General features: G+C 42.3%; 3 protein-coding genes across 8 annotated transcripts; 2 read left to right on the top strand and 1 right to left on the bottom strand.

Annotated features, from left to right (window-relative positions):
- Positions 1–7,627: 7,627 nt before the first annotated feature.
- On the top strand, positions 7,628–22,026 carry slc39a13 (solute carrier family 39 member 13). Of its 5 annotated transcripts, none has more exons than XM_027017676.2 (10): positions 7,628–8,043; positions 9,327–9,695; positions 12,178–12,285; positions 12,809–12,942; positions 16,212–16,340; positions 16,660–16,749; positions 18,865–18,915; positions 19,191–19,323; positions 20,196–20,295; positions 20,447–22,026. In XM_027017676.2, exons 2-10 carry the CDS (start codon positions 9,335–9,337, stop codon positions 20,520–20,522), a joined length of 1,182 nt encoding a protein of 393 aa, XP_026873477.2. In that variant the 5' UTR covers positions 7,628–8,043; positions 9,327–9,334; the 3' UTR covers positions 20,523–22,026. The 5 variants fall into 5 exon arrangements, with proteins under 5 accessions (XP_026873477.2, XP_026873476.2, XP_035376703.1 ...); XM_027017675.2 differs by having other exon boundaries at positions 9,308–9,695; XM_035520810.1 differs by having other exon boundaries at positions 7,628–8,137.
- Positions 22,027–23,359: 1,333 nt separating this feature from the next.
- si:ch211-150g13.3 (transmembrane protein 178B) lies at positions 23,360–29,410 on the top strand. 2 transcript variants are annotated; one of them, XM_035520726.1, is made up of 5 exons: positions 23,374–23,444; positions 24,486–25,209; positions 28,205–28,318; positions 28,645–28,782; positions 29,160–29,410. In XM_035520726.1, exons 2-5 carry the CDS (start codon positions 24,816–24,818, stop codon positions 29,408–29,410), a joined length of 897 nt encoding a protein of 298 aa, XP_035376619.1. In that variant the 5' UTR covers positions 23,374–23,444; positions 24,486–24,815. The 2 variants fall into 2 exon arrangements, with proteins under 2 accessions (XP_035376618.1, XP_035376619.1); XM_035520725.1 differs by having other exon boundaries at positions 23,360–25,209.
- Positions 29,411–32,773: 3,363 nt separating this feature from the next.
- gas2b (growth arrest-specific 2b) lies at positions 32,774–51,578 on the bottom strand. The gene is made up of 8 exons (XM_035521065.1): positions 51,512–51,578; positions 46,725–46,875; positions 44,503–44,612; positions 42,537–42,678; positions 38,642–38,705; positions 38,016–38,466; positions 37,748–37,855; positions 32,774–33,105 (listed from the first exon to the last, which is right to left on the bottom strand). The coding sequence occupies exons 2-8, from the start codon at positions 46,867–46,869 to the stop codon at positions 32,887–32,889; spliced, it is 1,239 nt and encodes a 412-aa protein (XP_035376958.1). The 5' UTR covers positions 46,870–46,875; positions 51,512–51,578; the 3' UTR covers positions 32,774–32,886.
- Between the last annotated feature and the right edge of the window lie 16,475 nt (positions 51,579–68,053).

The following is a 68,053-nucleotide window of genomic DNA, read 5'->3' as shown; positions in this document are numbered from 1 at the left end:
AAATGGCCAGACTGGTTCGAGCTGATAGAAAGGAAACAGTAAATCAAATAAGCACTTCTTACAGTGAAGGTATGCAGAAGAGCATCTCTGAATGTACAACATGTTGAATCTTGAAACAGATGTGCTACAGCACCAGAAGTCTGCACCGGGTACCACTAGTGTCAGTTAAGAAGAGGCAACTGACCCTACAATTTGCACCGGCTCATCAAATTGGGACAGTAGAAGATTGGAAAAAAGTTTTCTGGTCTTGATTTCTGCTGCAACATTTGGATGGTAGGGTCAGAATTTGGCATAAAAACAACATGAAAGCATGGATCCATCCTGCCTTGTATCAACAGCTGAGGCTGCTGGTGGTGTAATGGTGTGTGGGATATTTTCTTGGCATGCCTTAACACCATCTGAGCATAATTTTAACGCCACAGCCTACATTGTATTGTTGTTGACCATGTCCATCACTTTATGACCACAGTGTACCCATCTTTTGATGGCTACTTGCAGCAGAATAAAGTGCTATGTCACAAAGCTAAAATGATCTCAAACTGGTTTCTTGAACATGACAATGAGTTTTTGGTACTCAAACCTGCAGTGGAATAGGATCATGTTTGTGCAGCTGACATATCTTCAGCAACTGCATGATGCTATCATGTCAGTATGGACCAAAGTCTCTGAAGAATGTTTCTAGCACCTTGTTGAATCTATGCCATTAAGAATTAAGGCAGTTCTAAAGGCAAAATGGGTCTAACCCCATAGAACTAGAGGATTTTTTATTTAGCTCTAGTGTTCCTAAGTCAGTGCATCTTAAAATGCCTATTTGAAACACCTCTTATCTATCACTGCAAAAAATACCACTGCAACATTAAAGACATTACAAAATGGACAAAAGTCTATTTGATTCAGACAGGAAGGGCCTACACCATAAGTACAGTGCACCCTAACAAAGCAAGAATGAGGTCTGAATAGCACGGCCTACGATGGCGACACTGTCCTGCTTGTTTCTTCATGTGCATGCGTATCCTGTGGTCGAGATTCTGCTGAAGGGTGTCAGTGTGCTTTTCACACGTCTGCTTGAGCCTGACAGCACATATAGTAGGCTGGGTGTATTTGCAGATGAACCGAAGCAGTACTTGAGTGAATATGTTTGCACCTTGGGGTTTTAGTGCTGCTGATACCACAAGCTCACCCAGCTAGCCCTTGTACTCTTCAGCCTTGTCCGCTACCCCAGAAGTATCTCTGTGATAACACTTTGTGTATGCAGTGTGATCATCTTTGTATGCAGTGTGATAGCTTAAGCTTACATTATGCTTAGAACTTATATATATATATATATATATATATATATATATATATATATATATATATATATAAACTGAAAAGGGGGAATTAGTATAAATATTATTATTATTATTATTAGTAGTAGTAGTAGTAGTAGTAGTAGTAGTAGTAGTATCTATACTAATTATGGGTAGCTGAATATTTATTTACACTACCATGGAATTTCCTATGGTAAGTGTAGCTGAATCATGCTTTATAAGTGTAGAAAGAATTTTTTCTCCCAGTATTATTTTTAAATGTTCTGTTCTTGATTGTAATGATGGCTCTTCATAATGCTATTCATAAGGCTCTTCATAACTCATGCTCTGCATCTTGCATTGTTGGAAAGGGACTTGCTATCAGGTAATCATAGAAAGACTCTTTAGAAACACACATAGACAGTACAGTCCACCCTGCTTGCATGACCACACATTTTAAGAAGAAAACAGGAAACAGTGGTGCATTGCAAAAGGAAATTATTGCACTTGTCCTCTTCAAAGATGAGGTATTTGGACCCAGAGTTGCACCAGACTAGTGTCCACACGCTTGTGTTGACATCAGCGACTGTCATAACTCCCCAAAAAACAAACTCAAACATATCCAGTGCCACTGAACAGAAACTGTTTATGCATTTGGTTCACTAGTGAATCACAGATTTTATGATGACTTCAATATTTTTAACTAACATATCAATCCCTTTTTAATGTTAAGAGTCAGCAGTGTGAAACTGTAATAGCTGTGATTTTGAAATTATATAAGTATTTTCTTTCTTTCAGTAACAGGAATGCTCATCATATTTTGCATAAAGGCTTATTGTAAAAAACAAACATCATACTTTATGTTATGCATTTAATGTAATTGTTGGGCTTGGGACTATGCTTTCTTTAGAGTGATTTGTGTCCTTTGAACACAATAAATAGCTTGTGTTGGAAAAAATGAGAGAAACATCTCACATGTTAAACCACATAAACCACGCTACTTAAAGAGAACACACAGCAAGGGAATTTTCCTGGCCTTAAACATATAATAAAACAATACCAAACCTTCTTCCCTCAGGTGTAATGTCCAAACTCAGACCCAAGAATATAAGACCCACACTGTTTGGTCATAGTTTCCTGTTATTTCTGGATTATCTTTTAAGTTGTTTCCCCAAAGGTGGTCTAGACATGTCTTTTTTACTGTAAAGGGCTAGTAATTAAGATTTTCAAATCTTTTGATTCAGAAGAAGGGAATTTTCCTTCTTCCTGTCATTTAGTGAGGAACATTTATTTTTATTTTAGACTGTGTTGAACTTTTCCTGCCTTTTGGTTTCCCAGTGACCTTTAACTAATTAAATAATTTGTATTGTAACTATGAGGATAATTTGGATTAAGATAATCAGGTCTGCACTGAACTATGCACTAAACTATGCAGGTATGAAAAAGATTTAAATGTAAAAAACAACAACAACAGATGAATAAATACCCAAATACAGTGTGAAGAGGTTATTAAATGGTACTGTGATCTGCAAAAATTCAGTTTTATGTGGCTACATGTTAGACATAGCAGACTTTTTTAGGGTGTGAGAGCACATTTCTCAGATCCCAAAATGTGGTCAAAAAAACAAAAAAACCAAAAACAAAACAAAACCGCACCTGTAGGGAATGTATTGGCTTTTGCTTGGAGGGAGAGAGTGGACAGGCCATAGTGTGCTTAGCTTCCTGTCTGCAAGTATGCAGAGGTTTTGGTGGCCTCCCCCTTTTTCATTATGACACAGAGCAGGGCATCAGAGAGAGTGTACGGGTGGACATCGAGCCTTTCTCACTTCTTATTCCCAATTCCGCATTCTCCCCCACCATGACTATGCTGCAACATATCCCTAACATCTTAGGGTTCTGGAGCTATTTTAGGGGAGGTTAGGCCTGTTGTCTGTGAGGATACGGATGCAGACAAACACACATACACTCCCACCAAACCTACCCACGCTCAGAAGAGGACATGCAGACAAATATGGCTGAGTATGTGCAAATTTGGTTTTAACATACACATCTTATTTAACATGCACACAATACATCATCCTTAACTGCCAATACATTTTGTAGGCAGACAGATTTTGTTCACTGTTAGTTTGCTATAAAAAAAAAAAGATCACCAAGTTTAATAAGCCTCAATCACAGTGAAAACTTCAAATATAAAATATACTGAGTTTTGAGGCTTTAGCAGACATGCTGTATTTGAAAGGTTTTCACAGTTCCCCAGCAAAAGTAAACAAAATATTCAGAGGTGGATTGTTTCAAATGAATCAGCCTATTGGAAAGAGGAACATGTTTACTGATTAATCTGATTCCATGCTATGCTACTGTTATAACATGGAGTGTGTTGCATTAAAAGATGAGGGATTACCCATAACTCATCATGGGAATCTCCAAAATATTCTTATAAATAGACTATAGACTATTGAGGAAATGTTATTGGGTATAGCATGGAAGTAAAATTCTATTAATAAACCTGCATTCATCTATTCTATACAATGAATGGAAAATATCTGCTAGCAGCAGATAATCAAATACCACTTAATTGTTTCAGTTACAGTTACAGTTACAGTGGGTAATGGAGGAAGATCACCATCTGAAGCTGCCTGTAGCCTGGGCGTAACTTTGGACAACCAGTTGTCATTCTCAGCTCATGTTTCTAATCTAACCCGGTCTTGCAGATTCTTCCTTTACAACATACGAAGGATTCGACCCTTTCCCTTGCAGGAAATTACCCAGGTGCTTGTGCAGTCTCTTGTGATTTCAAAGCTAGACTACTGCAACTCGCTACTTGCTGGTCTTCCTCTAAGAGCCATCAAACCTCTACAACTTGTCCAGAATGCAGCAGCATGACTGGTCATTAATCTTCCGAAGTTCACACGTTACTCCACTGCTGCACTCCCTTCATTGGCTCCCTGTAGTTGCACGCATCAGATTTAAAACCTCGATGCTTGCCTACAAAGCCTAAAATGGACCAGCCCCTTCATATATGAAGTCAGTAGTCAAAGCCTGGTCCGTACCTCGAGTACTTCGAACCTCAATTATGGCTCGGCTTGAAATACCTTGCTTCATGTCTCATGGACGACAAGCAATGAGACTATTTTCTGTCCTGGCTCCAAGATGGTGGAATGAACTCTCACTTGCTGTCCGGACAGCAGAGTCCCTTGCAGTCTTCAAACGCAGACTGAAGACCCATCTATTGGCAGAATATTTAAAGGACAACTAACATTGCTCCCATATTGACTGACTAAATTAATACTTATTGTAGGGTATTGTTTATGTTGTTTAACAAACTCTAGCACTTATTGTTTATAGCACTTATCATTGTTTAAGATAGACCTTATGTATTTTGTACTTCTAGGTATCAGCATTCATCCCTGTATTCTACAGTATTCTAGTTCATTGGTATGTCTGATTCTAACCTATTGTACTGTACTAGGGGATATTCTATTAGTAAACGACAAAGCACTTTTATAAGTTGCTCTGGATAGGAGCATCTGCTAAATGCCTTAAATGTATATGTAAATGTAAATCTTACCTCTCGATGGATGACAGTTTCTGTTAAACATGAGATGTTGGAGGGATGTCACTTATGCAGCCCTGAAAATCCCCCATAGTGTCCCAAGAAGTGGAAATGCCTGGATGGGAACATAAAGTGTTCATTTTCAACAGATGCACTTAGCAATAGCTGCACAGTTGAAGTGTGTATTTCTTTTGTGGCATTGTTTCAGGGTCTTATTTCTGTGGCTTGTGTATACAGAATCAGCCACATCAACATGCATATGTGTGTTTATTTGTGGTGAAAATATAATTACTTGTTGTGGAGTAAGTGGTTGACCTAAGTCTACATACATGTTTTTTTATCTTAACAAAGCACACTTCCTGTTTGACCCATTACTTCCTGTCAAAGTCCAGCCCAAGTCATCACATCTGCTCTGACAGGCATCTAGGTCAGCTTGTCCATAATTGTGTAAAAAGACACTAATGAAGGAGAGTTTGGGCATATTAAAGCTACCTCCCACTCTCATCCCACCATAATAAACTAATAAAGTCATACTTTCAAGTCTGAACTGAAGTTCTGAATGATGAAGTAAGAATCAGGTGAGAATCACAGTGGAAATGACAAGCAGTATTTTCACGCAATAATGTTCAGTGCATGTTCTGTGTAAGAATGCTGTGTAGATCTTTGACTTTGTCTCTCTGTCTCCATCCATCTATCCATCCAGGCATTTCTATTTGGGGGTTTCACTTTATTTTGTGTTAGATCCTATCCTGGTAAGAGTTGACTACATGCTTATTGTGTATGCAGAGTGAAAAGGACTTCATAGCATCTGTTTGATCATAAAAGATAGGCGTCAGTGTGGTTTTAACACCAGCTGAGATGCAATGTATGTAATAAACACTTCTCAGGGTGACCAATACTTGCATGCTTTTCACGGAGTACATTTTTTATGATGTAGAGGGCTAGCACGACTGCCAGCCACAGTGCATGTGTGTGCATGAACACACACACACACACACGCACACACAAACACTCCCACAGTGACATGTACATACATCCCAAACTCTCAGCCTCTGTGGCCCCACAGCTCCACAGTTGTTCCTCTTTCTATATACATTGCTTAATTCAGGTCAGGATGACTCACACATACTGTGTTTTGTTCAGTGGGATCATGGATCATCTTAACTCCCTGCTGGCAAGTACCAGTCACAGTACTGTCACCAGTCGAAAATAAGGACAAGGGTACTGAGTCACTAAACCAGAGTGAATGAGTATGGTGTCAGTGTAACAGCATACCCATATATACATTGCGGTGTACTGTAATTCAATGAGATAGCGGTAATACAAATTTTTTGTGAAGAATACAAGGTTTCTCTTTCTCTCTCTCTCTCTCTCTCTCTCTCTCTCTCTCTCTCTCTCTCTTTACACACACAATAAGCTTATTTGGCTTATTGTGGCTTATTGTGGTTATATAATGCGGACTGTCACCCCCTGCCAGTCTCCATCACCTAATGTGTGAATTAATGCATGTTCTGTTTGTATGTATGTTCTGGGTTAGTAGCTGGGTGAGGCTGCTAACCTCTGACTTTGCACCATGGTATCATAAGCACTTTTAGAACAGTACTTTTAATCAGATGAATATTTTAAAAAAAACATAGCTATTGAGAGCAATTATACAGAACCTGTTAACAACAGTAAGGTGGGTCAAACTAACTGAACTTTTTTGGCACAATATTTTTTGGCATATATATAAAAAATATAAAAGTCAAAAGTTTATTTATATATATATATATATATATATATATATATATATATATATATATATATATATATATATATATATATATATAAAAAACATTAAACTCTATATGCTGTTATTAGAATTTTGGCTGGAAGACATGATCATGGTTTGCATATGATATTAAAGTTGATGCACATACCCATTATGTGAACATGATACTCTGAAGGCAACAGAAAAATTCAGGAACAATTTCAGAATACTCACAGGTTTTAACTCCCTGTTTATCACCCGATTGACCTATCAGACTAAGTACAAGAACAAAAATAATGTGAGTTAGGCTCACTCTGAGTTGCAGTGAGTTTGTACACTTAGCTGTTCTACAGTACCAAAAACAAACTTGGTATTTATAATACTTCCTGGCTGGGTTATCATAATAGAAAACAAGATGCTATCCATCTCTCATTTCTCAGTTGTTAAGATACTGAAAATAAGTGTTGAGCAAGTGACCACATTTCATAGGATGTGTATAAATTGTACAGATCTATACGCTTACATGAGTCGTTTAAGATATCACTAGCACGTCTGTCAACGTTACTTGGAACTCAACTCGACTCATAACCTAAAACATGCAAACTGCTAATTTTTGAATACATAGCGCCCATGTGACGTTAATCTCGCCATCCATTTCAACACGTTTCTCAGGCGAGTGAGCCATCTTGTGGTCTAGCGAAATAGCACACCAACTGATATGCGTAGGGTTTGTTGTGTGCTACACATCATAGGTCTACAAAAGCATTTTCGAACTCCTTATATGGTCTGAAAGCGTATTGTAGGCTATGAGATGATGCATTTGAAAGTTTAGATTTTAAAGATTTACAGCTTTACAGTTCCTTTAATACACAGATTTATAAACGTATAAAACAATAATCCCACAATTATGCGTGGCAAATCTCCCCACTCTTAATAGCGAATGATCACATGGCGTGTAACTGCACAGATTCTCCGCTAGGGGGGGCGCTCTCCAATGCTATCTTGAGTGCGTGTCGGAGCGCTGCGCCTCCTCCGGCGACTCCGTTTAGCGCTTTCTGGCCGATGAGACGTGGCTGCCGCTGGAAAAGTCTTTCCGCTTCCAACACACAGAACCTTCCGGGCGTTTGCGCCTGCAGGCTGGGTCCACCTCAGCAGCCCCTGCCGCTCACAGGACAGCTGGATGGCAGGGACAATCCGGAGCAAACGTTTCAAGGACCTCGACAGGGCGAGAGAAAACCCCTGCGGCTGCTTATCTGTGGAACTGTTGGGGAGCAGCAGCTAGTTGCCAAGGCTTTAAAACTTTGCGCATGTTGGCTGAGGAGTAGTTTGCTTTGCGACCTAACGTTGTTTAGTTCTTAAACGAGAGTTTTGTTGAGCAACGGTGTGTTGGCAGCTGGTAAACAAGCTAGCTGGCCTAGCTAGCAGATCTTCGGCGCACAGACATCCAGGTTGTATCCGGTCTTCTTGTTAACCTTATTTTTCTTACGCAACGTTGTGGATGAAATCGCATGCGAACTATTTGAAGCCTCTCGAAGTCACTAGGTTAGTGGAGTAGTTTTTTCTGTTTTGTTTTTTGTTTTTTTTTTGCTTCCGTCTGTAGTTAGATTGTTTAAGCAGTCTTGCGAGGGGCCTGGTCAGAGTTCAAAATAGCTATGAGACATCGGTATTGATTTAAGTCGCCACGTTGTTGTCTGGAAATTTAGCTTGGAGGTCTAGCTAGTTTAGTGCAGCATGGCACCGCCGCCTTTTGCTGGTCAGTATAATTCGGCAACAGTGCCTGCGTTCAGCAGCGCCATTGGAATAATGCATTTATCATTTAGAAAGCTCGGTAGCTGAATTACCTAGTAAACCTTATATTTAATGTACTGAATTGTTTGGCGTTGCGTACGACGCGACAGCATCAGAGGATATCGATGCAGTTGAAGTTAATAGATAAGCCACATTTACGGGGGCTGACGGAATGGTAGGTTTTTAAAGTTTTCTGTCAGGATGAAAGTTCGTGTGGACCACCTGTATGGAGCTTGTACAAACGGCAAGCTCTCCTCCATAGCCTGCGAAACTTAAATTAAGTATTTAGTTATTTGGCATTTTCACTGCATTCCATTTCACAGGGTCCCTATAAGCAGTACTTGTACTCCCTACATACAGATCACATGTGTGACAGGGTAGCTGCGGCTGGTTAAGTCCCTTCATTTGGAATGCCCTCCACGCAAAAGACTTTCTGAACCTCTTGACAGCTATTAGACAACGGAACTGGCCGTTTTCACTCCCATCTTTTCTTTGTGTAGACCAGATCACAGGAAGTTTGGTATGTGCCTTTGGCCTAGCATTGACTGCCATCAAAATACTTAAGGGCCATCAGCTTGAATGTTGAGAAAAAAGCTTATGTAGGTTTTACCCAACATAAGGAAGACCTGTTTTATGAGGAAGGGGAGAAATTCTAGACAGTCATTTGCTGTACGTTGGCATGTTATTTGTTGGACACACTTTGTCTATGTACGTTATGTGCCCTGAAGTCCACGTTACCTTAATTAGACACTCATTTGGATTTTATGGCTCTGGAATGAACTGAGTTTTTCTTTAGCCTCTTTGGCCTCTCATTAGCAAGAAACTTGTTTTGAGCTTCCTACATTTTAAAGTCAATCTAACTTGCCTTTTTTTTTTTTTTTTTTTTTTTTTTTTTCCTTCTGCTACCTGAAACTTTGTGTGAAGACTCCTTCCTCCCTTGCAGTACCTTGCATGTGGCTCACGAGCACTCCACAGAGGTCTGGCCTTATGAGGACCGGACCCGGGAGGCCCGTTTGGGCATTGGGTGCACTCCTGCTTGTCGCAGCCCTGCTGGCTGTCAGCTCCACTGCCTCCTCCAGCGGAAAGAAGATGGCCCAGACGGTGTTGGCTCACGCTACGGCTGCAGCAACTGGCCCGGGGACCTGGTGTGCCGAGGAGGTCTTCGGCTTCCACAGCCTGACTACGCTGTTGTCCGGAGAGGGTGTAGATGTTTGGCTTTGCTCCCTTGTAGGCTCCATTGCTGTAGGCCTCAGTGGGATATTCCCCCTTCTGGTGATCCCCATCGAGGCTGGTGCAGCTCTGAAAACCGAGGGTAAGATGTGACTTCATCTTTGCATCAGTAGTTCACACTAACCGATTGGTCTTCATAGCAGAGATGTTTCATTTGCTCTGATGCACATCAGTTACATCGGAGGCGTTGTGTTGTCATTTATAAGATACAAAAATGATGCAGTGGAGGTGCCCTTCAAGATTAATTCTTGACTGTAGGACTAGAGGATGTCTTTTTTCAAGTTATGAAACTGAATATCATTCACAAAATGAAGATCTCGTCCGGTTACAATTCTCAGTAGGCTATTATTATAATATTCACTGAAGTTATTGGATAGCACTAGTAGTGAAAAACAGGAGTAAAATGACATTCTCAGGTGTTTTTTTTTTTTGTTTGTTTTTTTTTTTTCTCTTTTCAAACTGTGTAATACGTAGATGTAAAAGAATGCAGGTCCGTCTGTTATGATAACATTGACAGTAGGCCTGCATTATTTTGACTGAAATTTATCGTTGGAGCGTGTGATTGATTCACGTCTTGATTTATTATAAGGCCCACAGGACGCTTGTCTGAAATGTTGGTAATTGGTCAGGATGCTTCACAGCACACAATAAATAGTCTTGTGTTATTGGCATGTTTTGGCCTTCAGCACAACCAGTATTGCAATGGCCAGTATTGTATTGCCAAAACAGTTACTAAATGAGATATTGTGTTGCCCTGGTTGCTCTGTGGCATCTATTGTGAAGCACTGATATTGGCCCTTGCTTCTTAGTTTTCACCAATGGGATTACTGAGCTGGGTAGGTAATGAATTCGAAGTCAGACAATAGAAACCAGAGCCCTTTCCCTGTGTCCTATAGCATATGAAAGAGTAGATGCGAGTTGTTGGGGGGGGTTTTTGTTGTTGGTTTTTTTTTTCTCGAGCTACTGAACTACTAGAGACTTGCGCAAGTAAACTAAAGTTTGGTCAGTTAAGAGCATCTTTAACTCATGCTTACTAATTAACCTTATATATGAATGTTTGTTAATGAATTATAATGAAACTTGTGTTGTTTCCATCTTAAATCTGTTTTGATATGATGTCCAGTATCAAGTGTGGTAGCTTACATAATCAACTCGCAATTTATTGTATAACTTCTCTACAATTTTATATATTCAGAAATTAATTGACTGACGCTAACTTGTCTTGTTCTCTTTTATTAATGGCCTTTAAAAAAAAGCAAGATATGCCTGAATGCTGGTGTTCAAACAATGCAACTGCATTTTGAAATGTTTATTATTGTTTATTATTATTTAATTATTTTATTATTAAAATTGTATTATTTTATTATGCATTGTTTGAACATGCATAATAAAAGGAACACGACATCATCCATTACCACGATGCACATTGTCATATTTCTGCAGCCCAATGAATCGTGTCACGATGCATTGATGCACCCCTAACAAGCACTTTTAAAGTATACATTTAGCCGACAACTACCCTTAGGTCACTCATGCCAGTAAAGGTCCTTGGTACAGTCTGCCAGCTGATTTTAAAGTACAGCAATAGTGACAAGAGTAGTGTATTCGAATTTGCAATTAAATCTTAAATGTGTGGCAGCTTTTTACAGATGTAGAGTATTAATAATAAAGTGCTCATCAGTGCATAGACACACATCTGAAGCCATTTTTTTTTTGAGCCACTGTTTCCACACCTGTCAGCTTACACAGATCTTTGCATTGTGGTACAAATGAGTAAGGACATGGAAGAATTTATTGAGCAAATGATCTAGCAGTGGCTGCCTCATTGCTTTCTTGGGTCTGTTTTATGGAGCCTGACTGAGCGACTAGTGCTTTCAAGTAGGAATGGTTTTGGGTAGTAGCACAAGTCGTATTTCATGTGAGGAGGTACAGAAATAACTCAACATTCTATGCCACGTACTTTTTAAATGGTTCCATTACTCCTCCTGCAGTAGGAAATTGAATGTGGTAGAGCTAGCTGGAACTTACTGGTGACCTGGAGAGAGCTCTGAATATGAGCACATGACCTTGACCAAGTTGTCTGATTTAATGCTTCTGCCATGTGGCAGCTCTCTCCTGCATCCTCCACCCCCCCCCCCCCGCAGTACCCCAACGCATCCTGTGAAGAAGCAGAAAAGTGCTTAGGGGACCCAGTTGTTCCAGAAATATTTTTAAAAAATCGAATGATGCCAGATTCTTCAGACACATGATATCTTTGAAGTTAAGCAACTAAAATCAAACTCTAAATATGAAACCGTAAAACAAGAATATTCGCATGCCTTTGTAAAGTCCCAGAGTGTTTTAGTTTGAAGTGCTGAAAGGCCTGTTTGTACCGATGCTCCCTGTCTGTGTGGATCTGCCCCCGGCTCAATATTATAGCTGCTGCCGTTGGTTGTTATGACTGCTTTAACCAGCTCTAGATTCCCACAGTGCTGCACGGTAGTGGAGCGTTCGGCCGTTAAGCCGAAGTCTAGTGCTGACGGCCAAAGGCCTGACTTTTAACTGTGACTCATTTCTTTCTTCAGCCGGATGTCAAAAGTTGAAGAAACTACTGAGCTTTGCGATTGGTGGTCTCCTTGGAGATGTCTTCCTCCACCTTCTCCCTGAAGCCTGGTCTCATATGTGCAACAGTGGTGAGAAATGCACTCCTGCTTTCTCTCACACTTTGTCCTCCTCTTTAACTATTTATTACTTCCACCCATGTCTCTTTAGTTTAGGTCTTCTTCCTTTTGTGTATCTCTTTGCTTCGATCTGGTTTTCCATTTCCACCCCCGGCCGCCCTTTGAAACAGGACCGTTCATCCACCTGCTTTTATCCTTTGTTCCCCTGGGCCTCTTCTACCCTCTGCTGCTCTTTTGTTGTACCTTATTTGTAAAGGGTTTGTTATTAAAAGCAGTGGGAACACGGTACACGACACTGCCGACCTGTTTTCACGCCGAGCTTTCCAGGTGTTCTGTTTCAGAGATGGCATTATAATATATACGTTTATCTCCAGTTACGAAAAAGTAAAGACTTTTTGTCCTCCTGTCTTTTCTAGACTGTTTGGCTCTGTGGCAGTGGTTGTTGGTCAGCCGGGTGGTAAACGCCGGGTGGTAAATTCGCTAATTCTCAGCTGCGCATGTGTCTGATGTTTGTGCTTTATCTCTCCACGCTTAGATGAAGGTCCAAAACACTACCGCACACAGGGTCTGTGGGTGGTCACAGGCCTCCTGGCCTTCCTCTTGCTGGAGAAGATGTTTCCAGATGAGGAGGTCCCTGCCGAGGCTGTTGCCATGACCCGGGTAAACAACGTGAGTCTGCCTTTCATCACTGAATCGTCTTAAATTTAAATCTAACACTGGAGTTTGAAATTGTCTATAGTTAATTGAACAGTTTGTAGAACTCTTTGCCCAGTCTGTCAGCACAGCCTGCTCTTATAGAGGGAAGGTGGCAAATTTGTAGGTTCCAGACTTCAAAGACTGATTGGAATAATTCTGGGGTAGAGTATCAAGATGACGCAGGAGATTTGTTTTGTTTTTTGTTTGTTGCATTAGCGTACAACCATGTACCAGCACTGCCTAAGAAAAAATATTTGTCTTTTTTTTTTTTTTTTACATATTTTCTGTGATTTCTTGCAATGTACTATTTTGGTAGTGTTTACAATGCCTTACCTTGTTATTGTTTTAGTTATGTTAGTTTTTTAATACAAGCTTAAACTGGCAATGTCATGCTATGGTTTACCAGTGCATACCACATAGACTACAATGCAAATGTTGTTGGCATATTCTCAGTGATGCATTGCGTTATCTGACCTCATGGTGGTGTCATGCCTGTACAGAGCAATCATCACTACCTCACTTTCCCTCCTGAACAGTTTTTGCAGAAATGTTGTGCCCACAAGGTTCATAAAGGCTCATCTTCAAGAATAATATTTCAATACTCCACAGCAGTGGAGTTTTTAATGGTTATTTTCTGCTTAAACTTTAATAATATTACTGTGTAACTGTCTTAAGAAGAAAGCAATCAGAAGGCTGTAGCCCTAAGCATTTGTTTTTGCACTAACAAAAATGTCCCCTCTCCTGTTGACCGTGGCGAAACCGCAAGCAGGTTTGATGTTCTAATTAACACAGCGGGCGTTATTGTGGCATTCCGTATGCTTGCACCATGTGCTCCCCTACCCATGTGCGGGGCATGTGTAGTAGAAAGAGTGTAGCAATCTCCAAACCCAGAAAAAGCCTCCCTGCCATTTAAAGGCTTCCAAGAGGTGCTTTTATAGCCGGTTGCTTTCAGGGTGTTGCATCAGACCTGGCCCGGTGCTTGCTTTGATTTACATCTCCTGCAGGGCTCTAAGGATCGTGTCGGCCCAAAGCCTTGGAGCCGTTTCGGCTTGCGGCTGTCTTGCTGTCCCATCAGCCCACCCAAATGCGCTTTCACCAGTGTCCAACGCAGCCACGTGGTTTGAGCGGAGCTGGGATTTGCATGGCTGATCCGGTCTATCTTCCCTCACCAGACATCCAGGATCAAAGCTGCCGCCCCCTTCCTAGCGCTCCCGTGTTCATTCGCTCTGATTTGCTCGTGCTTGCTCTCTGCCGCATACCTTCTCCCTGTGCCTCTAGTGTTAGATCTGGGTTGGATGTCGAATAGTTCAAATGTAAGCCTGTGCTGCCTGCATCGGATATAATTCTTTCTTGTCTAGCCTCTTCTCTCACAGGGGAATCCTAATGAATGTGTTGTCTTTGATCATTTGTCTGTTAGATGGTCTCTCTTCTTCCTCCCCGCCCCCCCCCCCTCCGCTATTTTTGTTGTTGTTTTAAGAGAACCCAAACCCGCATGGCGTTCTGCTCCTGGATGAGACCTAGGAGGTAGATTGGCATCCTGGCCTGAATGTGAAGGTGGTTTAAAAATAATATCTAACAGGAAGCAGCTGCAGCCCAGTGCACCAGCAGACAGAAAGGCCACTGGAGTCAGTGGTGCCAGCCAGCAACCGCGGTGGAGAGAGCAGAAGTGTCTAATTCCAGTCCTCTGTAGAACCACAGAATTCCGTGGCTACTGAGAGGTCTCGGAGAGATTTCGTCAGCGTCCTCCAGCAAACGTTGATCATCCCTGGACTCCAGACCATTTATCAGCGTTCAGGGCCCTTTGAAGTCATAGCTGTCTTGCTCTTTCTTCAAAGAATGGAGGATTGGGGGGGTGGGTGAGGAAAATGGATCACTCCAGTTGTCAATTCATGACCTTGAGCAGTCAGCAGTAGCTTTCCTGAATCACTATGGAAAGGCCGGCTATTAAGTTTGTCACACATTATATAGAAGCATAAAATGGTCACTGAAAATGTAGACCGTTATCAGTTCAGGCTTAACTGACCTAGTAAAGTCTGTTTTTGTTTTCAAGACACAATTTGCCCTCAGTGATCGGCTGGAAGTTAAATGAATCATGGAATTGTTGCATTGCATGACATGGTGGTAGCATCTCGTGTTTTTTATTCTGCCCCAGATTCCAGGACTCTTCTTTGATGTTTAATGCAAGAGGGAAGCAGATGTGTTCTCGTCTTTTTTTTTTTTCCTCTTTTTTTTTTTAAATGTGTGTCATGGAATTTCCATAGAATTGTCAGAAGAGCTTCTCGCTTGTTATTTTTATATATGTATATATACACACACCCACCAGTCTGTATTTTTCCTTTTTTACACATTTTAGAATAATAGTCATCTGACCTAGGAAGGAGTAATACAAATGGAACTATTTAGTGAACAGGAAAAATGAATGCCATTCAAAACTATTTTACATTTTAGATTCCTTAAAGAAGCCACCCTTTTGCTTGATAACAGCTCGGCACACTTGGCATTGTCTCAACCAACTTCATGCGCTAGCCAGCAGGGATGCATTTCTGCCGGTCTTAAAGGAGTTCCCATGTATGCTGGGCCCTAGTGTGCTGCTTTTCCTTCACTCTCCCAAATGTTCTCTGTGGAGTTTGGGTCAGGTAACCATGGAGGGCGGGTTGTCTGACACGGCACTCCATCACGCGCCGTTTTGTCAAGCAGCTCCTACATAGCCTGGAGGTGTGTGTTGGGTCATTCTCCTGTTGGGTCATTTGCCCAGCAAAGCGCAGACAAGATGGAATGGCGCGTCACTGCGAAATGCTGTGGTAGCCATGTGTGCCTTCAATTCCATATAAATCACCAACAGTTTTTCCAGCAAAGCACACAATCGCACCTCCTCCACAATTCTTCACAATGGGCACCACACATCCAGACATCATTCATTTACCTTCTCTGCATCAGCTAAAGACTCGGCGGTTGGAACCAGAATTCTCGAATTTGAACTCATCAGACCAAAGCATAAACTTCCACTGGTCCACTGTCCTCCCACTGTGTTCCTTAGTCTCTTCTTATTTGTCTCCATCAGTAGTGTTTTCTTGCGGATTCTTCCATGTAGGACTGATTTGTGCAGCTTCCACTCATCTGATTAGTCGATACTTAGATTTTTCTGCTTCTTGAACTCATGAAAACATTCGATTGGACTATAATCTGAAAACTTGTTTCTGTAGAGGTTTCATATACATTTTTCCTCTTAACCTTTCATGCAGTCTTCCACGATGGATCTCAGTCGTGACTGTTTTAGATCTTCACAAATAAATGGAATCTGCTCCAACAACAACTCTGAGTCCAAGCCAAAGGCTGACCTCAGCTCTCTCCCTGGGACGGAGAAGATCAAGGTGAGTGGGACCATGTGGCTAACGGTGACTAATAGGGATGACCTGCCAAGTATGCAATCAGGCAAAATGTTTGGACGGGACATACAATTTTCACCCAGATTTTGTGTGGAGAGAGCAACACTTGAATTCTGTGGAGCAAAAATGCAATAATTTCCTATGTTCACACCAACTAAAATGACCCCAGAAAAGTCTTAACTATTCATTCATTTTGAGGAAATGGTATAACATTTTTGCTCATTGGGTAACAATTATTACTTATTTTATAAAATTGTACTGTTTCACTGTTGGATGTATGTGACTGTATGTGTCTTCTCCCCAGACGAGTGGCTATCTGAACCTTCTCGCCAACTGCATTGATAACTTCACCCACGGCCTTGCAGTGGCAGGGAGTTTCCTAGTCAGCCGGAAGGTAGGAGAGCTCAGAGATTAGAGACCTGCTAGCACTCATTTGGACTAATTAGTACTTACTGTGCACTGCTTGAATGCATTAGGTCCACTCTAATTAAAAACCTCTCTTGTTCCTCAATTAGCAGTACAAAGATTGACGGGAGGGATCCTGATTTGTGGTCCAGCTGTGCCACATGCCATCTGTGGCCAGTGTTGCTCTAGATCACAGTTGGTTATGGTTGGGGGTGGGGGTGGTGCTGGGGCTGGGGGTGGGATTCCTCCCTCCAGTTTCCTCTCACAGTCCCAAATCTTGGAGGCTGGGTCAATTTGGCTAGCCTAAATAAGTTGTCTGTGTGTGTATGAGTGAATGATTGTGTATGACAGTATGTCTAATAAAGTTGTTGTCGTGTGTGTGTGTGTGTGTGAGAGTGAGTGTGAGAAAATGATTTCATTGAATGAATGAATGAATGAATGAATGTGTCTGCATGCCCAGTGGTGGATGGTGCTCTGTCCTGGGTATTGTCTTCTCTCCCCTGCCTGCACCTCATTCAGTCCCCCAGGGGGCTGAAAGTAAAAAGTGCGCGATTGGCTACCTCTTCTTACCAGTGTGTGGCTGGACGTAAAAGCTGTGTGTTAATTGTAAATCGACTTTGGGTTCCTTGAAAGGCGCTATATAAAAATAACTTGATTCATTCACTGGCTGCTTCACATGTGGCCTTTTCTACCGCATCACTACACCTCCGACAGTGCATGTAATTGTCTGCAAGGTAGCACCACTTGGCCCGGTGCTCTAGTTTAGAAGCATAGGTAGCAAATGCCTTGCAGTCTGCCTGATTTAACTAGGAATGGATTTGGCTTAGTTGAAAGAGTAATGTGGAAAAGGTCTAGATTTACCTTATCACATCTCATACCATCAGTGAAAGAAATGTAAGAGAACTTGTCTGGGAGGGCAAAATCCATCCCCCACTTTTAGATTACATGAAGCCATCATTACATCGTTTTTACCTGCCTGCCACACAACACGTGATGAGCCTCAACAGGCTGGCAGGAGAATGCTCAGTGGTACATCCTGTCATGTGACCATACAGAAGTCTGATTGGCTGGTATGTCCCTGCCCCCTTTTCTCCCCACTGGGAATGCAGTCAGTATTCTGGAGCTCTGGCCTGTCACACAGCTGGAATCTGAATGCCTATAGCATCTGTGCTTTTATTTGTGTAAAGAAAACGCCATTACAGAGTAGTTTATTTTTAGCCATTACAAGAACACATTAAAATTACTTGAACAAATTTTATGAAAATGGATTTATTGTAAATTTCTGTGGTATGGTCATCCATAACAAGGGGATCTCGGTGTTGAGCCCAAACAAATGTAAGACCTGTCTCCTTGAGTTTCCTGCTGAAACTCATTAACCAAATGCCTTTTGTATTTTAATGTTACAGGCTGACTATATTGAGTATATTTTTTAAAGCATCTCCCTGTGAATGCACAAATTTGTAGAAATCAAAGCATTTTGTATTTTCATTTGTTTGGGGCATTATTAAGTAAGTGTGTGCCACACAACTGACTATATTTCAGGGCTTTGATGCTAGTAACGGATGCAGAGTGCATATAAAACCATACAAACGGAACATTATGAACGCTGAACGTTTTGCTGTTAGGGGCCTTCTCTTTGTGTTTTGTAGGGGATTAGAATAGAGGAGATTACTGTAAACGGGTGCTGTCTTGTACTGTGTAGTATTTATAGGACGGCTGTATTTTGCCTCCCTGAAGTGGGAATGGTCCAGGTGGAGAACCATACGGCTCCCAGCATGGCTGCAGCAGTGCCCTGAGCGCGTGGCATCCAGTTGATTTCCTCTCACTCCCATACATGCACTCTTGTGTTTGTGCACTGCTCTCGTATTGCTAAAGGGCTCATAGAAATGGAATTTTAGGCCTCTGTCTCCGGTCTTTTTGTGAAATAAAGCATGCCTTGAGGGATGTTTCAAACAAGTGTTCCGTTTCATCTGCTGCTCACCCTTATGTACTGACACATGGTCAGATATTTAATAAAGAATGCCTAGATTCATGTGTGATGAAATGTAAAGGTTGGGTATGTCTGAGAGAGCTGATGGGACAACCTTCTCTATTGCGTTGGCAGGTTGGGTTTTTAACCACCTTTGCAATCCTACTGCATGAGATTCCCCATGAGGTGAGTGTGTGTGTCTGTCTCTCTCTCTCTCTCTCTCTCTCTCTCTCTCTCTCTCGGATTGAGTGATGGACTCAAATGGTGACAATCCTGGTTAGAATGTTGTTAAATAACACATTCTTCACAAAACTTTGATTTAATCTCATATACAAATTCAGTTTTCTAGCTTTGTTGTCCTTTTATAGACATTGTAAATGTCCTTGTAAGTCAGTGTAAGTTGGGCAAGTTCAGTTCAGTGACATCAGTAAGACCAGTATGAAGTGTGTGTCTGTGTAAAGGTGGGAGATTTTGCCATTCTCCTGCGTGCGGGCTTTGACCGCTGGAGTGCGGCCCGCATGCAGCTCTCCACAGCGCTGGGGGGTGTACTGGGTGCATGTTTCGCTCTCTCCGCCCAATCACAGCAAGGGGCAGGTGAGTGACCACACCCACTAAACAGATTTGGAGTACTTGTAATTATGCTGGCGATAATACAATGATGTATACATTTGAAATTGTATATTTTGAAGCAAAGAAATTGGAACTCTTGTCATGACATAAGAATTACAATGCTAAGATTTGCAAAGCTCAAAGCCAGGTCAAAGAAAGGACATGACTCCTGCAAATTTGTATTTGAGTGTTTATCAGGTGTTGTGCTGAATTCATACTCCCTAATCAAATCTGCCCTCCCCCGTGTGCACACATATCACAGTGGTCTCAGTCCCTCGTGATATTCTGGTTTAGGTAACTGTTAATATACAGGTTGTAAACACACCACCATCATGATGGCATCATGTGTGAATGATAAATGCATGTCATTTAATATTGTGAAGATGGGTTGTTTTGGTTTTTGGGGGGGTTTTTTACTAAGCCAAGCGCATACTTGCATGTATGCATGCATGCATACATATACTGCCAAGATTATTTTTATCATAACAGTGATGTAACTTTTGTGGCTCGCAACAGTCAACAGTTGGGTTTAGGTTGTCTAAAACACTCTACTTCTCACCCCTGAAGGCAAATGGATTCATTGCAGTCTATGGTAGGCCTATATTTACCATAACAGTTTTCACACTGACAGTCTTGTTTCTTCACAATAAGTTTGCTGTTGTGCATTTTTTAATTTATGGTCTTTGTTGATGAAGAAAATGGTGCATGCATGCGAGGGGAGTCTGATTTTGTCAGGGAGCAAAAATTTGGCACACCAACACCTGGGGGAGCAGTGTCCCTGCGCTTAATGGTTTTGATGTTCTTGCCAGCATGACCCTGCTGCAAACTCGCTTCTTGTTTCTTTTTCCATCCTGAAGAGAACGCGACAGCATGGATCCTCCCCTTTAGCTCAGGAGGCTTTCTCTACATCGCCCTGGTCAACGTGGTGCCTGACCTTCTGGAGGAGACCAACCCCAGGTATCGAGCCTGGTCAGGCGGGTTTAAATTAAAAGCTAAAACATCTTTAGGGCTACAGAGAAGGCTGTCTCACATACAATACCATCATCTAACATCTGAATTTTATTACCTAACAAAGCTTTGTGTTTAACATCATCTCTGATCCTCTCAGGCACTTATTGCTTCAGATTCTCTTGGTCTTCTGTGGTGTCGGAGTCATGGCCCTCCTTTCTGCCATAGCAGAGTAGGACTGAACGAAAGCAAGAGCGCTCCATTCAGGATGGAGGACTGATGGACAATGCACTCCACTATTTATGCTTTAAAGCAGACTGAATTTAAGACTGACCTCAAACAGATGAACTGAACATTTTTTTTGTGTGTGGGGGGGGGAGAAGAGATCCTTTATTTTGGACTTGAAAATGGGTACTATCAAGATGAAATGTCGGTGGCAATACACTAGTTCAAATGGTGTATGTTGTGCCAAAGACTTGATTTAACCTGTCATTGTGTGTAATCATTCTATCAAGCATTTATTAATGATCATTTTTGATAGTTTACCACCATGCTTAATGTTCAGTACTCTTTGTTAGAAAAATAATGGCAAATTTGAGAAGTCATAAGGTGAACCTACTAATGGCTGTTGCATCGTCGTGCACATAAATGAACCAAACTGGTGGTTTTTTTTGTTTGGTTGGTTTTTTTTTGTACAGAACCTGTCCACCAGCACTCTGTGCAGATAACATTGGTAAGCCCACAGAACTTGTGAGGATTTGGAATTAAAAGCTTTAAGCTTCTTTAAACATCTGTTGCACAATAATGCATCCAGCCTGGGTATGCTGATTACAGAGGTACTTGGAGCACAGAGAGAGTACTGTCCTGACTGTCTGCTTTCTCATCAAATCTGACTAAAGTGCACTTGATTTTCATAAACAACCTCAAATATCCACTGTTTAAGCAGCGCATGCATACACAGACCAGTTTAATCACGTGTGCTGTATCCATAAACTTAGATTCATCAGCCTATCCAGCAACCATAAGTATGTTAATGTTTTGTGTTTTGTTTTTTGTTTTTTTCCTACAAGTATTATTCCACTACACATATTTATAAAATCATGCTGCTTTACTTTTTGCACAGTGTTAGATTTCATTAAGGCTATGTCATATATTTGTCATTGATTTATGCTCTGATGTCCACTACATCCACTTCGGTTCAGTCTTACTCTATGGATAGATGTAGATCTGATGCAACTATGCAGTTAATATTGCCAAATGACATTGTTTCAGCCTTATTACACATCACCAGCTTATTCTGTCTGTTGGGGCCTTTCAGTTTCTCACGGTCATGGTGCAGAAGTGTCAAGTCACAGTGAAGATTCTACCGTGGAACTGATCACCTGTTCCACTTTAAAGTTACAAAACATATGGCCTTTCAATTAAATGTGGCACCATATTGTACAATCAAACCAAATGAATAAAATTGGACTAGCTGGCACACTACAATGCAATGTTACTCAAATGTGTGTTCTGAAAATGTTAGGAATGGGGTCAAAAGCATGCTTGCATAAATGTACATATTCCAGATAAGAGCTATTTATTATATAGGAAAGGTCCTGTGTAAAAAAAAAAAAGAAAATGTCTAGCTTTTAAATGTATAGAACACTCCCAGCATTGTTGAAATGAGGGGGAAAAAATATTTTATTTTTACTTGGTAGTATATATTGACTTGATAATAATATACATTTTTCAAAATAACTACCTGGGTCTTCATTCTCTTTCTCATGTATTTCTTTCCCATAGATGTTTTACTCAAATACTGTAGTCTCATATTTTACTGAATGCATAGAACAATATGACTAAAAAGTAATAAGCTTCATACAAAAGTTGCTTGCTCTCTTTCTCTTTCTCTCATTCATATATATAATTTTATTTATTTATTTTTTTTCCCCTTGTGCTGTCAGAATGACATATGGTTTGTGTACCTGGCATGCATGTGCCCAGAACACCAAACTGCAGGAGTGCCGTTCAGCGCTGTGTTCATGCCATCCTCTGTTTCTCGCAGTCTGGGCCTGAACTGTCGTATGGAAAGCGGGAGGGTGGCATCGATTGTGTGTTCGCACCCTGTCCAACTTTGACAGTCTGTTTGGCAAGGGATGGTTGCCATAACGACTCCCCTGTGGGAAGCCTTCCTTTGTCAGCTGCCCCAGAGAGGCTTGCTGCGTATGGGAAACTGCCTACAACTTTCATAGGCAGGCTGCACTCTTACAAAGCATGCCTAATTGCAGGCATTCACTCCCAGCAGCAGAGTTAACCGCTCTCACTAGTGCCTAAAGCGATCAGTTTCTTTCTAGATCATATCTCACATTGCTCATGCTGGATGCAGAATTTGTAGAACTCTGGAGTGTACTCCCTTTCATATTGAAAATGGATTTGGTTAAAGACCTGCTGTGGACTTTTCGCTCTGCTTTTCTCCTTCCAAAACCTAGCTTTCAAGCTGTATTTATTCTTGTGATGGATGACAGCTTTGAATGAACCCTATCCATGAATCCATTCCGTCTGCACTGCAGACTTTAGTCATTTCACTGCACTTGCACTCTGATTCAACTCACCAAGGGGTGAGTTTAGATGTAAAATGGGTATGGGTGTGTGTGTGTGTGTGTGTGTGTGTGTGTGTGTGTGTGTGTGCGCGTGCATGTACGCGCTGGTTAACAAATTTGTGTAGTGCAGTATACCAGGAGAAAGGCATTGGGGAAGGCATACAGTAAGTTATACAAATCACCCACTTTACTGGAAACAATTACTTATAGCTATTGCATATAACTCTATTAATTACTATACACAGTTTGTTGCCATCCTACAACTCTTTATCAATAGTTCCAACAGTGATACTGACACTGTAAAAGCCCCAGTGACCCTTCAGACTCTTGTACCAACGCAATGCCTGCTACCATTCCACTACTGCTCTGTCAGCCACCATAATGACGTCTGGTCAACAGTGGTCCTGACCAGTAGAAACTGGTCACCAGAAACTGACCAGTAAGGGGGGGGGGGGGGGGGGGGGGGGGTTGGTAAATCTGAGCATGGCAACCGATGGACTACAGTCTGTAATTGTACATGTTTTAAAATGCATGTATAATTAGGTGGCACTTACAATCGGTAGATCTAGGTGTAAGGTAGGTGTTTCTTAAGTGACTTATAAATAAGCTAAATTTCTTCCATGAAGGTTGCATTTACCCTGCTGTTTGACTCTTTGGGCATTGTGTTTTTAATTTAATTTTAATTCAATAACTACCCTTGTTATTGAATTGATTATTCTGGGTTTATGTAAGTGTAAAAGCTGTGCAGTTACCTCAAAATAAGAACTTGAAATGCGGATTGCTTGAATTTAGGTTGTGGTGCTATTGGAAAGTGAGGCGTGGTATTTGAGATAATTAGAGGGACCGAATTTTGCCTGGACTGGGTGCACGGGCTGGGGAAGCAAGGAGACGACAAAACAGTGTAATGGCACGAGAAGAAGGCATGCCGCAGTAAAGCTGCAGTATTTAATTGCTGTTCATATTTCCAGACATCTAGTACTTGGTATATTAAAGTCCCTGGTTCCTTTCCGCGTGGTGAAGTGGACTCCTAAATAGGGTATTGCAGTGGAAATTAATCTTTCATTATTCTACAGTTCAAGCGTTGGCACCACATACATTTGATGGCTGCTGTTATACTTACTGCTTTTGGGAATATTTCAAAGCAGAAATCATCCTGTGCGTAGGCGGGCCGCAGCGGCGCCTTCAGCGGGTTTCAAATTGAGTTTCCCTTGAGCTGCTGCACATCTTGAGTTTTTCCGTTATGTTGGTAATGCCAGTGCTAGTCTCTCTGCTAATGGCAAGAAGATTTAGAGGAAATTAATCCTGGCATGACCGTATTTTTATTTTGACTTTTCACTTAATTCTACTCTATTCCTTTCCTCAGAGAAGGGAAAACTCATGAAAGTGACGCATTTGATTACACATGTATCCTGTGAAGTTCCAATGAACAACTGCGAGAAAACGCAAGTTCTTACTATTAAATAGTCTACTATACAAACTAGATTTGAGCTTTGCACTAAATGCAAGTGAAGGGGAGTGTTACCGCGAAGCTGTTTTATCTGTAGCACCCTGCGTGATAACACAGGCTATTCAAATGGGTCAGTCGCAATACCCTACTTCACTTCTCTTTTTCTTGAGGCATTTGATTAGTTGCTTCTTTGCCCACTGAAGCCCAAGAGGAGAGAGAAAGCATTACACCCTCCAACTGTTTCTCGGGACTGGTCGTGTCGATCTTCTCCTCTCCTTCTCCTCCTCTCCAAAAAAAAAAAAAAAAAAAACACCCAGAACGGTCGGTGAGAGCAAAACGCATCGCCACAGCAACAGAATACCCTCAGCATCGGGCGACACTCCGTGTCCGTCATGTCCGCTTCGGAGAAGTACGAGAGGTGCTGAGTGTCAGATTTGTTTAGCTACCTCTCACCACGGAGCGGCCGTGCGCCTGTCTGGGCTATCCATCGAACGGAGAAGATGGCCGCCATCAAGATTTTAACCAGCGCGGGGCTTTTCTTGGCGTTCTGCTCGCTGTGTTTGCTGGCCATGGCTATCTGCACAGACTACTGGTACGAGACGGATGCCCGGCGGCACCGGGAGCGCTGCAAGAACTACGCCAACAACCGGAACGACCCTGGCTACATTTACATCTCAAATCACAACCTGCCCCTCCAGATGCCTCCAAATGGCATTGAAGCAAAACCGGGGCCAGTTGCGAAACCACTACCTCGTGAAAGGCGGCACCTCGTCGCCGCAGCATCCACCATGGAGTCTCACTGTAGCCGGCAGTACAATTCCACCATCTCCGGATTATGGAGAAAGTGCCATCGCGACGGCTTTGACCTGGAGACAGACGATCTTATATACAAAGGTGAGTGTTTGTGTCGGTGCACATACAGCTAACTATAGTAGTTTACTTAATATATTCAGTTCGTTTGTAAGTCCTCGTGTAAATAAGGAGGATAAAATATTAAACACATTTATTGAACATGTCCTACATTCAGACAGCGCTTCTAACAGCAGACCCTAATTTCTTATTTCAAAAATGGCCTACAGTTCTGGTTCTGCCACCTACAAGTCCTGGTCAACATCATGCTCGAGGAAATCGGTAGCCTTAGTTTAGGATGTTTAATTCTAGCCTAGCATAAGTCCATGTTTAATTCGTTTGACTCTTTTTCCTGGACGCACTGGCAAAAGTCAAATGGCACTTCAGTCAGTGTGTAAGTAACCGTAACTGTGTCGCTGCCCATGGTGCTGATTCCTGCTCCAGCAGGCAGTGCGGCATGAGCTCATGTGCGATTGCACGTCTTTCGATTGTGTTGAGAGTATTTGCATATGTAAGGAATGCAGCCATGAGATAATAAGTTATAATGGGTTGATGGCTCACACGTCTCTGCAGGGAAGAGAAAAAGGAGCAGAATGAATTATTTATAAACACACAGGGAAGAGGCCACACAGAAAAATCACAGCGCACCGTCTTCAAGATCTTGAAGAAACACGGTACAATGAAGCCTTATGCAAGATAACCTCATGCGTCTATCTTATCAGCAAAACACACAAGCTGCGTGTAGAATAGAATTGTTCAAGGAAGTTAGTAGGATACGGTTACTGAGAACCCTTTTCCAGACAACAAAGGCATCACGAAAATATCGACTGTTTCTTCGCTTCCATATGTCAGAAATACAATACATCTGAGTCTCAAAAGGCAAGTAACAGTCCTCACTCGATAATTAAAACCTTTATTTGCATTTCGCCTGCTCACAAGCATACATGCTATGCTTTATACAAAGCTTCAGTCTATGGTGTTTAGATGTCGGTAGCAGCTCCATTCTGCCCAGGCTGCCAGGCGCGTGCTGTTCACGTGACGCTATGGACATGAATCATTTGTTCCGTGGATTGCCCCAGTGTCTGTGGGTGGCTGTATAGATTGCCCTAAATGCTGAAGCTGTGACGAAGCGCACTACCAATCCAGCTTGAAAGAGACGAATGTCAGGATTACACCTCTCGCCGATTTATCGCAAGGCGCACATTTGTCTCACTTGAGCTACAGTGCTAGACATGGGAGAGCTTTTTCTTTCGCGTTGTTGGTCCCGGGGGCGAGACTAGCGGCTTGTTCTGAACGGATTAAATCGTATCCGTGTTATCTGTTATTAGGCCTATAAAGGCTTTCAGCCGATTTCATAGGCCTACTGACATTTGCTGGTCTTTTAAGTCTATAGTAAACACAAAAAAAGTTTTTTGGGCAGTGCAGATAAGTACTTTGGGAATGAGATGAGGCTTCTGAGGTTACAGCAGCTCAGAACCAGGCAGAAGTTATTTTATCACTGTAATTTACCCCTTGTGTGGACAAGTAGGTGAGCTAAGAATGATGATGTAGATCTTTCCAAAAATGGGGATTTCCAAAAATAACCAAAGAGAAATGGACATTTCCAAAGATTTGTGCTTAAAACCGAATGGTATATGCAAATCAGTATGTATGTGAATACGAGTTGGTAGAGGTTTAACATAGTTGCACATTTTTCCCAGTACAATCCCCCAATAAACCAGGGCATTGTTATAGTGCTGCAAAGCAATACACAGAACACATGCTCTGTTCGAGTCGTGTTTGACTCTTAGTATCTCGTAAATGAAAAATGTTTCTAGATATATTGCTTTAATAATTGATTGTAGAGTGCTCATTCACATCCTGCTTTGTGTAGCAAGCTTTGACCCTGACCTAATATTGATGCAAGACAAAATGAAGGCTAGCAGCCTGATTTTGCTCCGGCACGATCTGCATATGTGCTGCACCTGGCGTTTGTCTGCTGAGGTGGCATTTCTCTGTGCAGGACTCGTGAGCCGCCACGGCAAACCGAAGCAGTTCAGCCCTGATGTGGGAAAGAATCTGCGGCTTTAGAACTGATCTAGTCTCAGTCTTTAGAATGTTCTTAAAATACTGATCGCTTACCGCTCTGCGTCATGCACGCTTATGTTCTTCACTTTGTTTAGTCAGTAGTAAAGTTTTTTAAAAATGGGGTTCAATGATTATAGAATAAAATTTCCGAAATGATCTGTTTTTTTTATTACATTAAAGCTTCCTCCTCACTAATCTGCTGTTTTTGTGATTCGTGTTGGAATACAGTAAAAATCATCGCAGTGTTGCGACTGTCCAGAACACTCAGTTGTGTCAGAACAATTAGCAGTACTGTCTGTAAAATAACTACATAGTCCTCATGGGATATGGACTGCTGATTGATTTCCCTGTCATGCGGAGCTGACTTGTGGCTTAGAATTGCTTCCTGTAATGCATGATGGTGACTAATTGGAGCGATTTTCTCACTCACCTGCTTGCTTTAGCGTAATTAGACGCTGATCAGTGAGAATGGCAGTCTAATCCACTATATCACAGCTGGCTTGGCTGAGATGCTGTCTCTTTGACGCTCTGTTCTCTTCTTTCTCTCCCCCCTGCACAGACTCCCACATGCAAGGCAAACATCCTGATTTATGTCATCTGTGACATTTAGGATGATTCACAATGTCTACAGAGCCGAGCAGATGCTCCTCCGTATTTTGTTTAACTTTGCCATTTTGTCTGATTTGGGTATTGTGTATCCTGCTTGACACAAAGTCCTTTCCATAATGTACATGATGATCATGCTTTTTCATAATGGCCATTTCAAGTTTTAACAAGGTCATTTTGAGCCACAAAGTCATCGTTAAGGGTTTGTTTGTTTGTTTGTTTGTTTGTTTGTTTTTGACAAACTCTAACTTTTTTACCTTAATATAGAGAACTGAACCTGATGGAAGCGCTCTCTCCACAGACTATATGTCATTATTCCATGTCCCACTTTTGTTTCACCTTGGCTCTGTTACACCACCCCCTGCAGGTCTGATCCAGCGATGCACACCGGTGAGGTACCACTACAGCTCGTCCGTCCTGCCCAAAAACCTCCCGGTGAACATCACCAAGACCATTCGGCAGGATGAATGGCATGCGCTGCGTGAGTCTTACACAGCCCACCCTACTGTCTCCTATGCCCCGCCCACTATCTCCCCCTATTAACACGTTCCCGACTTCAGCCCAAGCAACAGTGCTTCGATCACGCTGAATGTAATTATAACCACGGAGTGTAAACATTGCTACGATGACTACCCCCCCAAAAGCAGAGCCTACCGATATTTACAATAGGTGTCCTGTTCACTATATTTAGTGACCACCTGTCAGTGGTAGGCATATAGACTAAAACACAACCTGAGTTGTATGGGTGAGGCTTTGGCTGGTGGTGGTGTGGCGGCAGTCACAGTGGACGGCGCTGGTTTTCTGCAGATCTGCGCAGGATGACAGCAGGCTTTGTGGGCATGGCTGTCTCCATCATCCTGTTTGGGTGGATCGTGGGAGTGCTGGGCTGCTGCCAGCAGCATGATCTCATGCAGTATGTAGCGGGACTTCTCTTCCTCATGGGAGGTGAGCACACGTGTGTATGTGGGAGGGAGAGATGCAGGGAGGGAGACGGCAAGGGCGAATGCTAAATATAAGTTTTTAATGTTTGGATTGGATGGGTGATGCTAAATGTTCATTTTTCTCTATTTCACTGTCAGATTATCTATGTGTTACTACGAGTGAGGAAACTTGTGCCTTTAGACTTTGCTGTAGTGCCATTTAAATCATAATGCTATGATTGTAGCGCCATCTAGTGGTCTAGATGTGGTCTAGTCAGACCAGCATTTGCTTGTGATGTTGCTTTTGAGGTTGAGGCATTGTACTGATATCAGGACGCATAAATCGTCGGACTTCTTCTACATCTTTCTGCCCTGAGCATTCACCCTCTCCCTTTTTGACAGGAACGTGCTGTATCATCTCCCTGTGCACATGCGTGGCGGGAATCAACTTCGAGCTGTCCCGCTACCCGCGCTACCTGTATGGCCTCCCGGAGGACATCAGCCACGGCTACGGCTGGTCCATGTTCTGTGCGTGGGGAGGCTTGGGCCTCACCCTGCTAGCCGGCTTTCTGTGCACGCTGGCACCCTCGCTCAGCGGCCCGTCGAGCCGCACCGTTGTCCACAAGCCGCGGCACGAGAACGGGACCGTGTGAGCGGGGAGGGGCTGGGCTAAGCTGGGCTGAGCTGGGAGGGTGCGGGTGGGGCGTGGGGGTGGGAGGACTGCATAGCTTCAGCACACCTTGCCTGTTCATCGCCACACCAGGACCATCCGTCCTGTCCTCAATCCCATCAGTGTCAGGGGAGGAGGCGCGGCTGCCTGGAGCTTCTCAACAGGCATTCCGAGGGTGACACTCAAGCCATGCACTAATGTCGCTACATGGAACGAGTGTAGGTGGTTGTTCAGGAACTGAAGCTCACCATCCCGCAGATGAACACCAAACATAACACTTGTGCAGTTTCAGTACTGGAGATAAGCCACACACACACACACAATCCACACCATTGCTGCCATCCTGCTCCTCTCCACTAGATGGGCGGCACCAAGCCATCCATGCACTCTAATCTTCCCCAGCTTTTTGTCCCCCCCTCACACACATTAAGAGAAGGACAGGAGATGACTGATCTTTCTCTTTCCTTACAAGGATTCATTTTAAAATGGTGCTCTCTTTTCGCAATATCACATTCGTACGCACACAGACTTACACACACATTCTATCTATCTATCTATCTATCTATCTATCTATCTATCTATCTATCTATCTATCTATCTATCTATCTATCTATCTATCTATCTATCTATCTATCTATCTATCTATCTATCTATCTATCTATCTATCTATCTATCTCCCTCTTTTTCTAAGAAGCCTTGGGAAATGTCATTCAAGAACCAACTAGCATGGGCAACCATCTAGCCAGAAGCCATTTTTCCCATCAGATGATTGGGTCTGTACTGCATATTTTTGTGCATTTAACAGACATTTAAAGGCTTTAAACACTACATCAGGATATATTGCGATACCTGCATGGCCCGGCTCACAGCAGGATGCAGGCTCGACTCGCCGCTGCAGATTCTGATCGGGCGCCAGCGCAAAAGAGCCAGCAGCCCGCGGTGAGCCGAAGCAGGCGGACTGAGAGGACTGAGTGGCCTTGGCCTGAGCACGAGGAGGTGCGCAGCCCCCAGCCGGCGAGGAAGCCTGGCCCGGATGGAGAGGTGGAGGCAGCACCAGCTCCACAGCTTCGGGGAACAAACTTCCTGGGGCCTGTGCGTGTCCGTCTGTACAGATCCATTTGTTGTGTGTGTGTGTGTGTGTGTGTGTGTGTGTGTGTGTGTGTGTATTTGAGGCTTCTGTTTGTATGGAGCTGTGCTTGAGTAAGAATGGAGCCTCTCTTTTTTATTTTTACTCCCTATGATGTTGACAGTGGGTGGCATGAGCCTTTGCTATTTTTGAGGATTTAGAAATTATTCTGTCCAGGAAGGCACGCAGTATGAACCAGTGAGTCGGCTTAGTTTTTAAAATGCCTTTTTCGAAGGATATTTGTAATAGAAACCAACTGCTATTGTGACCACGTGATGGAGGGGTTTTTTTTTTTTAGGTTTGAAAAACAAAGACTTCAGAGTCTTCAGTATTGAAGCCTGGTGAGGTATGAAGAAGGAGGTCCAGAACCTTTGCACACTGAAATCAAAATTTGAGCAGTCAATATTTAAATAGTAACAGTCATGCAGAGTGCCACTGTTTAGTTACAGCAATTAAAACAGTGTCCTGTTGATATAGTGAGGGTACATGTTGTATAGTGGCATGTAAAGTACTGTAATGTTTACATTACCCAGACTCCCCCACAGTCGCGGTTGTCATGCAGTGAACATGCTGCACTCATGAGCAGTAGACAACGGCTCAGGGAGCTTGGCTGCCTTCTCCGGGAGAGGGTTGCAGGGTGGGACACTTTTTATTATGCGACAAGGTCTATCACATCCCAGTCGGACCTGGAAGCTCCGTAATGGTTTCATTTAAACTGAGTACATCAACACGCACTTAACCATTGATGCAAACAGGCAATGCAACTATAGTCTGTGAATAGTAAAGGTTTTAGTATGGTCTCTGAAAAAGCACAGTTGTTTTACATTGCCTACTGACGCCTCAGAAGTGCTTACCAAATGGACAGGGGTCACAGGGTTTTCCCTGACCCAGCACAATCTGTTAGTATGTTTTCAGGATGAGGTGTGATTGTAAGTCTAAAGCTGCAAGCGCAGGGAAGCATGTTGAACAGGTATGTGTGATCCCAGCAAAAGAACTGGGAGTAGAGGGCAAAATGGGAAGTGTAGATGTTTTTCAAGAAATTTCTAAAAAATGTTTTAGCAAGACTTATCAACATAACACCAAAAACACTGAGGAATGAGCTGAACGGCCATCAAGAGGAAGCACGACCGTGTCTTTAGCACACCTGTGCTTTGCAAAGGCTCATTATTTACAAGATTCAGGAGGAGGAGTTAAATAAAGGGGAGGGGCACAAGTTGCATTTGCCAAAAGACTGAGCAGCTCAAGGAAATCTCTCGACTTGTATGAACTTGGATGCATTTGTATATAGCCACTACTTTTTTCAGCAATTGAAGTAGCACCATTTTAATTTTGTATGGACTGTTTTTATTGGCTAATTTGATGAAGCAGATCAGAAAAACAGGAATTGCTGTCTCGCATGACATTATGATGGTTAATTTATTTCAGTGTATTAAGAGACTTGTCCATTTTTAAAACATGGTTTTTATTTTAAGGAAATAAAATGTTATTAACATTAATTTTGTGTTTGCCTACATTAATTTGATTCAATAGAAAAAAATTATTTACTTTAAAATACAATTTTAAAAATAAAGTATTTTTGTAAAATATTGAGCCCATCACCTTGAAACAATGCAGAAAATTAAACACTCAAATTAGCATAATTTTAAAATCATCCAGCTAGTTTACATATAAGTAAGCTAAAATCATCCAGCTAGTTTACATACGAGTAAAGGAAGTAAAGTAGATAAAAGACGTTTTTTGTTTGTTTTGTTCTGTTTTTAAGAACTGTTTTTTTTTTTACCTCAATAACCAAACGTACTCTCAAATGACGCTGTGTATTCCATACCTTATCACATGGCGCCACCTTGTGGATTATTATAGAAATAAAATATTATTACGCTCTGGCACAGGGTACAGTTGAAAGTAATTTCCCCACACCTTTTCAAGATTAAAATCACATTTTCCCAAAAAGCATGATCAAACAGACACAGTGCCAGATAATATATAAACATTCAGCACTGGACGTGTGCCTTATGTTTTGTATAACCAGTTTAGGTAAAAAGGAATATAAATGCTAATGAATCTTTAAAAATGACATCCCTTATTAATATATATATATTTTTTTATTTAAAAAAAATAGTCATTCAAAAGAGGCAGATAAAAAGGCTGAAACCACTCTCAAGCCACCTGGGCCAACTCCTCTCACAGTCTCACCCCACCCCCACCCCAGTACATGTCCAGTACATTCCCAACCCACGCAACAATATAACAGAGCCAACAGTGCACGCATTCCAAACACCACATGACACATCGCTGGTCCTGACATCTGTCGTCAATTTCACTACTCGAGGCTGCTAGGAGATCTGTTCAGTGAGGTGGGAAGGTGTGCCCACCACCAGGTAACTGTCCCGTGAATGCTCTTTGGGATTGGCCGACCTGCCATGGCGCCTGCATGACCTGGGTCCTGGCCGAGGGAGCAGAGCCATCCTGCAGGGGTCATGCTTCAGTAGGTAGGTGCCAAATGCTTCCCAGCCACCTCCGACGCGCACCATGACATCCTTGTCATTCAGCATCTGGGGGAGAGACAGGTGAATGCAACTACACAAAGAAAACATTTTGAAAATGGCACGTGAGTACCATGTTCAAAAGCACCATGACCCAAGAAAGAGCAAAGAATAGTTCATTTAAAAGCCCCACATATCTTTTTTAGGCTACATTGTGTCCATGTAGCATATTTTCAGTACCCTCAGCAAACGTGCTTTGTGTTCAATCCCTGTGCCATTTGGCATTTTGTGAAGAATAATCTCCATACCTAGCAAGCCCCCTTCCTTTGGAAAGACCCCCCTCAACCTTCCACCCCTTTCTGATTAAATAATGAAAGCCTGCATGTCATTGTGCTTCCATGAAAATTAAAAGCGAATGTGAATGATCTCAGGGAGAGAGTGAGAGTGAGAGAGCGAGAGAGACAGAGAGAGACTGTGCTGTCAAAATCTCATTAAGTCTAATGAAACACTGCCTCATGGCACCAGCTGAGCACCAGCTTAAAACTAATCCACACACACACACACACACACACACACACACACACACACACACGCATACACACACACAAGCTCCTTTTTGTCAAATTTACACCTACGATGCACAGACCTCCAACACCCTCTGGAATAGTGCGAATCCAGCACTGCCATGGCAACAGCAGCAGAACAATAAAAATAAATAAATAAAAAGAGAGTGTGAGAGAGACGGAGAACAAGACAGATTCAAAAACGAAGAACAAAAGGAGGGAAAGAGAGAAGCAGAAGGGGTCGCGTCTCTGGAGTCGTGTCTCTGGAGACAGCCCTCTCCCTGGGGCTCCCCCCCCCCCCCCCCGGCTATAACCCCCTCATTAGAGTGCTGTTCCAATGCTGGTATTACAAGCAGATTTACTGGGAATAGCCCTCCCTCTTTAAGTCCCAGTAACCTGTCTTGCATCCTAATAGACCGATTCACACACACACACTCACACACACACACACACACACACACACACACACACACGCCGCACATTCCGTGTCTGTTAGTTGTGCTGTGAGTCTCAGCTGTTTTGAGCCTGATTAAAATGTCGGGGCTGTCAGCCTGGTCAAGTTTTACATTAAAATAGATAGACTTGTAAAAAGCAAGAAAAATCTAGGGGATACCCCTGATTTCAACCAAGCTCCTAGACTGGCATTCACATAAAACTAGATTTTTAATTGCATTTTTTATATGCACTTGCATGTGCAACTTAATAAAGATTGATGTTTCCTTTCCATTTCACAGACACATTCTTTTGTAAATCAGCTTACATTTGTTTATCGGTAGATGCCATGTGTTCTTCCTGGGTGTCAAACCCATGATTTGCTGATAACTTGTTTTATTGCATTAGCAGGTCTTTTTAACACAGAAAGCAGACTGTCTGTCTTGCTCTCGGAAAACACGTGAAACACTCACTTTAATAATTCACAGTTGTTTGAAAAATGTCATTTTCAGTACTGCAGCAACTGCTGTGCGGATTCCCAACAGCTTCCCTCGCAAGGCTTTGAATCAAATGTTGCGGTTCATACCGCGGCCGCTAGATGTCAGACTGCAGTCACTTCATCCATCGACGAGGCTGAGAAGAGAAGATCTACCCCAGGTTTCTGCAGCACGCAGGCTGGTAGAGATGTTCTAATACAGGGAACAGATCGCTCCGCCTGCGAGTCTATTTTTGGGTATCAAATCAATCTGCAGTTATAGGGTGTAAGCACAACTAGGGTGCGAATGCTCTAACTGTCTAGAACTAAGAGGGACCCTAAGATGGTAGGCCATCTTATTGAAAGAGAGCGACTAATTCAAGCGCAGAGACTACTTCACCAGGACAAACAACGCAACAACGAAGGGAACGCATACAGGCCAAAGCCTTTTGTTGTTGTTGTTGTTGTTGTTGTTTGTTTGTTTTTTGCCTACCTCAGCTTCTCAATAATGATTAAAGAGGTCCAGTTTCAAGATAACCTGAAGAGAATACTGTAGGTGCATCTCCAGTATAGAGACCATTTAGCTATGTTCATCTCTGTGTGAAGGAGTTTAAAGGAGATTTACTGAATCCATTCACTGGAAAGGTCTTAAGACCTTCATCTGGCATTTAGAGTTCAGTGATCTGTTTGGAGATAATCTGATCCACAGAGACATGGATATATCAGTTCTGTGTGATTCCGGTAGCACTTTAATCTGCCTGTTGTTCCAATAATGTCACATTTGCTTAATGACAATCAACTGATTTAGACACAGCTCTCTCCGATTCTCTGTGAAACAGCTATTGTGATGATCTAAAGGACATACATTATGTCTTTCTTTTTCAGTCATAAAAGCAAATAAAAGCCATCTCCCACACATTTGTATTTAGGCAGCGTGAGGACGAACTGACTTTAAAAGCTTTAATACAGAGCCTCCTGCATGAACGCCAGGGTAAACCCCACCCCCCCCGCACCTCTTGCTAATTGGGCCTGCTTTTGTTCCACAGTGGAGAGTACAGGAGTCTGTCAGACTCGTCTGATTGAAAAATCCCAGCGCGAGGGGAGGAGCCAAGCAGTGTGGCCATTGCTGTTTAACAAGCTTCCATGACTAATCACGCTGCTAATGAGCTCACCACTGAAATCAATACACTCAACACCACCACCTCCACTTCCCCACCCACCCCCACCCTTTTATAGCCTGGCACTAACCTAAAAACCTCCTTCCGAGTCATTCATGGCATGTGTTATTCCCTAAAGGCTAGGAAGTCATTAGCAGTTTAGGACCTTCAAGAGGAAGACCTGAGAGCTGTTTTCTAAGATGACAAACCATGTCCGAGGATGTGCAAAGAACATTTATACAAAACTACCAGCAGAAAACCTGCAGGTATAAACCTTCCTAGACTCTGAAGGCAGGATGAGTTTAGTATGCACTGCATAATATTTATATTATAGGTTATGATTACCAGTCTCAGGTGGCAAATGTACTTGTCACCTAAAGCCAAATGCAGCCATATTGTATAATTACAGACAAAGACAAAAGACACAATAAATCCTCCAAGGTGTCTCCATGCTATCACAGTGAACAGAATTATGCTAAACCCAAAACGTGCCCTGATCACAGCTATTAAAAAAAAAAGCCTTTACACTTTACAACAATCATGTCATATAGAACAGCAAACGGCAAAAAAGAGCATGTATTCAGACCCTTTTAGCTTTGTTGGCCTGGAGAAACAAAGCCAAGGAGTCAGGAAAGCCTGACAGGAGTCTCCATGGCGTAAAAGCAAACAGAATACAGCGAAGGCTGCCTTTTCCCGGGTGCTCTGTCAGGCGCTTGACAGGAAGCCGATGGAACAGCTTCGTTTAGTTTCACATTATGAAAGCAAATGTGCTCTGCTCCACACTAAAGAGAGACAACAGACATTGTAACCAGCACTAACAGGAAAATTCAAAGGAAATGTGAATAGGTTTCTCTAATCACCCAAAGAGAAATACAGGAGGAGAGTCCATTCCAGAGAGGTAAAACAAAAACTACAAAAAGTATGTTTGCTTCATGGAGCCTCAAATTAACTTGGAATGACAGATTTAGGTAATCAACAGGTGTCTATTAGCCCTCCTTTAAGACCAACTATAAACTTCATTGCATTCTCTTAATTGCCCTTCTGCACATCCAAGAGTTCATCAGTACTCAGCAGTTTTTATGACCTTGCTCTATAGCCAGCATTAATGTACGCTGTCTGTTTTTCTCACTGGTTAACAAAAGTGATGGCTCAAGAACGAATAAGGCGTGCTGTATATGAGAGCGCAAGACATCCAGCGCAAACCCAGCGGCCAAGCTAAGCCGTTGCTGGAGGCCAGACAGCTTCGCCTATTGATCACTGATGCTGAAGCAAACAGAGATACAGACAGTTAAACAACAGGCTTTCAATAAGAGTAATTGAGCATGTAATAGTTTGGAGCAGGTCCCCAGTTAGCAAAAAGTGACAATGCTTTGAAGTGCTCTCCTGTCCTGTAGCTTTGAAGTGGCTTTCTTTTTCTTTTTTTGTGAGTGAAGAGAAAAATAATTTGATGGTTTTGATGTTGGGGATTACTTCACTTCAGTTTACACTGGGTTCTGCTTGCCTTAAATAGCATCCGGATAGATTTATAATGTTCTCTTTGCTCACCATGTATTATTTCTTCCTGAGATGACTTCTTCCTGCTGTGCTCTTGCATAAACGTGGGCATCTGATGGCTTCTGTGCCTAAGTTTATTGAAGAGCCCATCATCTGATCTTATCTTTTTTCCAGTAGGAATCTTTTCCTTCCCCCACAAGGCACACACCTTTTCTTCATGTTGCCCAGCAACCCAAGCTCCCATGAGTCTTTGTTTTTGAATGAGTTCTGCAGGCTCACAGGGGCCAAAGCAGCAAAACATACTAAGCACAGGCAGAGCTGAGTGAAACATCAATGACAGTGACGCTATTCCTCTTACACATCCACCATTTAAGCAGTGCAAGGGCTGCACACAAGTAAGCAATATTTATCAGAAATCAGAAAACCTAAAAAAAAAAAAGGTTTTCAGCTGGGAGCATTAACTGACTTTGGCCAGAGTTCTGCTGTGATTTGTGCCCGTGAAACTGGCCAGTAACATTGAATCCATCTGGCTGAGTTTACTCAGAGGTGCTGAAGCAGTCAGTAGAGAGAGAGTGGAGAGGAGCACCTACCCTCACATAGAGCACCTTATCCCCCACGCGATAGCGACCCTTAGGCTGCTTCTCAACACAGAACCTGGCCATACATCTGCATGGTGGGTCTTCTGAAATCTGCTTCACCTAAAACCAAACCACAAAGAGACAGACAGTCACACTCTCCAACTTTTTCTCTAAGCAGAAAATCTGAGCGGATTTTCCACTCCTTTTCCAGAGTGGATTTGTGCATATAGCTGTACATTCAAATATGCACGAATATCTGCTGATCACAGTCTCCACTTACAAAGTCATCCAGCAGGTTTTCCAAGCTTTTCTTCCCACTGGGGTTACTGAGGCGACGTGAGGAGTCGGGTGCGGGGGCAGGGGGTTTAACGGGTGGGGGGGGGCTGACTGAGGGGGGCTCAAACTTGGGCTGGGTGACCGGAGCAAGGGAGGCAGAGGGAGAAAGAGTACCAGGGTCTGGAGGAAGGATTAGGGATGGATCGAGGCAGGGGCTGAGATCCGGGGAGGGGGTCTCCGTTGGGGACGCGGCTAGGGTGGGGGGAGAGACAGCGGCAGGGAGGGGAGAGGGAGAGGAATGAAGAGGAGGTGTTGCGGCAGGAAGAAGGAAAAGGGGAGGAGAGGAGGGAGAGGGAAAGGGTGAGGTGAAGAACGGGGATGGAGATAAGGGCTCCTCTTCGTCTTTCTCAGTCTCCCTCGCCAGTTTCACCAACGCTGGGGGATCTACTCCGTACCTGTGAGACAACAGGGAACATGAGAGTATCAAAGTCTTATTGTAGATCCTCAACCCATAGATCAGGAACCGAAACCTGAGCACTACACTTTCCAGTGGCATTCCTTGTATTGTTTTAAGCGCACAAATGCCATGGCAGCAAATGGAAGGTCTCCCTAAAGCTAGTGAGGTCTTACTTTGATGCGATTCTCCCAAGCTGCATGAGACACAGACACACATCCCGCGGATGCTTCTGGAGAACTGGCAAAACACATATATAGTGATCAAAAACCCACAATATGATGCAAAGATAAATAGTTAGGAACCTGAATGAAAAAGAATTACTTTTTAATGCTACAATTATGATCTTACATATTAGTAAGAGAGAGAGAGAGAGAGAGAGTAAGTTGCAGTGAACTGGAGAGCCCACAAAAGAGATCTTTCTAGAACAAATGTGTGCATTCCATAAAGGTGACAGAATGCAAAATGGCTATAAACTCACTATGGCACTCATGGCATATAAAATGTCAGGACAGGAAACCATACAAAAGCTGATCATCCACTAAAGATGCAGACACACAACAAGCTGACAATGAGCCGCAACCTAAGATGCCCAAGGAGATAAAGCAGAAGATATCTCAGCTGGGAATAAAAGGAGCAACTCTATGGCTGAGAAGCCCAAGGCCTGTAGAAACCCCAGCAAATGAACAGGGGCATCATATGTTTCTAACCAGCCCTAGCAGCCGATTAAACGATGCCTCTGCACTGGGTTAATTTCCTGCTTCACAGTTTTTAAAGATATTGATCATTTGTGCATAAACTTTATTTGAAATTTTTTAAAAGGTCCAAAATATGCTTTGCATTCCTTAAAGCATAGTAAATCTTTGGGGGACCTTTCTTTTTCTAATTTTAAGTTTTATTTTTGGGTTTTCAACTGAGATCTTTAAAACTTTGTTGTTGTTTTTTTACTTTAAAACTCTGTTAGATACCCTGATGATCCATAGAGCAGGATTTAGTTTATCCTATCATAATTCAGGACCTACCTTTTGCTGGGATTAGGCAATGTAGTTCTCTAATGAGACTTGGCCCTATTACAGGAAATCTCACAGTTCTTCTCCTATATGGCGCAACAACTTTCTGACAGGCTCAATACTATTTATTTATCCCTCTTGGTCTACTATAAAAGTCTATACATTAGATGATATCTTTCATTCAGATGGGCTCCTTTCAGGATCTGTGTTTCTCCTTCCTGGCACATCCTACATTTATTATCTAGGTTACATTTAGCTCTTCATACTTATAGTGTTGCTTGGGACATGGGACTCCTTGTGACTCCAAAAATTGCAATGCATATGTTTTGGCAATGCCCTGGAATGCCCTATTTTTGGAAATCTGTTGCATGAATACTGTCTGACTGTCCTGATGTCGAATTCCCTTTGTGTCCAGACTTGCTCCAGCTGGGAGATGACGCTAACATAACTCTCAATTCACAGCAAAAACAAGCTTTAACAGCCTCCAAGAAAGCCATCTTGAAAAGCTGGCTTGTACCAGACACTCCACTGCCCTCATTTTGCCGTTGTTGTTTTTGTTTGTTTGTTTGTTTTTCACTTTGGAGTGAGCCATGGCTAAGTTTCTTAGGGTGAAAGCAGCTACAGTTTCCAGTAGATCACATGCTATCACCTTTGTTAAGAACCGAGTGGGGTGAGATGATGGTTGCATGTGCCATGTATATGCAGATGTCTGTATTTACATTTGCATTTATGGCATTTGGCAGATGCTCTTATCCAGAGCAACTTACAAAAGTGCTTTGTCATTTACTCACAGAATACTTCAGAGCCAGTACAGTCGGTTAGAGTCCAAGATACCATTGAACTAGAATGCTGTTGAAATATAGGGTTCAGTGCTGATGCCTAGAGGTGCAAAACACATATAAGCTCTATAAAATACCCTACACTAAGTACTAGAGTTTCAGTTAGTCAACATAGGTGCAGGATCAGTATCTGCATGTGTTTTAATTTAACATTATTTATTACAGATCATTAGCAGATTATTCTCCTCCTTTTTTCCTTTTGTATATTTGTCTTTCTTTGTGTGAGAAGTTTGAAAACGATAAATAAAAATTAACCCTAAAAAGGGATGTAATTATGTCCAGTAAATACATAATTTTGAACATAACAATCTCCTCACGTTCTCCACTTCAGTCCTGAAGGATTGCAGCCCGCATAAAAAGCAAGCTTGTCAACATTTATTTTGATGAACACTCTTAAGCAACAGCAAGATAAATTACTGAGAAAGTCATCTTGTGCAGAACTGTGTTGAAACTTGTGATAAATGTGAGATTTAGATTTGAAACTGAAATGGATTTCACTGTTGACAGCTGTGTTTGTTTTGGCTTCAGTATTGGAATTATTTCTTGAGAAAACCAAATGGAATAGGCAGCGCAGAGCAAGATCCCAGCCTAATGCTGCAGATATTGTTAATGGTGGCCCTTAGTGAAGCAGGGTTGCAGTGTGAAAAGGGCTCTTCTGGGTAACACATCTTGGGTTTAACATTTAATGATAGAACTGAGAGTACACAAACATCTAAAATAATGCAGCAACTGCACGTGGGGACCAGTGAAACATCTAGGTGAAATCAGAAACTAAACTAGCACTTCGATGAGTGATTATTCGCCACTTTCCTTAAAGATGCATAATGTGCTTTACGTTCCATCCGTAGGCATCAAAACCATTACAAAGATGTGGAAATTGAAGTCTGCCATACCCAAAACAAAGAGCAGGATATTACTTCAGAGCATACAAATGCCAGATACAAATGCACCACCCTTGTTGACTGTTAGACCTTTGCCTCTAAATCCTTGGGTAGATTTCTAAATCGTTCTTTCTAAATGTTTCTCTCTATTAATCTCCTTACATTTCCTATCTACCTGATGATGTGTATTGAGGGACTGAATATTGGCTTTCTTACTCACTCCGTCTGTCTCTTTTTACTGATCCCACACTTTGTTTTATTTCCTTTTCCCTGTGACCTGGCCACCCTGGACTCTTTTTGCTTTGGTTTTGGCTTTCCTTTCCATTCCTCACCACATATGATCAACCACATCAGGGTGAGAGAGGCTGCCCTTCCACCCTGCTCCCAGTGGAGCTTACAGAGAAAGAAAGAAAGAAAGAGAGAGAGAGAGAGAGAGAGAGAGAGAGAGAGAGATGGAAGGGGGAAAGAGAGAAAGAAGAAGGAAGGGACCCTTTCCACCTGCAGGATGAACCCATACTAACAGCACAAACAAACCTTTTTAGGGAAATATATGATTTAAATTAATTTGACTAAAAGGAAGAAAAGAACACCATGCAGGATGGAGAAAGAGACAGAAGAGAGAGGGAAAGAGAGAGTGACAGAGACAGAGAGAGGAACATAACTCCATGCTAACGAGTGTGAACAGTGAGTTAGGCAGAGGCTAACGTATCACTGATGAAAAAGAGTCCAGAGTCACACTTCTGACTCATCACAGGTTGACACAGGCTCTGATTATTTGTGCCGGGAGTCAGGAGGTGAACACAGAGACTCTCACACACTAAGACTTTCATACACTGAGTCTGTCACACACTAAGACCTAAATAAACACAGCTGTCACGTACAGAAGCTTGCTGATCTGTCCTAAGACAACAAACCCTGGACAACATACCCTGAACAATAAACCCTGGACAAATGGCTTGGTCAGCAGCATCTTTGTTAATGTAAGAAGTTTGCTCTTCACAGGAACAAAAATATTGTGATGTAAGATACTTAATGCATGAGATTTCAGTATATCACTTAGGGGGTTAATTATGACTGCTCACTGCAGATTTTATATATATATATATATATATATATATATATATATATATACACACACACACATATATATATATATATACACACACACACATATATATATATATATATACACACACACACATATATATATATATATATACTACTATATATACTACATATATATATATATATATATATATATATATATATATATATATACACACACACACACACACACACACACACACACACACACACACACATATATCTGTTGTTACTTACCCAAGTCTTCTGATTCAAAGAGATAGGATTCCCGCATCCCAATTTTACGGCACCAGTACAGGAAGTTGGCTGTGTTGTCCCGGGCAAGAAAGGAACCGGGTGCAGCGTCAGCTCGCCAGCGAATCACACGCCGGATAAACGGCTGCAGAACACACATTGACCAATCAGAAAGTGAATTCCTTACCGGTCTATGAATTAATAACCATCTACACAATAATAACTAGACCAATTAAATGACAATATAAAAATGAAGAAAAGGGTTCTGCAAACCTTTGCCTTTAATCACAAATGTCTTGTTTACTAAGCACAGTTTGTTCATTATGTATGAATTTGGAATGTGTGATGCTTTTTCTAAAAGTTTCAGCTTAATCACACATCTGTTATTTTTCTTAGCACTCAGCAGATGTGGAAAAGAGACACATGGAAAGAGAGAGTGTGAGTGAGTGAGAGAGCACGAGAAAGAGACAGAGAGAGAGAGGCACACGGCATGCAGCACAGATGGCATCTGAGATCGAGGGTAAATGCTGCCAAGGGCTTTCTAGTCTCTCTGTTCTCTAATGTGCTCCTTTTCATCTATGGCCAGCTTCCAGAGCCATTCAGCAACACAAGTGAGCAATGCCTGCTCCATGTGAGGCTGAGAGAGAGACTAGTTCTATATGCCCATACCTGAAAAGTCTATTTATATAATCCCAGACCTCAGACTGTGCAGAAAAAACTAAACTAACCATATGATGTCCAGGTCAGCAGATTTATATCCAAACAAATACCTGGGGAGGAATTTCTATTCAGTTTTAACGGCTTACATCACAGTCTACAAACTGTACGGTCAGTTGATTATGACTTGGGTGTTTTACTTCTGTTTTCAAGTAATTGTGAAAGTAATATAGCTGCCTATGTTTATTTATTGAGTAGTAATATATTTGTGTCTGTTGCACTGTCCTGGTCACGACGTCAGTCTCGTCATTTAGCTGTCCTTCCATTTAAACATCCTTCCAACCTTCCATCCATCCATCCATCCATCCACATGGCAGGTCTTCCACCCCAGACTTCCTGGGGTGAATTTTGCAATCACTGCTAGTTAACTGAACAGATAAAATAATCGACTGGTAACTTTGACACCTCACCAGGCTACTCAGTAAAGATAAGATGAAAAATCTGAGGTGTCTGGAATTCAAGGACAAAGATTGGAATACCAGTGTCATATGACATTATAGTATGATTGGAATACCTGTTCTATGACCTAAATAATGATTACAGAGGACTGAATTCAAGGTCCAGAATTAAAAACCTCTGGATTATATCAACCCTAGAGTTCAGTCCTTCACATAAAGGCTGCACGAGAAGAACAAAGCACTGCTTTCTTCACTCCCTTCTAAAGGTTCAGTTAAGAGAAGCTCAACAGTAACACTTGGTATTAAAATATGATCTGGAGAAAATATGACCTGCATCTGGATATCTTGTCTGGGTTGCACGGAAATGCAGGTCATCTGCCCCACACTCTGATTGGATTTCAGGCAGACGTAAAGTCAATCTGTACAGCATGCTTACATTAGGGGAAAGGACCCGTCCAATTCATTAGAATACCATGTAGAGGAATATCACACATAGCAGCACAGATGTTGTGAACAGATTTCTGTTGCCTGCTGACCGTTGCAAATGTAGTTAAAAAAAGGTTGAAGATGACACCTTCCTCAGTAGTGTAAGTACAAGCCGTTAGAATAAACTCATGCCTGACGGCACTGTACCTGCCATGTTATTGATTTCAGTTAGTTTAGCTGGATGGGCAACAGCTATGTGGCTTTCCACACTTCCACATATTTGCATACTGGGTGTCGGGAATAAGATCTGATTGCCGTGCCGGCCATGGGACACACGAAAAACATCAGGTGCAAACGTCTGGGCAAGGGGGCGGAGCGTTCAGGTTGTGTGCTAAATGGTGGGAGTAAGAGCCGTGTGAGGGCAACACCTTGCTGTTGCTGGCCAGAATCATCCTCTCCTGCAGCTTCTCAGCCAGCTGACAGAGCACTGTGCCGGTCTGCAGCGCATCCATTAGGCTTGCAGCTGTTACATCCAGCCCTGCAGGAACAAGGGGTGTGAGATGGATGAGTGGTATTGGAGGCCACAGCTCAATGGGGACTGGCAACTGAGCTTCAGTCCTGCAAAATCACGCCAGACAAGCCGGAGCTGCGTTGCAGAAGGATGGGACAGAAGACGGCGTGAGGGACTGCAAAAAAAACAAACAAAAAAACAACAACAACCCAACAGTCTTCTAGATAGACATACTGAGTGAGTAAACATAATGCAGACATTTGTGCCATAGATGAGCTGAGTGCACAGTGTGCAGGACTGTAAAACCCTTGGCGGTGGTTGTTTTTCTGTTGTATAAATCCCCTTCCCCTCATCTCCTCCTGTTCCTTTCTTCAGCAGACATGGCTTTCTTCCTGTGCACACCCCCCCCCCCCCCCTTCTTTGGTCCGCAGGTGCTCGGAAACATATTTAAAGAGGGCCACCCTCAACCGTCAACCCTCCAAGGTCTCCTGGGTGCGCAGACACATTCCAGTACCCAGGGGTTAAGTGTACACGCGGCTGCGCAGGGCGGCAGGAACCAGAGCCGCACTCCTGTGGGTGTGCGAGAGGAAGAAAGGGAAGACCGGGAGCAGCGGGCATTCAGGGGGCATCAGAGGAGGGAAGCCACAACAAACCTGGGCCCGGACAGCGATGCCACCATTAGCCTCCGTCGTGAAGAGGGAGGTAGGGGTAACAAACCTGAGTGCTCTTCTGTGGTCTGCTCTTCCCACCTGGCTGTGCTGGCATGATAAGATCAGCAAGAAACAAGTAGAGAGCACCAGTGAAAGGAGGTGTTATGGAGATATAGAGACTGCAGAGTGTGTGTGTGTGTGTGTGTGTGTGTGCGCGTGCAGGTGTGTGTGTGTGTGTGTGTGTGTGTGTGCATGCGTGTGTGTATGTGTGTGTGTGTGCGTGCATGCGAGTGTGTGTGTGCGTGCATGCGAGTGTGTGTGTGCGCGCGTGTGTGTGTTTGTGCGTGTGTGTGCGCGCGTGTGTGTGTGCGTGCGTGCGTGTGTGTGCGTGCATGTGTGTGTGTGTGTGTGTGTGTGTGCGCGTGTGTGAGTGCGTGCGCACGTGTGTGTGTGTGTGTGTGTGTGCGCGTGCAGGTGTGTGTGTGTGTGTGTGTGGATGCGTGTGTGTATGTGTGCGTGCATGCGAGTGTGTGTGTGCGCGCGTGTGTGTGTGTGCGTGCGTGCGCACGTGTGTGTGCGTGCATGTGTGTGTGTGTGTGTGTGTGTGAATGATTGTGGTTATTTGTTTGTTCAGTAGCAGCTGCATAAAGATCTGGTGAATTTGAATAATGAAATATGGAAATAATCCCTTAAACCCTTTTGCAAGATGTCCACAGGTTTCTCTCCGGCTCTGTTGCTGTTGTTTTGATCTCAGCTTCTGACTAAGCACTGAGGCCGACAGAACAGGCACTGACATGTCCTTTATTTATAAAAGTCAATCCATTCTCTAAAACATCATCAGATCTCCTCTCATTGATCCTATGCATAGTGGAATTTAGGGAATTCAGTTGTCTGTCTGACAACGCCTATTATTCCCCATCATCTGATCAAGGCCATGTGATGATCTGTATGTGATGATGGCTAGCATGCTCTTAAAAACATTAACCACTAGACTGCAAAGGTACCCGGATAGTAGTTAAGGGATGTGTTGACAACTACATTATCACAGCACGAGGGAACATTACGGGCAGTGACAGAGTGACCAGGAACATCTGTCCTACACACATGCCTATGTTTCCAGATATAATTCAATGTTTTGCCCTGCTGAATGGGACCTGAACATATGAATAGCTTCATATTTGTCAGAATCAGAACTGCAGCTTTGGGCGATACCCTCATTCACGTTCATGTTCCAGGTGGTGCAGGGCTGTCCAGTCTACAAAAGGCTGGTGTGGCTGCAGGATATCAGCCAAGCAGGAGCACAGGAACATGGTCTTCAATCAGTCGTAGTTCTGCAACCACAATGGCCCTTTTTGGACACCTCTGAGGTAGAAGCTGATCTAAGACCAGCACCTCCTTCCTAAATCTTAATCACACCCATTCCAAAGAAGGTGCAAAAACCAATGTCAGATCAGGACCTAAAGGTGCCCAGTGTGTTCCTCGTCCTTACCTAGGACTGCATTGAGCCAGACAGCGAGGTCCTCCTTCATCGGGTGCAGACTGGCTTCATGCCTGCATGCCAGCCACTCGCTGTATTGCTGCAGGAAGGACGGGTCGGGCACGGGCTCCTGCCACAGACTGAATGATCCATTCATAGCCTACTGGAACAGAGCACAGAGCAGCCAACCCTCAGCTTGGAAAAATGCATTTGAACATGTCAGTGCCAGGCATAGGCAGCAGTAATCAGGTAGCCACTGACTATAAAGGTGAAAACCCTTGAAGGCTGATGTCAAAGTGCTGGTGATTGGTTTCTGCACATAATAAGAACATTTTGCAGAAAGAGAAGCTTAAGCAAATCAAAGAGTATTATTAGAAATGTTTGCCAGAAAGAATGAGTCCAAACATAACAGTTTTAACTACTCTATAACATATGTCAAAACAGAGCTACTTCAGTACCTGTACAGACTTTACTGAAAGTCTCCAGCCCACTGTTTACTCTACCTTACTTTAGTGGGTCCATCATAAAAGTACAGTATGTTTATTTAGAAAACTGTAGGCTGTGCTCAGTGCAGATATGTTACCTGCAGTCACAATCCAAGTCCACCTAAGAAAACATGTTGTCATATGACACCAAGTCTCTGCATCAATGGAAGGACTGAATATAATTCACATGCTGTAAGCTACCCTCAGCTTGGACCATGATGGGGTTTACACCACCTTTAATGATGCAGAACTACTCCAGTGGAAAAAAATCACTGAATTGAGGGCCAGTGGGGTTCCGCAAGAAAGTTCTGCAGGACTTGGGAGGAAGGCAGGACTGATCTGTGACACGGGTGTGGGAAGTCTGACTCATTCATTATCTTTGAAGATGAGGGCTGAGTGAAGCAGAGCTTCCATCTTAAACTGATCTTAAGCAGGATTGTTGGCTAACGGATAATAACTTGAGTGTGAGAATCTCGAGGCGTTTGGCCAAACAGGAAACATGCAGTACACGCTTACGGCTTTGCAAAAACATACAATCACAGACTATTTCTCCTCCTACAAAAGTATACACAGCCTTCACTGTGCCAAAAACAGCCAAAACTATACTGGCATCAGTAAACTGAAATCAGACAAAAATATTCAACAGATAGATCACAAATAACCACAGACAAATACTTGCTTAGCTGCTTTATTTTGCTAAGGACCAATGTATAGGTGAAGCCTTATGCCAGTTCCACACACTGCCCTATATTCAGTCAGCCATTCATCAAAGTGGTTTGAACATGTAACAACTTGCTTCCTGTTTCTCTTAGCCACAGTGCTCCCTTCAGCCAGGGAGCAGGGAGGGTGGGGAGGGGAGTGAACAGCTGGGGGGCAGATGTAGGGATGGAGCCGAGAAACAAGGAGTATAAAGGGAGAGTAGGAGGCAGGTATTGTACAAAGGTCCATATAATTATAGGCCGCTTGTGCCCCACAAGTAGAGGGGCTGACTTGGTGCCTTTATTGGCAGTTCTGCACTGGGGTCTGGTGAGTTCAGTGCTGGCTTTCCAAAAGCAATGAAGCCAAAACAAAGTCAACCCAGGTTATCTTCTTTTCCTCAAAGCAGAAAGATAGGGAGTGATAGGAGAGAAAAACAGGTAGTGACACTGTACCCATACAGCTGAGTAAATAATGGTGAAATAAAAGCAATAGAGAACATTATGGAGTTACACGGAAGATGCCAGAAATCTCTAAATTACTATCTGGGCTTTGATCGTCAATGTAGTTCCAGATTTACCGTCATGCTCCACTCCTTATGGAAAAAATCTTATGGAAAAAATGTACAGCTGTGCCAAGCATCACACTGGGTCATGATCTCACACCCTTACCCTAAGAGTATGCAAAAGAGATACAAAGGACAAGAACAAAACAGATCAAAGACAACCTGTCCATTAAAGTCCCAGGACCCACAGATGGCCAGAGACTCTCATTCCTCACTCTACTACAATGTAGTTACTGAATAATTCACAGTAAGGAATAATATGCCTTAAGATATTATTGATATTTCAATATTTTATGAAAGTCCACATAATATTAACATTAATATTATGTCTTTATACAAATGGAGAAGTTGCATGACTGAGATCCTAACTAATATCTGTATTCATGGTGTACATATACCTTTCCACTGCTTGCTTTGGGTCACATGTTTAGCTCTAGTCAGGAGGCTATGTGCTACTAACTAGCTCTCCATCAGGCCAAAGTACTTCCAAGGTTCCATTCAGGCTTTCTATGGACTCTCTGTGGTCTACACTGGACCCAAATTAACATTTTAATTAATTTGGTTATGAGCAAATAAAGTATATGTGCTTTTTTTTCTGTGTCACATGTATTTGAGGGGACTGAAAAGGTGTAGTGTGGAGAGGCGTGACAGATCAAGAAGGAGGGAGAGCAGAGCAGGATGGTTTATTTATGGGCCAAAGCAGGGCCGGGCTGGCCAAGGGGGCATGGGAAACATAGGCAGCAGCGATACAGCACCCAGGTGCTACATTCACACCTTCACTGAGGCCTGAGCCAGTGCAGACAGTTCTGCGGCCTGCCCAACACTCATAAAGGGCCTCTGTGCCCACACACATGCATGCCCACAGGCTCATGCACATACACGCACACATACAAAGCATGCCTACTGAGAAACGTGCTCGTTCTGCACATCATAAGAGACTGTGAACACACATTTATATGCACAGACCCAAAGCTACAGACATCAGACACACACACACATCTGCAAACACTCACACACAAATATATGCACCCACGCGCAAGCATGCGCACACACACAACTGCATAAACATTTATGCAGAGATCAATGCCCCATTTATGCATCATTCATGCAAGGTCTTTGCAAAAAAAGATTTTGCGAAAAAATAAAAACCATTGCCTAATTTTGCAAGCTATAGTTTTGCCTCCAGCTCACCTTTTCTAAACAGTATAATGAATGGAGGAAATGCAGGACCAACCTTTTCAGGCTTACATGTAGTAATGCTGTATCAGCATAACTTTCATTATACTACCACAGCAGACTATAAATGGCTCAAGAGCTCCTGGGCATCTACAAGTCAATAAATCAACTGTTCTGATTGGACTTGAACTCTGACAGCCAAAAGCTGTTTTGTATTGCTCCCACACAAGTCCTCCTTATTTCACCCCAGTCCATGACCCTTCGGCCTGTCGAAGCTCTTGCACTCAACATCGTAACATAAGTGTGCTGAGGTGTCTTCTGCAAACCCTCTTCATACAGTCATAGTCGTAAAGACATGAAAGACAAAAACTCTTCTTTAAAGCATTGCTTTTACTCTGAGGATTCTCAAAGAGCAAGTAAACAGTAGTGGTTTGTTGATATGATCTGTTCCTGGACGAAAAACCGCTTTAAAATGTGATATGGGAAGCCTCAAGGTAAAGCTCTTACAAAGGAGGCCCAGCTGGAGCACACTGCGGTGGGTAAATGACCAAAAATGCAAAGTTAGTGTTTAGAAGGGGCATGAAAGCTACTGCGCAGAACTGGAGCAGCACACACTGTTCTGATATCACATGAGCTAACCTAATATGTATCATCTAACCACAGCATCCCCCCCTGCCCCAAAACAAAGCGTTTTGCATTGTTCAGTGTTTTGCTGAAACCTGAGCCTGTACCACAGACAAAAAAACAACAACAAATAAAAAATACATCACTGGCAGTGACAAAAAAACAACACAGTGTAAGCAAAACTGTAACAAGCCAGTAGCTTTACCATGACCAGACTGAGTCTGGAAAGAGAAACTGGATCTAGCTAAGTGGAGGTTTGGGTCAAGAGTTCATTCAGAGTCCTATACCAGCTCCTGCTATAGCTAGAACCCCAGACTAAACAAACAGAACAGTTATACCTGGAGGATGAATGAAGATGCAATAAAAACTTTACAGAAGAGTGTACCCTAGAGCTTCAGCTCCACATGAGGTCACTAAAAGGGGAAAAAAAATCAACCTTAATACACTGGTGACAATGTTTTAAATGTTTGTTTTGTTTTGTTTTTTCTCTCCCTGGAGATGCTTATTCACTGGAATATCTTGGACTGAATGTCTAGAAAATGAGTGGAATATATTTGTTCAGGCCCAGAGAGCGAGAGTAGGCATGCTATGAATATTACATGCCTCCTTGTTTTGTTGTACTGCAGTCCTATGCTTTCTATCTAATGGGATTTTATTGCTTATACTCTTCAGGTAGTGGCTTGCAACCCTTATTATGCACAACACATCTTCTGACCTGAAGCTTGTATATCTGTGTATCACCCACCCATTAAGTTAATAATACCAGCTAATACTATAACACAAATAAAAATCTGCTAGAGGACAATAATGATGTGTTCTCTGAACAGCGTCTTCTAATGCCAAATATAAGCACATTATCATACATGCAAAACATCGTAGTTAATTAACAAGAAACAAAGATGCATTATTTATTACGATGGTTTGATAGTTAGAATTCTGTAAAAATTCTGAAAATGTGCCAAGTAACAGCAGCGTTTGGAACAGGTGCAGATCAGCGAGTGAGTGTATAGTACTGGTGTTTAAAAGCTCTAGGTACAGAACTTCTCCTCAAAAGCTAATGATCACGTCGTCGGGTAGAGAACTTATGTTTCAAAGCTGAAGTTACTTAGTAAGATATATAGTCTTTCTGATGGTGAAAACTGTTCTTAATGTAGCACTACATTATTTTAAGAAGGCATAACACACACTGTACGAATGAGCTATGTAAGCTCTTGTGCACAAGATGAAACAAAAAACCATATAATAAGACTTACCTTAAAGTACTTCTCAGGTGACTCTGTAATAGAAAACTACAACCGGGAGGCTCACTGTCAAACTTTTGCGCGCCTCTAACACGCTGCTGGTGTCCACTCGCATTTCACACTTCAGTTCAGTGACGTATATCACAACAAGCTGTCTGGAGGTGACTCATTCTGAACATGTGCGCCTTCAAACAAACCTTTCTGAAGGGATACCTGTTCTGAAACTCACTGAAAGGAGCACATATTTCCTGTTTTTACTGGACATCATTTGAAATGGTTCACGGAGAGTTTTTGTATAAGAAAATTTGAATATTATAAGAAGTGCTATTAAAAAGAAACACTAATTAGCAGGACATATGAAGAAAGCGTTGCTAAACCTGCTGTACATAGGTTAGGTAAGACTTTAAGAAATGTTTTCAACGTGCCAGATAGGCTATTAAAAATACAAGACTCGGGAGAGAGAAAAAAATTGAAATATTTTGTGTTGTATGCAATTTCTGTTTATGTTTGTGATGTTTATGTTGATGTTTATGTAGAATACATTAATCTATTTTAAAAAATAAACTTCCTCTCTATCTGACTACCTACTCATCCCATTTCAGATTATTTAAACCTTAAAAATTATAATGTTTCAGTGTGAGCCTGGCATGATTTTCCTTCAGCGCGTTCGTTCAATGTTTGCATGGTGGGATGCTTTTAAATAGAGTTTATTTGAATAGTGTGTGAGATAGTTAATCTCCACTGAAGTTTGCCTTTATTTTTTCACTTTTACTTCAAATAATTCTTGTTTTCTATCAAATAAAACACACCCATAGCCGTCGGTCTCTGTGAATCTGGGTGCGGAGCCGACATGCTCACACAGAACACTTCCGGTTTTCACCAGCAGAGGGCAATGTTCATCATTGTTATTTGCCCTCAATGCACGCTCAATGCACGCGTTTCTTAATTAAACCCAGCCGACAGTTATCTTCAATCACTAGGTGGTCTGTGAACTTCACGACTATACGACTGTTTATATGAACAAATATAAGCCTCTCGGAGGAAACAGTTGTAGCTCACGTTGGCTTGGCATTTTTAGGTGTAAAGGATTTCAGCTTGTGTCGGTGTGTGTAAGAGAGAGACATGTGCCAGCTCTGTCCGATAAAGCATGGCTTATCGCTGGTAATGGCCGCGAAACGTGATGTCGCCGCTGCACGACAGGGCGACAGGGATCAGCGGCACGCGGGCAGATGGCGGAGCAGCGCGTTTCCTGGACAACCAAAACTATGGAAACCCCGGAATCACCCGCCACGTGCTGCAGCCTCCCAAATTGGCCCCCAGGGTCAAAATAACCCCAGCACGATCAGATGGGTCTACCCCTAACTGGGGTATAAACGTGTAAGTATAGTCGCTGAGTAGTAAATCCATGTTTGATGATGAATTTGCCATAAACACGATTTTTTTATTTTAAATAAATAAATAAACACAACTGTTTAATGGGGTAATTAATATGGAAGTCACATTATTTTTTCTCCTTTTCTTTTTGCAAGAAAGGATATCTTAAAGCACTAGGAAAATAGGAAACGCTCGAAATTCGGTTAATCAATCGTCTGCACTTTGCGAAGGAAGTTAATTCACATCTAATATGCTCCCCGTTCTTCTGTTAATTTAACCACGACGGCGGGAGATTGAATTACGGCCAGTCTTTTCCCCGCAGTGGCGGAGTGGGAACGAGGAGGGGAGTGCGGCCCAGCGACGGAGTGAACACCCGGGTCATACGCCTTCTGGGTCCGTCTGGGAAATAATTACAGCGACTGTCAGCCTCGTGGCACACCTTTTATCAAGACGCCTAGATGAGGGCACGGCCAGTTTAGCAGAGGAAATACTACTGCGTTTAGGCGATATATGCTTTATAGTCCTATATATATGTGTAGCGATAGGAAAATCTTTTCAGTAGAAAATGATTTTACACGAAACATGTCATACTGTAGTTGACATAAACACGTAATTGGTGTTAAATGAGTAGTTAATTGTTGTTGGGAATTTATTTATTTAACAAAAAATAGGAAACCTCTATAATTTCTCAACAACACGTCATTAGGTTTCGAGTCAGGAATAGGATAACACATTATTTCAAAACCACACAAAATTTAAAAGGCTACTTTGATAGCCTACGTTTATGTATACAAAAGATATATATTTAGCTAATCTGATTTTCCACTAGTGTGGCAAACGTATTCTACCACTGGATGGAGCTTTAACAGTTTTCCATTACAGACGTGAGTTCCTACAAAACTAGCCTCAATTGAAATACTCCTGACTTGTATGTTATACGATTTGTACACTAGTTTTTTAGTATGGTAAATAATTTACAGCTTTGGCATAAACTATGGATTCATATAAATCTGAAATGTCTAAACACAATACAGAGGGATGAAAAATGCCTGAATCATTGTTGCTCCATTTTTTTTGCAATGGTCACATTAAAGGAAACCATTGTACTGAATCTCTCTCTCTCTCTCTCTCTCTCTCTCTCTCTCTCTCTCTCTCTCTCTCTCTCTCTCTCTCTCTCTCTCTCTCTCACTCTGATAATCATACTGAAGTGGTGAGGGCATGGAGTGTCACTGTAATGTCATTAGGATATGACAGAGCACTGCTATCTGCACATTATCAGCTCAGAGACACTTAACCCCTGTCTGCACATCTACTTCAGCATCCACACAAAGAAAAATCTGCCAGTTACACAGTTTAAAGAGTTGTTACCAACCCTACAGATATTTGGACTTTTGGACTTATCACTAATGTAATAATTTAGGGATTGGCTGATTAAAGTGATTAAAGTCCTTTGATTGTTTTCATCTATGGAAAACATATTTATCCTCCATTTTGTACTACTCGATGCATTTCTCCTAGAGCCAAAACAATGTAGAATGACCAGATTCTTTTTAAATGTCTTTCTATAAGCATCTCTGTCTCTATGGCAACCCCATCCCCACTCTAAAGATACAGGGAGAAGTGAGAGTACAAAAGAGAGAGGGAGGGAGAGAGAGAAGGCCAGACAGACATTCTGGTTTTGAGTCTGAATGGGCACAGAGCCTTTCATGCACTACATGAAATATAAGTGGGTACACATCTGTTTGTGCACACAAGCACGTGAATATGGACACACGCGTACACACACACGACTTGGAACTCTCATTTTCTATGAACAAGAGGGTGTGGTCCAGTGGGACATTCTCCTGTTGTGAAAGCCTGATTGGCTTAGGTCAGGGTTGTGGGCAGGCCTACCGGGTGTGCGACAGCACATGCGTCAGTGTCTCACGTTTAGGAATAGTAACATGGTGAGAGGCACAAAGGAGGGAACCGAGGTGTAGAAAGATGAATGAGAAGGGACGAGCCTCCTGCATGAGCTTAGTACCATACTGAGGAAAGTTACGGGGAGGCAACATTGACAAACTGTTATTGAAACTGTGGGGTCTGATGAGCACTGCCACTCTAAATAAGTGTGTTTGTTTGGGCGTGTACATGCGCGTGTGCGTGTATGTGTATGAGAAGGTGGGGGAAGGGAGAAAGCTCTGACCTTGACTAGCTCATTGAGCCTGGTGGAGTCTGTGTTTCTGGGAAAACAGGTGTCTCCAGGTGCAGGATGACTCATCATGCATACATCCTTGTGCTCTGGATTTTATCATTTTCCACTGAATTACTGAACGTAAATATTGCTGCGTATAAACCTGAATCTATCCATAACCTTAACCACAGTAACCAAAATAAAATGGTTTCTTACCTAGACATTTTCACATTTATTACACTGAAGATTTTTTTAGGAAATAAATATTTTTATGGAGAATATTCTTATTTCAATTCCTGATATTCTTGGATCTTATTAATACAGGGTACGCTCTCTCTCTCTCGCTGGCTGGCTCGCTCGCTCTCTATCTCCTGCACATGCGTGCACACACACACACAAACACACGTGTAAAATAATCTTAAGCTTCATTTCAAAATAAGATGTCTGCATATCCCCCCCCTCTCTATGCCCCCCCCCACTCTCTTAATAATAATATATATAGTGGATGTAGTGGTATGTAGGCAACACACAGTCTGTCTGCATCTCATCTGATCACAGAGCAGTTTTCTGATTTACTCTCTGTGTGTTGCTCATCTCATTGGTCTCTAGTGCTCTACCTTTCTGCTGCATTCCTCTTCCTAATTACCTTTGTCGTGCAGTTGCATCTGTACAGCTCAAAACATTCTTTCTGTCTCCCCCTCTCGTGACCTTTTCCCTGCTTCATCTGTGTGCCATCCTTTGTTTCTGTATGGGTCCAGAGTGTGTATACGGGGCGTGTGTGTGTGTGAATGTAGGGGTGTTTGTGGCTGTCCCCAGATGACAGGTTTGCTTGTCTGCTTTGCACAGTGGCAGCCGCACCCCAATCCAACTCGCCAATGGCCAGAAAAGGGAAGCCACTTCGCATCTCTGAGATCGATTACACTGTCTGATTAAACTTTTCCAAAACACACAATATCAATCTATCTATAAACAAACACGGTTGCATGGCCCCGCCAATGGATTATCAGACTAAGAATACACACACACACACACACACACACACACACACACACACACACACACACACACACACACATACAGACACGCCCATCCAGACAGGCAGAACACAGTTCATGGGAAATTGGATATCTTCTGGGTGTGGCAGGAACTGACTGGGCCAGCATGAAAAGCTATTAGTTTATTAATGCCACTTAGAAAAAACAATAGCGCATCTCCCATATAGCTATAACAATGGCTCATATCTGTGAGCATGAAGAGATTTGCCTTTCATTTTCCATTTTCCCGTCCAAAATCCTTCAGGTTGTAGTGCCTGAATGTGTCTGCCTGTGTTCAGGACAGTGGTATTTGCATCATGTAGGAAGAGAAGCCATGATGGATGGCTGGTTTATGCATAAGCACATGATGCGGCCAGATATCATTCAGCAGAGAAAAACATGACAGCAGCTTTGATCATTGCAACCTCTCTCTTTTACTCCCTTTGTTTCTCTCTTTCTGTCTCCTTTGCTCCCTCACTGCTAGCAGGTGTTCTGGACAGTGGTTACTGAGTGACAGGTTTCTGAGGAGTAAGTGAAGGCCTGGTTGATTCCATTGTGTTGGATACTGTGATAATTGGCCAGAAAATACTGCTTGGTTTCAAACTCCTCGCCTGTATGCCTGAATGAATAGGCAGGTAATAAACGGCAGAATGTGTGTGTGTGTGTGTGTGTGTGTACTTGAGATTCTTAACAAGGTAAGAAGTGTAGCAGAGAGGAGAAGAACAAAAGAGCATATTCAGTGCCAGATGAAACCCTGTGGAGGCAGATAGGCAGTCAAAATCAGGTCCACCTCACAAATTATCTCCTAATGATTGTTGTTTTGTTTTGTTTTTTTTGCTTTTTAATCTGTTCTTGTGGGGCCCCTAAAAGGTGCAGGGCCCATAGGCCAGTGTCTCCTCTGCCTATCTAGTAATCCAGCACTAGACATAATGCAGACAAGTGAGAGATGTCAAGAGAGAATGTGTGTGTGTGTGGGTGTATGTGTGTGTGTGGGTGGGTGTGAGGTGTGGGTGTGGGTGTGGGTGTGCCTGACTCACCATCTGCATCTGTTTGATCAGGCCACTCTGCAGCATGTGAGTCACCTGATACAGACAGTGAGATGAGGAGAGGGATACGAAGCAATGCAGGGGGAACTGGGCGTGGCACAAAGATGTCAATCAAAGAAACTAAATTAAATTACCAAATATGGCAAATGAAAACCCAACTACATTCTACGGGGTAGACTGTGCACTTGATTTCACAGGGCATGTTACCTCCAAAGGAAACAGATTGTGGGGGGATTAGTTACATTCATTTTTCCTACTCTGCTTGCTGGTATCATTGATGGAAACAAGGACAGAATGTTTAATGTGTGTGGCAACTTAAAGAATTACACAATTTGATTCAAATATATGTTGGATAAGTATTGATTTTGTTTGATATGATTACACGCTATTGTGTGAGTTAGCAGTAGTGGATGTATAGCAGCAGCCAAGCTCAGTAAGTCTTGAGAGACTTGGCTTGCCTGCTGTCAGCTGTGCCTTCATTCTCCCCCATCCTCCTACAGGCTGAGCACTCTGACACCACTGAGAAATACAGAGATAGAGAGAGAGAGAGTTAGAATTAACATATTGAATTTTAATATGGCTGATTTTGTATAATATTACAGATCTACTTATCACATTTATGGTAACATTTTTACTTTTATTATTTTGTTATTTAAGTCTTGTTAGAATCATTATTAACTTTAAAATGTTATTGCTTCCACGGAGCATGTTCAGCTCTAAACTTTATATGCTTTGGCAAAATTGCACCTGATACAGGTAAACCAGTAAAGCTACCTTGAACTGTAAACATACAAAGAGAACAAACCTAACAGTCAAGGCGTTAGATTCAAGGACAGCTCAGACATCTTTATTTTGTTAAGAATTCAAAAAATAAATATCTTTTTAAGACATTTAATCATTTTATCTAAAATTGAGTTTAATATACATTTATTTAATTATGTATTGTTTATTTGATTAATAATAATAATAAATAACTTATTTAATTGATTAATAATTTAATGTATTACTTAATAATAACACTAGAGCTGGCAGACTAGAAGAAGAGTCAGCAAGCTAAACTTTGGAAACCCACAGAGTAAAATGGAGGACAGTCTAAAGATATTTACAGAGAGGTACATCATCAAAGTAGAGGACAAAATGAGAAAAATACTTTTAAATCCCCTTTTAAAAAGTTTTTAGGTTTTAAAAGATAAGACTCCTTAATTTCTTTATTTAAATAAACATCAGGAACTAAGTGGTTAAGATAGAGTTAGCATTGTCTGTGGACAATAGATACATTCAAACAGTCATAGGGGTGGAGACAATTTCATCCACACTGCCCAAACAATGTGCACTTAGAAAGAAAAAGTGGCCAACTCTCAGAAAGAGAGTAGCATAGAAGTCTCACAAAGAATTTGCAGAAGCAATCATAACCATTTTCACTGTGCCTCCCAGAAAAGACTTCCCCACTGACCTCAACAACAGAATCAATATAGACATCATGAGTCTCTGTGCAATAATCCCACTCATCTATCTCGCCATTCACCCGACTTTGACCGATAAGCACCTATATGATCATGTACAACTTGATCTGGAGGGTGTCAGAATTTTGGCTAATAACCAAAAAGGTGGAAGACTTAGAAGAACCCCACCCACCCATAGATGCAGTAGAGTTCTACCACACTATCACCATGCCAACCCAAAACAAGCCAGCAAAGCCGCTCCTAGCAGAGCTACACCCAGCACGTGCAGTTCGCATGCATATGTACAGGGAAGTAACAGTATGTTATATAATAACAGTGTGTTATTAACAGCCATAACAACTGGTGCCTTTCTCCTCCACAGCATCTCACATACTCTGAGATATTTCAAGGTAAAAAAAAACCACACAGACACCTCAGACATGGGAGAAATCAGAACTGCTTCACGCAATCTGCAAAATACTCAGATAAACAGCACCAGCACAGTGAAAATTACTGAAGCTTGTGAATTGATTCACTACAAATGTGTCTACACTCGCATTTTTAAGTATGCGATACATTTTAGAAATGTGTCTGCATCTACATTCAAAAATTAAACTGTCAGGTGTTTTGATAACATATTTGACAATCATGTCATATTTATATCTTTATTTATTTATTTATTTATTTATTTATTTATTTATTTATTTATTTATTTATACTTCATTTATTTAAAAACTTATACTCAATACCAATTGTATCTTTTTACACATACATTACTCTTTTTATTTATAATTTGATAATCCACTTACTATAATGAGGAGTTCTTCTACAATCTCCATACATAAAGCAGTCATTTCCAGGCTCAGGGCAACAAACTGCTATGTGGAGTTTTTAATGGGAAGACAGGATCAAAACCTGATATTATAGAGAGAGATGGATACATTTTTAAGGCCTTCTCATGCCTGACCCACACAACCACACCACACAGCAACCCTGACATAAATAAGAATGGAAGGTGTGCAGTTCTGTCAAGGCCAAGTCCTGTATGTGCTTAATGGTCAGATCCGAGAAGACTATTTAAGGTGGTTCTCCTACTGCTCTGCTCTTGGCTCTGGAGTAGGTGACTATGCTATTAGTGCTATGGATTCCTCCTACATCTTCACATTCACTGTTAGACCACAGTTACCTCCATCAATCCACTGACAAATTAATGTTTTCCAAAAGAGAATTCCACAAATATAAAATCAAAGGAACCCTACAATGCTAATGTCAACCAATCCTCCTTACAGATGGTCTCCTAACAGTGTGTCTGGATTCACTAGTGCAATCAGTTCTGTGGAGATCATCATCCTTATTAAGAGTTTTCTAATAACACCAGTTACAACCTAAAAGGAAGATGTTAAGCTAGCAAATCTGCAATCAAAGCAAACCTTCCTAAAACAAAAACATTTGGAAAAATATCGCAGAAAGAAATGTTTTGCAAAGGAATATAAAACTGTAAGAAAACAACACAGATGGCAATAAAATAAAATAACCAGAGAACCGCAAATGGCTGAAATGTAATGGCTCTCTGAGTCCCGCAGGGCGCGGAACAGGACGCACAAACTCCCTCAATTTAGTGAGGCGTTTAATGACACAAAACATTGATGACACTTGTGGCACTCACACATAATGACGAACAGTGTTGCAAGAACAACAACATCAAATGCCAACAATGGCTATACACACAATAACACCAACACTAATGATACCAGTAACAGAAACAATGGCCAACCATGAGACACACACAGGCGGGGGTTTAAATAGACAGACAAACACTTAACAAAAACCCCGTGCAGGTGTGCGTCATCACAGAGGGTGTGGCTACAAACAAATGTGACTCGTTCCGAGACAACAGAACTAACTTAAACAGAAGACTTAAACAAATTTTTTAAAACTTATTTTAATTATTTATTTTAAAAAAACTAACATTACAACAAAAACTTTTAAAGAAATTGAAGATTCTGTTAATTAAAACCAATTCTGGGAGGTATGGAGTATCTGAGAAAACGGAGAAGCATCTCAACACAAATCAAAAGCGGGATATATCCATACAAAATAGAGATTTACAGAAAACTTAGTTTGAAGATTTATTTAAATCAGTCTTCCAAAATAACCGAAACCCACATGATCATGAAATGAACTGGCAGATACACAGTGTGTGGCAGTGTGTGTGTGTGTGTGTGTGTGTGTGTGTGTGTGTGTGTGTGTGTGTGTGTGTGTGTGTGTGGCAGTGTGTGTGTGTGCATCATTACAGCCTCTTTCAATGTCTTTGGGGAAGATATGTAATTTTCCAATCATTCAAATTGCATGTTTGTACAGCTGACTGTGTGTCTGCTAGGAGAGACCACTGCAAGTCAAGTGCTAAAGGCCCCTCCTTTGCTCTCTCCCTGCAACACCTTGGAGGTCAGTGGTGTCAGTGGTGTCAGTGGTTTAGGCCAATTCACACATTGCTAGAAGTGCTCAAACAATGGGAAAAAATGATCATTTATCTCCAATTTCCACTACAAATTTTTGGAGAATTAAATTTTCATCAAATCATTATAAACAAAAGCTCACATCTGGCCCTAAGTATTCAAATTCATTCTCTCTCTCTCTCTCTCTCTCTCTCTCTCTCTCTCTCTCTCTCTCTCTCTCTCTCTGGCACCTAAGTGTCTAATCTAATCAAATCTGTAGAGGACGTGTGTGGACAACAAGCAAAAATCAATGAGACACTAGGTGTCCTCTGAGATCTCTGTGTGTATATTTTGTGATAAAAGATGGATAAATGATTTGTAGATTTGTAATTTGTAGAGCGGAAACTGCCAAGAAAATGTCAATTCTGAAATTGTCTGAACATGCCCATGATTTAACTTCTCTCACCGTACTGCAAATAATATCTTTTTTTTTTTTTTTACTTTATTTTCCATTTGTCTGTTCTGTAAGCATTCTTGGTTTGAGACAGTGGCCAACCTGACCTCCATGTTCTTATTTGTTTGAAGTCTATATAGTCGTCTTAATGGGATCTCAAGCCCCCTCCACTCCACTCTCACTTTTAATGAGATTTTGCAGCCATTACACACATACACACACATGCACGTGCACACACACACACACACACACACACACACACACACACACACACACACACACACCCCACAGTGCTGCTATTAAGGTCTGCCAATGAACAAAGAATCCCCCATATCTAGATATATGGGGAACAGAACCTTGTCTTGCACCCACTCTCTCTCTCTCTCTCTCTCTCTCTCTCTCTCTCTCTCTCTCTCTCTCTTTCTCATGGCTCCCATCTGGTGGAGGAGTATTGAGTGGCCAGACTAAAAAAAAGTCAGACCCACACACACACACACATACATGCACACACACACACACGCACGCATGCACACACACACTGATTTGTGATCCTTTTTTTTCCACCATTTTGTACTGCAAGCATTCCTTGCCTTCAATATTTTTTTTGTTAGCTCAATAACAACTACATAATTTATATAATCATTTATCCAGTAATTAAATAAATGTGTAGACAGAGAAATAGATACCATTGTTAATAATAAAATGTGCGTACTTTTAAAGTAATAAACTGGAATTGCAAAGCATTTCCCAAACTAACACTTGAAACACACAACCAGATCAGAGACCTGTAAAAGTAGGCCAACATGACAAATGAATGCTCTGTATATATTCAGCAGTATTCGCATTTCTTTCCTGTAAGTAGATATCAGCAGGCTGGGCTGCGTCGCAGGTCCTGGTCACCAGGACGCCCACGTGATTGGCAGGCCCTCTGCTATTAGTCAGCTTCTCTGAAAGGTCAGGGCACCTCCCGGGAGTCCTCCTCTCCCACCATTCATACCCACCCTTGGCTACATGCTGTCAATCTTTTGGTGGACAGGACTGATGCCTTATTGTATTCAGGCAGTGCACACTTCCTTACAGTTCCATGGACATCTGTAGGCATAAGTCCCAAACAAAGAATATTTTGTGTTTCTTGTATAAAACTGTGGACAGCAACATACCACACATGCATCCCTTTCCTGTCGAAGTAAAATTTAGTAGTGGAATAGTAGATTTAATATATTGAAATTTCTGATTTATGGTCTTATACCGGAAAAGATTTTTAACATGAAATCCCCACTAATTGTATATATTAGTCCCAAAAATCTATTTATGCATGTTATTTCTGATTTGAAATTATTTTATTCAGCAGTAAATTGGTTACTGGAAGAGCTGATTGTCTCCTGTTCAGTTGAAAGTGGTTCCTCAATGAGCACACATGCACATGCGCACACCCATCAATACCCCCACACACATGCTTTCCACCATATTCAAGCCTCTGATCATGGATTATGGATATCCTCCTCTCTGATTCAACTCTAACACACATAACAAGTGTAAAGATCTCCCTTAATGATAGCAAAAGTGCCAAGCTCAATGCGTCCATCCTAGAATCAGCCAGAGGATGCAGCACATATACATACTTCAGATCCTCTCATTTTGGGGTTGTTTTTTTTATAATGATCCAATTATATTTGACCAGCAATGCATGCAAATTCCATTCATTTGCCCTTAATCAGATTCTCTGGCTGTTTATGGTTGCAAGTATAATAAAAGTGTGTAATAATTGATGAGAGCGCTGAGCAGCGGTACACTGGAGGCAGGCCAGGAGGCTTTATTGGGTTTTAATGCTTACAGCACATTCATTTTGCCGCTTTTCCATCTTACATATGAGAGAGCTGGAGAAGATGGATTACACGAGTGCCTCTCAGAATCCTGACCCTATTCCCAGTGGAGAGCTCGGAACGGGATGCATGAGTCGGCCACTGCTCCTCTGCTCCCCTCCTACCTTCTTATTCTCTCCTCTTTCCTCCCCTTTTCTCCTAATGACCCCTCCTCCTCCACCCCGTCCTCTTTGTAAGGGGGGGGGGGGGGGGGGGGGGGCAGTATATTTATGAGTTGGCTAGGCTTTTCCAGGGCTCCGTGCTGTCCCCGTCATCCGAGAGTGATTTCAGCCCCACTGCACCTCCTCTGCGGGCCCTCCGGGGATGACCGGAACACCTGCCCCCAAACGCAGCCATGCGTAAGACGCTGAACATATGCACGAACACGTGCGCACATGGTCATTAAATTCTCATTAAAGATAAACCCATAAAGGTTTTATTAACTAAACATCGCACTTACGCGTAAGGAGAACATTATTCACGGAAACTATCATTTTGCTCTTTTTGTTTTGCATTTTACCGATGCTTTTGCTGGGCCGCTTTTCACACAGCTTTCGGACGACTGAAGCGGCCGAGGTCGGTGGTGGGTGGCTGGGTGAGAGGATGTGGGCGGTTGACATCGCTTGCTGTGGGGAGAGACCCGTGACCGTTCCGGCCAGGCGAGCGAGAGCTAACATGCCCTACGGGGTGAATGACACACTCGTTGTCCCTGTCAAATTAATAAAAAGTAATTGAGCCGGGACGGAGCGAACTGCTATCTCACCACGGCTGAATTTTCTTCACTTCGCAGTAGCACACGCAGTAAGTGCCATCAGATTTATTTTGCGTTTTATGTTTTGGTTAGTTTTTGTTTTGTTTAAAAAAAAAACAAAAAAACTGCTGCTGCAGAAAACGGTCAAGATTTCGTTCAGATGTAACGCTCAAATGTTAAGGAAGCTGAAACTATGTATGGGGAGTATAAGGACCACTATTAGAGGATCACGCAATAAATATTAAGAAATATAATGGTTGACATCATTACATTACATTTATGTTGTGATTGCATAGGATATTAGGGAACCAGCCTATACAGGATTTTAGGGAGCCAACCTCGGCATGCATTGTCACTGATAACTGGTTAATTATGTCATCACACTCAATTGATGAGTTGCCAGTTAGGCTCTATCAAGCGCGAATGTCTTTTTGCAGCTGTAAATCAATCAACGCTAGGAAGGTTATCCAATTAGCAACTCACTCACACACTGTAATAAAGTGAACGCGTATAATTGGACATCGTCTGGGTGGTGTGTGCTTTGGTTTGTCTCGTTGGATTATCATCTGGTTGGTTAAGGTAGGCTCTGAGTTCACTTACTTTTGCCTTAGATTCTGTGAAATTCAAGGCTTGTTGTTTAAACCTAGTTGTTAGTTGCTTGTTAGCTGTAATTACTCACTACCAGTGTAGTTTTGCCCTGGCCTTAGGTGTGAATTGAGGGGCGGGCTCAGCACTTATTGAACTTTAATTAAATTAGGACAGCTCAACATCTGGAGAAGGTTTGGTGGTGCTCTCAGTTCATCTCATCTACTGGGGTTCACAAACTCAGCTAAGTATCTTCTCATATTATCTCAATCCTTTCTCATATTTACATTTATGGCATATAGCTGATGCTTATATCCAAAGTGACTTATAATTATGACTGAGTACAACTTGAGCAATAGGGGTCTTGCTCAGGGGCCAAACAGTGGCAACTTGGCAGTGGTGGGGCTTGAACCAGCAACCTTCCAATTACAAGTCAAGTACTTTAATCACTGCCCTCATACGTCCACAAATCAAGCATCTGAAATGTGTTTCACAATTCCTGTCCACATATCCCACAGATCTCCTCGACGGCATCATAGATGTCGCAATCTCAGCAACTTCACTGACTCGCAACACTTCACACCATCACATATCGTGGTGGCAGGAGGGCTCTGGAACTGCTAATCTGCTGTTCAGAAGGCTGACTTCATCTCAGCATTAGCATCCCTCCACTTCCTACACTTCCTGGCTGTAACAGAAACACGGATCACCCCTGAGAACTCGGCGACTCCGGCTGCCCTGTCCTCTGCCTTTTCATCCACTCATTCTCCGAGGCGTCTCGGCAGGGGTGGTGGAACAGGTTTACTAATGTTGCGAGAGTGGCGTTTCACTCCAATTTCCTTCTCTACTCTTTCCATCTCTTCTTTTGAATTTCATGCCATTACAGTGTCTTTCCCCACCCAAATTCTTATCATTGTCATCTACCGCCCTCCAGGTTCCCTAGATCACTTCATTGATGAGCTCAACATCCTCCTGAGACAATTCCCCATTGAAGGAAATCCACTCATTCTCCTTGGTGACTTCAACCTTCCATCAGACAAGCTGCATTCCTCCTGCATCCTTCCGCTGTTGACAACATTTGACCTCACCCTCAACCACTCTCCTCCGACTCATAAAGCGGGCAATGTTCTGGACCTGATCTTCACCCATACCACCACATCATCAGACATTGCAGTCACCCCCCTCCACCTCTAGGACCATCACTTCTCTATCTATCTATCTATCTATCTATCTATCTATCTGTCTGTCTGTCTGTCTGTCTGTCTGTCTGTCTGTCTGTCTGTCTGTCTGTCTGTCTATCTATCTATCTATCTATCCTTCTCTTTCCATTCAGTCCTCTCTAACATATTCCTCCTCCTTCCATCACAATCTGCACTCCATAACTCCCCCTTTCCTTACTTCTACTATTTTGTCCACCCTTCCTCACCCTGACTCTCCATCTTCTTTCTCTTTGGATACAGTTACAAATTATTTCATTTCTACACTCTCATCAATGAATCTTTTGTGCCCTCTCTCCTCTAGACCTGTTAAGTCCTGCCCCCTGGCTAACAAACACTTTGCTGCCACAGGAGAGAACTAAGGACTGCAGAGAGGCGGTGGAGGAAATCTCATGTAGATTCAGACCTCAGCTCATACCAGTCTCTCCTTTCCAAGTTCTCAATGGAAGTAACATCTGCAAAGTCATCATACTACAGAGAGAAATTCGAATCATCGGCATCTGATCCATGCAAGCTCTTCGCTATTTTTTCTTCTCTCCTTAACCATCCCCCTCCTTCCTCATCTATTACTCCTGCAGATTTCATCACCTTCTTTTGAGGAGAAGGTTGCAGCAGTCCACCAGTCCTTTTCCTCTGTTCCCATTCCTCCAACCAGTGTGCATTCCCCAACATCCAACTCTCTGACTTCTTTTTCTCCTCTCCTCAGATGAAATTCTTTCACTGACTTCCAGCAATCTAACTACATGTCCGCTGGACCCATTCCTTCCGCTCTGTTCCAGACAATTGCAAGAGATCTGCTTCCTTTTCATCTGTCATCAACAACTCCTTATCTTCTGGATACGAGCCTACTGAATTCCAAACCGCCAGGTTGGTACCAATCCTCAAGATTGCAGCAGCAAGACTGGTCTTCAATCTTCTGAAGTTCACGCGTTACTTCACTGCTGCGCTCCCTGTAGCTGCACGCATCAGATTTTAAAACCTTGATGCTTGCCTACAAAGCCAAAAATGGACCAGCCCCTTCATACATGAGGTCAATGGTCAAAGTCCGATCCGTACCTCGAGTACTTTGAACCTGAGGTATAGTTCGGCTTGAAATACCTTGCTTCAGGTCTCCTGGAGCATTGAGACTATTTTCTGTCCTGGCTCCTAGATGGTGGAACGAACTCCCACTTGCTATCTGGACAGCAAAGTCCCTTGCAGTCTTCAATTGCAGACTGAAGACCCATCTATTTGCAGAATATTTAAAGGACAACTGACACTGCTCCCATATTGACTGACTAAATTAGTACTTATTGTAGGGCATTGTTTGTTGTTTAACAAACTCTAGCACTTATTGTTTATAGTGCTCATCATTGTTTAAGATAGACCTTATGTAGTTTGTACTTCTAGGTATCAGCATTCATCCCTGTATTCTAGTTCATTGGTATGTCTGATTCTAACCTACTGTACTAGGATGTATTCTATGAGTAAACGACAAAGCACTTTTGTAAGTTGATCTGGATAAGGGCGTCTGCTAAATGACGTAAATGGTGGATGTCACCTTTTGGTATCACAGCGGTTTGACATTGGTAGCGTCGTCGAAGGTCTAGCTCCATTTGGCTACCGTGTAGTTGATTCGAGTGGCTTGTGAAATTGGAGAGGATGAGCCTCAATATCTTTGCCTGTGTCCTGAAATTTCTTGGCTGTGTAATGTGATGCAGGATTCCCTTCATAATCCAAACCCCCTTCCTGGTTTGGTTTCGTATTTTTATGGGACAATTTGTTTCCTCCATAAAAATAAGTTTATGAGAAGAAACAAAGAGAAATCAAATCTGTGTGAAAGAGTGGTTGAGAGAGTGTGTTGGCCTATGTGCTTTTGCAAATGTCACCATTAAAATGTAACACACACAAGTAATAACGTGTGTGTGTGTGTGTGTGTGTGTGTGTGTGTGTGTGTGTGTGTGTATCACATGCATATAGAAGAGTAGACCAGTAGCACAGGGTCTGATTACATTGTCCAAGTAGCCTTCTAAGTGCTGCTTGTTCATGCTGGCCCATTAACAGCCTAGCAAGGTCAGTGGGACCATAGAGCTGCTGCATCCAGCCTATTGCTTTCACTATACACAAGACTAGCAGTAGAAGATTTATACAAAACGGCTTTTATACAAAACGGCTCATCAATGTACCCATACATGAGGTAGA

The sequence above is a fragment of the Electrophorus electricus genome, chromosome 21 (assembly GCF_013358815.1).
Source record: "Electrophorus electricus isolate fEleEle1 chromosome 21, fEleEle1.pri, whole genome shotgun sequence".
Taxonomy (NCBI): domain Eukaryota; kingdom Metazoa; phylum Chordata; class Actinopteri; order Gymnotiformes; family Gymnotidae; genus Electrophorus; species Electrophorus electricus.
This window is presented reverse-complemented; position numbering and strand designations above follow the sequence as displayed.

Bases quoted from the DNA above. Each gene is read 5' to 3' on its own strand.
- gas2b (XM_035521065.1), bottom strand. From the start codon at position 46,869: ATGAATGGATCATTCAGTCTGTGGCAGGAGCCCGTGCCCGACCCGTCC. The intron at 42,679-44,502 runs GTGTTGCCCTCA...TGTGTTCTGCAG, and splicing joins TTCTGGCCAGCAACAGCAAG to CCGTTTATCCGGCGTGTGAT. The intron at 33,106-37,747 runs GTAGGTGCTCCT...TCTCTCCCCCAG, and splicing joins ATAAGGTGCTCTATGTGAGG to ATGCTGAATGACAAGGATGT.
- slc39a13 (XM_027017676.2), top strand. From the start codon at position 9,335: ATGTGGCTCACGAGCACTCCACAGAGGTCTGGCCTTATGAGGACCGGA. The intron at 12,943-16,211 runs GTGAGTCTGCCT...CCTTTCATGCAG, and splicing joins CCATGACCCGGGTAAACAAC to TCTTCCACGATGGATCTCAG. The intron at 20,296-20,446 runs GTATCGAGCCTG...TGATCCTCTCAG, and splicing joins CTGGAGGAGACCAACCCCAG to GCACTTATTGCTTCAGATTC.
- si:ch211-150g13.3 (XM_035520725.1), top strand. From the start codon at position 24,816: ATGGCCGCCATCAAGATTTTAACCAGCGCGGGGCTTTTCTTGGCGTTC. The intron at 25,210-28,204 runs GTGAGTGTTTGT...CACCCCCTGCAG, and splicing joins AGACGATCTTATATACAAAG to GTCTGATCCAGCGATGCACA. The intron at 28,783-29,159 runs GTGAGCACACGT...CCTTTTTGACAG, and splicing joins ACTTCTCTTCCTCATGGGAG to GAACGTGCTGTATCATCTCC.